The following is a 72,089-nucleotide window of genomic DNA, read 5'->3' on the forward strand; positions in this document are numbered from 1 at the left end:
TTTATGGGGTGTTCCTTTTCCTGTAGTGTTGGATAGGTTTTAGTGCATGTAAATGGTCTGCAAAAGCTAAAATCCCTGTGTTCCATAGGGAGTTTCTCTCCCCCCCTAAACCCCCCCCCCCCCCCCGCCTGAAACGCCTCCATTGGACTCCTTTGTTTACTTCCGGAACATTATGACATCACTATGTAACACTCACACTTCTATTGGCTAGCGCTCCAACACATTGTACGTGCTAATGAGAAGGACATCTCTAAGCAGTTGACCAATCACAAAAGAGCCGGCCAGCTAGCCAATCAGAGCAGACTGGGCTCTGGTTTCAGACAGAGGGTGAAAAGAGGTACAGGCAGTATGAGAAAAATAAAGATCTTTTTGAACAAGAAAGCATGGAGACATGTCCCAGGAGAGGAACTAAACACTAATATGAACCTTTGTATAAAAGTCTTTTTAAAGTTAATGAATGCAATGAGTTCAACTATTAAAGGCTGTATAATATGATGCACAACTCAGCATAAACAAAGCCCTCTGTACCGTTCAGTGTAATGCCGAAGACACCAGTGATTGGGAGTAGAGGACACACACTAAAGCTTAATCTACCGCAGCTTCCATTAGGGCCGGCTTAAACTGGATTCCCTCCGCGTGCAGTTAGTGTGAAGCTTAAATCGATGGGTTATTTCTTAGACCATTAACCATTAATCTGCTTTACGTGTTAACAAGGTGAAGTTTTTACTCAAACTCCTTCAGGTTTGCTGATGCTTGACAAGAAGTAATAATGTGTTATCATCTGATGATGGCAGCCTCGTACTTCTTACACCCCTTATCTTTCATATCTTTACACACCAGTACAGATCTTTCTGCCAATGCAGTATTTCAGGTATCACATCACACTGGAGACGATCAACTAGCAAATCCAAGTGAGATTTTAATTAAATTAATTGAGCAAGTGAATCTACTCTTTGCTTGTCCTAAAACATTTAATTGTCTTTATCCGTTTTACTTCAGTGGGATGCAGGAACTCTTATCCCGACATGACCTTTTCAACCCCCGATACACTCATCTCATTCAACCTTACTTTGTCTGTAACTTTACACCTTCCTCTGTTACTCTAGAGTCTAGACACAGGAGGGACCCGCTACTCGTTGACTCGCAAACAGCCCCAGGTCACCAGCTCACTTTCGACGAGCATAAGTATAAAATACTGAAAGGAATAAAAACCAAACTTGGCAGAATGACGTACACCAATACAATTGTTGGATAAGTGGTTGGGGAATTAAATACATAATATCATGATGAGCTTGATTAGTAGAACATGTGGATTCAGGATTTCTAGTTAATTTGTTGATTGGAATTCTTTCAGACGAGATATACGGTAAAGTGTTCAGGTGCAAGGCAAAAACTGTCAACTGATAATGAGACCATCTTAATTTGTTATCATTGCACCTGATGACAAGCAAACATTGAAGCCTTTTTGGTGGTATCGATGCCCCAGATTATAGCTTGAGGGGGCCTCAGAACCAACGCCCAATTAAATAAAAATGTAAAAACATTTAAAGTTGAACGGCCCCCCTCGCACTTCTACGTGAGTCGGGGTTACAGGCGGGTAACCTTAAGCTCATCAGAGAGAAACCAAACCTTCCACTTGGCATGAGTGATTTGAGTGGTCAGAGCTAAAGAGTAGGGGGAGCGGCAAACCATCGTAAATGAAACAGAAACTCGCCGAGTGCTACGATATCTCCCAAAAGGGTCTATGACGAACAGTTCATGACTTATGAAAGGGGTGTTGTAACAGTGTAGGGGGCGGGGTACACCTATCATTGGCCTCTAGATGGAGGACCAACATCATCCACATGTAATTGGTGAAAATTGGTGAAAATTGAAAATTGACCAATGTCTGATTTATACCACTTTTTAATCTTTTGTATAATGGCCAAAATGGCAGCCTACCCACAGCAAAGTCTTTTCATGAAAACTCACGATTTTGATTAATGTTCGTGCTCAAGGTCTTGTGATCGTCCAGACCATATTTGAAGTCAAACAGACAAATTATGCAGGAAGAATTCATGAATTAAAATATTTACAAAATGGAGTGTGCAGGCACTATTTTACTGTGAGTCAAGGATACATTCACGAATAACTGATGCATGTATTCACTAGAGCTGTTTCTTTTTCATATATCCTCAATGTTTTTAAGTTACGTGATTTTGAGTTGACTAAGTCAATGTGTTTGACTTATGTGTAATTAAAGAAATTAAAATGTAGACTAACAAATATTGAGTCATGTCAAATTAAAAGTGTATGTTTGAGTACTTAATCCATTGCTGTACAGTAACTGAATATATTTGAGTTGACTTAATAATAAATATTGAGTTCAGTTAACCCAAAAAAGACTGTGTTTGAGTACTTATTTTTGTAAGTTCTGTTAACTTAATCCATGGGTAGAGGTGAATTCAAATGGTTAAGTCACAGTACCTGAATACATTTCAGTTGACTTAACAAGCCATTTTAATTGTACTGTAATCAATAGGTACATAGCATTTAATCCACATATTTAAGTTCTTGAAAAATGTAAGTTTTTAGTTAATTAACTTAAAATACTTAAGGCAATCAGTTGCCCTAATTGACTTAAGTTGACTTATTGGGGCTTACAGTGTAGGTTTCAGAATCAATCTCAACTAGAAATGTTAAAACAGCAAAAAAGTCTCAGGGGGGGGTAAAGTCCACAGTTTCTTGCTGACAAGAAGCTTGCATATAATGGAGGAAGAAACAGATCAGCAGTTCTCTGCCTCTTTTTGAACCCTCTAGAAAAGGCGTTGTCACACTCTGATTGGTCGAGAGGGGAAATGCCCCAAGCTGCTCTCACTTCTTAATTAACAGCCAGTCCAAACACCCTGTGCAAGAGGTGATCTGAATAACCTCCAATCAACTCAGGGGAATTGTGACATTCAGCTCACATTTGGAAACAAGCTAAATGACAACAAGTATCAAGGAGTGGGCAACTGCCGCACATTATGTACACAAGCAATACAAACATCCCAACTATAGTACAATGTTCAACCTTTTTCTACTGTGCAATAGAAATCTGTAAAAATTCCTTTTTTTTTTAACTTTTCTATAAGCCTTAAATAAAGTCTGTGGTTAACAAAAGCTGAACAATGTTTAACGCTTTGCTCTGCGACATAAAAACGTCAGTAATACTCTGGTAAATGGCTGAAGCTTGTATGTGTCATAAAAAGGGCAGTTGTTAAAAAGTGTCTAAATGAGACTTCTAAACTTAAATTACATTAAAACATTAACATGCTATTAAATGGAACACAAATATTTAAACAAGCACATGGGAGGGTTAGGTAAGATGCCAGCTTTCATCTCTCTTCATTCAAATAGTCAAGAGGGTAACAAATCTATCTAGGCGAGAGGCCAGTGCCCTGAGGGGTAAAATGGAGAGAGCATGGAACAGACACTGGGCCCTTCTCACTTCGGTTAAATGGATTCCTTGCTTCCCTCACTTCCGTCGTTTCCCTGTGACTAGTCCCTCCCACCAGGGAAGCAAGGAGAGACGCAAGGAAACCACGAGAAGCAGGGAAATTAGTTTTAAGAGCAATGGGACGTCCTTTCCTCCGAAGCGTCACGTGAAGCGACGTCCGTTTGTGATGACGCCGCACAGCTGATCGTCTGACAGCAGCTCTGTCCCCGTTATTTCCACACACACCCCCGCCTCTGTTAGTACACATTTACTGACACAAACATTTGTATCATCTGTTGTAGACCCAAATAAATAAAATCAAATAAGAACTCATTCTCAAAAAAAATAAACGCCATTCTTAAAATGTATACACGAACATTAGTTGGATTAATATTGATTAGAGTGCACAAAATAAATAAAATAATTGAGAGAAGAAAAAGAGATATGTTATCTATCAAAAACCCAGTTAGATTAACATTCATTGGACTGTACACTTTGTTTGTTTGTGTGGATATATAGCAAATTAACATTTTAAATAGCACTTAATGACTGACTGAATGGAAATGACAATAAATGAAAATGTAAAACGAAAAAAGCGATCATGAAAATGTTTCCAAAAAATGAATAAAATGATTTGTGATACTTTGTTGTTCAGATATATCACATATTTGTAACTAAATGAAACATTAATTGAAACAAAACACGGTATAAACTGAGGAGTGAGTCTCGTGAGTTTCATGTATTTTCTTCACTCCGCTGGGAAACGGCTCTCATGTCAAGAAGCATCAGATCAGTGCATGCACTGCCTCGTCCAATCAGTGAGCGATACACAGTAAGGGGGCGGGGCGAGTGTCTGAGGATTTCATCGAAGGATGGTCTGGTGGTTCCTCGATTATAGCTCCTCCATTATCGCTCCTCGCTCCTCCGGCAAAAATAAGGCCACTGGGACGCTACTCAAGATGGCGCAGACAAATGAACTTCCGGTGAGACCGAGAGCGAGGAAATGAAAAATAAGAGAAGTGAGAAGGGCCCAGAGAATATTAGGATCAGTTCAGAGAGGGAGGAAGAGGAGAGGGACGAAGAGGAGAGGGATGAAGAGGAGAGGGAGGAAGAGGAGAGGGAGGAAGAGGAGATGAAGAGAGAGGGAGGAAGAGGAGAGGGAGGAAGAGGAGAGGGGGGAAGGCTGGAATGGAAAGATTAGGAGATGAGAGAAGGAGGTGGAAGAGGAAGGGGAAGGTGTAAAAAGATGGAAGAAGCAAAGCTAAAGAACGCGTAGCAAAAAAGCCTTCAGGAGAGCCCCAATGGATAACTGGCTTACTGTAATGTGTGTGTGTGTGTGTGTGTGGTGTGTGTGTGTGTGTGTGTGTGTGTGTGTGTGTGTGTGTGTGTGTGTGTGTGTGTGTGTGTGTGTGTGTGTGTGTGTGTGTGTGTGTGTGTGTGTGTGTGTGTGTGTAGGTCATTATCTTTATTTGGGGATGTCATTCTGTTTACCCACTCACAACCGGGGGCCCCACTTTATACAGACCACAAATTAAGCCCCAAAAAGGAGTCATTCTAAAAGTGCCTGTGAAGTGTTTTGCTTTGGCCCCTGTGTGTGTGTGTGTGTGTGTGTGTGTGTGTGGTGTGTGTGTGTGTGTGTGTGTGTGTGTGTGTGTGTGTGTGTGTGTGTGTGTGTGTGTGTCTGTGTGTGTGTGTGTGTGTGTGTGTGTGTGTGTGTGTGGTGTGTGTGTGTGTGTGTGTGTGCCTCTTACAGGGGTAGCTACAAGTCCAGAATCGGGACTCTGGTCCACAGAGAGAGGTGTTCGTGTAACCCGGAGGTCAGAGCACTGGGAGGAGTGGGATTTGGGAAAACTGCCAGTGAGCGTGTTCACACCTGAAGAACTGAGACAGAAACACAAAGACGGGTCACTCGGGACATTTTCACATCTTTTGGCAGCTGTCTTGTCGTAATGTAAGCCCTGCTGTGCGCTGAAACCCTGCATGACCACCGGCCGAGTGGGTAGAGTTACGGAGAACTGGGCCTGACAATGCAGATTAGGACCCGTTGCCAGGACAGCGGCAGACACCTGAGCAGGTGCTGTTAGCCCATAATAGCACCTGTATGTATGCAGGGGATGGCCGGACCCGGGTGCCTCTTTAATTGGTGCTGCTTGTACAGTAATGAAATGTATTTGACCTCTCTTGGTAATGTATTATTTGCAATGCTAGTATAAGTGACTAGGTCTACTTACGTTTAATAAGTATGTATGTCATTTTAAAAATAAATTTAGGGCTATTAGACCTAGAATTGACTATGTATGTATAAAGTGACCTTTTGAAGGGGTGTCATTTTGAGGTAAAAATAACAACACATCTTTCGTAACTTAACTAAATAGCCAAAAATAAACGACTCAATAAATGAACTATCTGCCGTTAAATGTATTAAAAAGGTAATATATGAAAAAATACATTTAGTCAAAATGTATGGTGAATATTTTTCTAAAATGTTTTCTTTTAAAAGGATTGAATAAATATATGACTGAACAAATTAATAATTGAATGCCTCATATGATAAATAAATACACAAACAGAAATACATCAATAAATAATTAAATAAAGAAAAAATGAAAGAAATAGGAAAGTAAACAAAAAGGCGAATATGTTAATAAAGTACATCTAAATAAAACTAACAATATATGTCACTTTATATTAATATTAATTAAATAATGCCTACACTTAAGAACATATTAACGTATTAATCGAGTCATTTATTCATTGATTTTCTTCCTCCTATCTCTGGTCCCTTCAACCTGATGTAAAGTAATTAAACTGGCAAACGCCCCACACTACAGTGAACATGATATACCGTCTTACCTTTCCGACATCTCCCAATTTTCTGGAGATGAATTCTCCCGGGCTTCTCTAACGCATGGAGAGCGGCTCGCTGTGGCCCGTCAGAGCAGCAGCTGTTTCCCATGGAGCCGCGGTCAGTGTTCACAGAGAGAGAAAGACTGTCCGTCCGTCCTGTCTGCTGCCGCTCGCTCCACAGACTGACACCAGAGCGGCAGGTGAGACGGCTGCTGGTTACCTGGCAACAGTGTTCAGTTGTATAACAATATAGGACAACAAATGAATATTCAACTCGTTAATGACCTGTGAAAGCTCAATTACTTGACAAGAGAGATAACACTTCTTGTAAGAACCAAAAAAAGTAAAGTCAATTACTTGTGGGTTTAATTGTGTAGTAATCTGGGTATCAGTCACATTTACAGGGACGTATTACAATCTTGTTCTTCAGCTTCTACCATTTTTCAATTTGGTCCTCTTATTCTTATCATACCAACTTTTTTAAATTTGAATTGTATTTATTCCATTATGTTTTGTAACTTAGATCTGCAAATAAAGTTTTCTAAATGTATGCATCAGTAAACTTCCATACAATGATGAATAAAAAACGGAGTAATAAACCAAAATACTTCCTTACTTTACTTCAATATATTTTCTGTGAATGACATACCTGTATGGACGACTTCAGCCTCCTGGTGGCCGTGGCAAGTCTAAACTGACTGTGGAAACTAAGGGATAGTGGGAAACAATGCTAATCATTACTCAACTAGTCCAGTTTATGAAGCCTAATGCTTCAGCATAAATGATTACTTAAAGGTGAGGTAGGTAATTCACTTCAGAAACACTTCTTGTTATATTCCATGGAATGCTCTTAACATCCCGATAGCAATGAATATATTAAATGCTTTGACAATAAATACATAAAAAAATGTCATCTGTGGAAGCCGTGGCGCTGTAAAAAGCACGACCAATCATCTGAGCCGGCCCGGCTAAAGTAACTGGATGGCCTACCTGCCTGTCAGCCTTCCATCTGTGCACAAACTTATCTCGTGCCCTCATTGGTCATGTGCGCGTTTGTGTGTGTTGGGGGAGGGGCTCTGTAAGGAAGTCTGAAGGAAGAGGCAGATTTTTTTCGGCTGTGTATTTTCAAATTCTAGCGCCCTTGAGCTGGTTTCTCCAAAATTACCTACCCCACCTTTAATACACTATATGGTGGTTTTATGCAGGCTTTGGGAGGGATTACATGTAACATAATTACGTAATCAGGATACTGTAGTGCCGAGAGATAGGAGTCAGAGGCGGTGCATTCATTATAAGTGCAAAGTTGACTTTATTCAGGAGCAGCAAAGGACATGTTGTCGGGTCGCTGCCCGGGAAGACAAGAGAAAGCGAAAGGAAGGAGGACACAGTATATACCCCGGAGGTACAGTAAGCAATAGTGTCCATCAGTGGCGGCGCTAGGGGGTGGCTACTTGGGCTCAAGCCCCGGATGTTTTCTGAAAAGCCCCGGATGTTTCACTTACATTTTTTTTTTTTTTTTAAATTTTAATATATATTTTTTTAAACGTCTCGGGAGTAATGTGCAATACCGGAGTCCACCAGAGAGGCAGCCACTGTGGGGCATTAGCCTGCGTACTGCGTAGCCTGCCCTGAAGAAGAAGTGATCCTTCCTAGTGCCTGATGAGTTTTAAGCTAATAGCCTCTACAGTTATGGATATTAGAAAGTTATTGTCATCGAAGCAGGCGCCACAAGCTGCAGCTGCAGCAGCAGCAGCAGCAGCAGCAGCAGCAGCAGCAGCAGCTGACAACAATGTCATCACCAGAAGTCAAGAAATGGATGATGTTTCAGGTTTGTTAATCTAATGGTGATATCTGCACTCTGGCTGACTGAGTAAGAAGTGAAAAAGAGTGATGTAACGTTAATGTTATAGCTAGTAAACATGGAGTAACCACACTAAGTATACCCTTATGTTAGTATGTATACAGAACATGACTAAAAGTTATCATAAGATGTAACGTTAACCTTCATACCTCAGTCTACTTTTAAGACACTAAAATAACGTATTCCATTTTTTATTTTGTTTTTCGCGCGTGGAATTATACCGGCTCTCGTTTCAGTACACATAACAACAGAACTGACAGGCAACGCTCTGAATCAGACTCCGATTGGCTGTGACTGCATCCACTCAGAGTGTCCGATTCAGAAACGTGACTCTTACACTCTTTACGTCACAAACAAAGATGGTGGAAGAGAATAGATCTATAAAACGATAAGCAATGCGTCAGAATCAAGGTGAGACTATCCGCATCCTTTAAAACTCTACGCACATTCGTTTCACCTTAATAAGTAAACGACTATTTGAGTGAGTTAAGACATTAGTTTGCTTCATTAAAGGGTGTTAATGAGTGTTCTCCAGTCCCTTTTGTCCGCTTTAAGGTGTTATTAAGGTAGGGTTAATGTTGCTCTCAAAGTGCACCAGATTGATGCTTTCAACTTCAATATTTAAAAAACAATCTTCCCGGGGGAGCATGCCCCCGGACCCCCCGAGAGGAGGCGACGACCCCCCTAAAGGATGTTCGGTCCACCCCCCCTTATAAAAAATAGCACTGTAGCCCTGCACCCCCCCCCCCAACCCAACGACTCCTGGGCTAAGCCCCGGATCTCCTACAATCCTAAATCCGCCTCTGGTGTCCATGCGGAACAATACCAACAATACCAACCTGTAGTTCCATGATTGAATTATGTAATCCAGTGTATTAATAAGTGATCACTACACAAGCCCCCCCAGAATTCAACCATGGACACAATCCCCGCGTCCGGGAGGAAGCACCACAGGGGCCGAGGAGGGTGGGGCCGAGGGTCGGGCCATGGAACGGGCCGTCGGAAGGGGGCCGCAGGAGAGGGTATACGGGCCGAGGGCATCCCCACCGGGGGTTGGCGGGCAGGCCGGAATGGGCCGTCGTAAGGGGGCCGCAGTAGGCGTCGTGGCGAATGAAGAAAACATCCGCCAGCTGTAGAAAGCAGGGCCGCCGTAGAAAGCAGGGCCGCCGACTGCACGAGGCTGCAAAATGGGTAGTTCGCCGTAAAATAACAAGCTTTCACATGGACCATTTCAACCCTTGCGGAAATGCATACCGGCGCAAAGTATTAGTGGCGTTGAACCGTTAGAAGTTTCACATGTTGGCCTTTTCTTTCTCTTCTCTTCTTGTTTCTTCTTCTTTTCTTCTTCTTCTTCTTCTTATTCGTCTCTCTTTTCTTTTCTTCTTCTTCTTCTTCTTCTTCTTCTTCTTCTTCTTCTTCTCTCGGTTTTTTGGCGGATTGCAAATAACTAAGGTGCATACCGCCACCTCCGGAGTCGGCTTGACTCGGTTTGCATTAATAAAGAATGCACAAATGTGTTTAATCGTTAATGTCAGATATGTACTAAGTAAATACATTTGTTCCTGCTCAAGATTAGATTCAACTTTATTGTTATTGCACATATTACAGGTACTGAGGCAACGCAATGCAGTTTAGCTTCTAACCAGGAGTGCAGCAAGTAGTAAAGTGAAAAGTAATGCATACAATATACAGAATAAAATATAATGAATTGAATGATGAACAAACAGTGAGGGGTATGAATACACTAGATATACACAGCAGCCTGTGAGCAGTATGAACAGTGTATGAATATGCTAAGATACATAAAGTATAAAAATGGTAAGTAGTGCAAGTATAGTATAACATATATAGATATTAATTTCATGATGATAAACATTGTGGAACAATGATGAAAAATGTGAATGGAAGTTTCACAGTGTTTCACACAAACAAATGTTACTAAACAGTTTTACGACACATATTTTTTTTTACTTGCAAAATGATCTTTTAAATTGACAAACATCATATGTGTAATTCGTGGCACAATTCAAACGGGATCGAAAGATAATCTTTCTCCCTCCATTGACTTCAATACATAATTTTTCCGAAATAAGGTCCCATGGAGGTCCCCCGGAAGGGGAGGGACTTCGCCTCTCTATTGGAGCTACAACGAGCCGTTAAAGGCAGAGAGTGAAATGCAGTGAATACACGTAGTTTACAGAGATGCTGTATGAGAAACCAATGTGAGTTTGGAAAATTGCACAATATAAATATATTCTAGTAGACCTCAACAATGGAATTATGATCAGTGGAAATGGCCATGACATGGGACCTTTAAGGTTACTCTCACAACCCTGCCTGGTCTTTGTGGATATTTTCTGAGGGGTTATTCAGATGTATTAGTAGCAAAGAATGAAGACAAGCCTTAGCTATCATACCAGCTGCTGAAAGTAATTTGTATCATAACTTCCTCCACCGTCGCTGTCGTTTCTCATCATTGTGTCTAAGATATTGCAGCACTAAGACACACTGAAGAGTTGTAAAAGCTATTCGATTTTTCAAAGAGGTAAATGAAAACCTCTGGTACTGCAGGGGACTGTGCGAACGATTTCCTCTGACAGTATACTTGTGTTTCATCACAGATATTGCTTTTGCAAGTTATTCAAAGACAGAGTTATTATTTTTGCAGCAGTCAACTTTTGCTGTTTAGCAGTTAAAGGATTCCACTTCATGTGTTCTTGTTTCATCTCGTCTGAAAGTCATCTCATAGATAATTAACGTTCCTAAAACATCGACTGAAGATAAGGATGTCACATCAAAGCATATTTTAGTGTTTTTTTTTTTCCGTGTTTATAACAAACTAAAAACACTCATATGATGACGGAGAACATTGTTAGGGATGCATTTATCACGTTTTATTTTCCTAATCACTTACTATATATTACTGTGCCAGTTTCATTCAGACAGCAATACATGTATTCGTTGTGCAGTTGTACTTATTCCCCAGATTTAAGCTTATAGGCCTGAAGCCTCAAAAAAAAAAAAGGGCAGATACTATATGGCTCCATAGCTCACGATGCTATCTGCACCCGGATGTCCATAGCTAATCTGCACCCGGGTGTCCATAGCTAACGATGATAATAATAATGAAATCCACCCTATTCAATTATAACAAAATTCCTTTCTAAACCATCTGTTAAAAGTACAAACTGGAGTTCTGTTCAAACAATGGCCAACATAATAAATACAATTAAAAATACTTCACAATGTCTCGTTTGTACCCTGGGGACAGTAAGCAAACCTGTTTAAGAGAAGAATATTCCTGGAGGGTTTATATGAGGAAAGTAGGTCAGAAAAGTGTGTAATGTTCAACATGGGGCTGAGGATTAGTACTTTCTAGGAGAGACTTCTACTGTAGTCCAACCCAATTAAGATATAACGGGTAGTTTACTTTTTTTTCTCCAGATATGTATCCTATATTTGAAAGGTGATACATATGAGATGTATTGACCACCAATGATATGGCTGTTAAAATTGAGATCTGAATTTGGGCTTTCCTCGACTTAAGAAATGTTAGCAGGCTAAAACACTTATACGATTTTGTCTCATGATCTACTACATGATTAATTCTCCAGGACAGAATGTTACTTTAATAGAAAGATTTAAAATAAATGTACTTTAAGATAATACCGACTGGATCAACAGAGTCAACATGCAGGTCTCTCTTTTCCTCGGTTACCGTATATCCTTGCCTTGCTTAGCGATATGATCTGTTACCTTGTGTGTGTGTGTGTGTGTGTGTGTGTGTGTGGGTGTATTAGCTAGGTGATGCCACAAGCCTGAAACCACTCCAAGATGACTTGGCAGGACATTGGGAAGCAGGACAGCCAACTTCTGCCCTCAGGTTGGCAGTTTAACAGTAACAGCCAACCTTGGGGCATTATATAAAACCCATTATATTCAGGCAGCATATCTATATATATATATATAACAGGATATATAAACCCCGGAAGCGTTGCATGTTTTTCAGTCTCATCTAATCCTTCATTTTAAAGAACCTAAAAGTTGTATTATTAGCTGTTGGGATTCAGTTTAATATTGTCTTTTTGAGATTCATTTTTGATATATTATTATTTGTATTATTATCATTGTTTTTATCATAAAGTTTGATCAGTCACTGGAGGGCTTTAAAAAAGTATTATTATTTCAGTCTTTTTTTTTTTTACCCTAACCCTGCCTCTCTACTTCAGTTTAATTTGTTATACGTACATTGTCTGTGAATACTGTTTTTGAATTAAGACAAAAAAAGAGAAGATAAATAAACAATAAATAAATGTTTCAAATAAAAAAAAAAATTCAAATAAATAAATGTTTCACACTGTAAATGGCTGCTGTATACAGCTTACATTAAAAAAGGACACAGTTTTAAATGGGAACAAATTCATGTTTATTGAGTAAAAGACTACAGCTGGTGTTTCTGTTTATCCCTGTATGTACATCCAGAAAATAGTGCAAGCAGATCTTCTTCAGTGCGCCTGCCTGCATGCTCCGGTCCGTTTCCATAGCAACCCGCCTTATACACAACCTCCCCTGCTCACCTGTGAGATGCCCAGCTGGGGCCTGATCAATCACTCAGATAAGGCAAATAAGTTCATCAGCAGTGTGCCCTACCGTGTAAAAAATTACTAGAATACTGTCAGTGTATTACTGAGATTCAGTGTATAGGGAATGTGACGTCATCAGCGGCAAGTCGGCCATCTTTGGAGGATATAGTTGATACGCAACCTATTGACTTTGACTGTACAGCGAGTGGAGTAGCTGTAACTTTTTGACTTTAAACGTTTTAAACATGTTCGGTAGGCACTGTTATATTGGCTGTAACACCAATGAAAAAAAAAAAAAAAGCCGACGACGGCATTACATGTTATTCTATTAAACTATCATGGAAACGAGCGAGACGTAGCAAACTTCAGCAAGAGACACTGAGTTGTGTTGGTTGTCAGCCATCTGCTGAACTACAGTAACACAAACCACTACGCTGGGAATAGGATTTCTAACAGGAAATATCGCAGGACACGTACATTTATTGGGAGATTGATTAAGCATGACATGCCGACGTTAAGTTAGCACTCAGTTAGCATAACATTAGCTGTTTTACTTCCGTCTGGATTATTTTATTGTTATATAAAAATTAACCTGTAGATTTGAAGGTCCTGTGTCCACTCGTTTGTAAACTTGACATGGGCATCCAAATGTTTAATATTTAAATATGTGTGAACACTAACTAAATAACGCTCCTCTGTTTCTGCCCAGAGGTTTTCTTTGTAAGGGCATTCATATTTATTCAATTCTGATGGGAAACGCTGATAGATATTGATGGCTGCTGCTATCCTCCAAAGATGGCCGCGGTGCATTCTGGGGCATCGCATTCCCTGTAGGGACAAAATGTCTATGCTGCAATAAATACTGAGTATATATGTTAATATAGAACACAATGTCGAATGTACAGGGATGTAATTAAAGCAGAAATATGTTTGTGTCTGGTGTGTGTGTGTGTGTGGGCGCAGGTGAGTTTGAAGCTGCTGAACTTAAAGGGGTTGTGCGTGGATTACGTGTGTTTTCTTTTCCTCATATACAAACCGTTGTGTTACCAGAGAATATGTACATCTTCATTTTTTCTGCTTGTCTGTATACAAGAGTTTTAAAGCTTCCAGTATCAAAACACAGTCACGTGTATATGTCATATGTCATATTTCAATATATAATATATCGTGTTATATATATTTTTTAAAGGAGTATAAAACACAGCTGAAGATGGCGATAGAGGATAGGTAGCGTTTATGACGTCAGGATCTGAGATCTGTTTTACATGGAGTCAAAGTCCTGGTCGTTGGGGTCGACGACCTCGGGGGTCATGACCCTGCCCATGAAGAGGATGGTCCCTGAGGAAGAATATAGAAAGTCTGGTCAAAACACACATTCAGTGAATCAGACGCACGTTTACATGCACAGACACACACACACACAGAGACACACACACAGAGACACACACACAGAGAGAGACACACACAGAGAGAGACACACACACACACACACACACACACACACACACACACACACACACACACACACACACACACACACACACACACACACACACACACACACACACACACACACACACACACACACACACACACACACACACACACACACACACACACACACACACACACACCTGTCCTCCGGTTTCTAATGACGAAGAAGAACGGGTGATCGGCCATGACCTGCGGGTACAACACCAGTGTCCGGGTGAGGGCGATCATTCCTGAGAGAGAGGGAGGGAAAGGGGGAGAAAACACAATCATTATTTATTCATCTATTTATGCATTTGTTTATTAATTACTGTATTTATTTGTTCATTTATTTATGTATCTATTAATTATTTGAAGGGTTAATTAATTAAGGTAAGTATTTATTCATTCATTTTCTTGTGAGAGAGGGAATTGTTTATTTTTATTAAATCCAAAATAATATAAACACACAACATACAAGAAAACAAAGTAAGTTGAAGCGGAAGGGCAAAAAGCTTATAATAAAAAGAAATGAATAACAGCATAAAATAAAATACTCACAATATAATGAGGTGAATCTGTTTGAATATATACTTATATGAATAATTATCTTTAGATAAATATATATAAATGTGTGTGTGCAACAAGTCCTGAGCGGTAACATACCTGATCCAACGGCTCCTTCTGCTCCCTCCTCCGTCACCTCCAGGTACGCCTTCTGCACCGCCTTCCCAATGTGCAGGTCCTTACCATCTGTCACACACACACACACACACACACACACACACACACACACACACACACACACACACACACACACACACACACACACACACACACACACACACACACACACACACACACACACACACACACACACACACACACACACACACACACACACACACACACACACACACACACACACACACACACACACACACACGGCAAGTTTATTTATATAGCACCTTTCAACACAAGGCAATTCAAAGTGCTTTACAAAAAACGAAAGACATTAAGAAAATGGCATTTAAAATCAGTCATTAAAAGAAGAGGTTATAAAAGAAACATTAAAAGAAAAAATACATGGATAAAAGTTACAGTGCAGTTTAAGATGTGAAAAGTTCAAATAAAAGCAGCGACAAAAAGAAAAGTCTTCAGCCTGGATTTAAAAGTAGTCAGAGTTGCAGCGGACCTGCAGGTTTCTGGGAGTTTGTTCCAGATATTTGGAGCATAATAACTGAACGCTGCTTCTCCATGTTTAGTTCTGACTCTGGGGACAGAAAGCTGACCAGTCCCTGAAGACCTGATTGATCTGGATGGTTCATCATTTAGCAGGAGGTCAGAAATGTATTTTGGGCCTAAACCATTCAAAGCTTTATAAACCATCAGCAGTATTTTGAAATCTATTCTTTGACACACAGGAAGCCAGTGTAAAGACTTCAGAACAGGAGTGATGTGATCCACTTTCTTAGTGTCAGTGAGGACTCGAGCAGCGGCGTTCTGAATCAGCTGCAGCTTCCTAATAGATTTTTTAGATTTCAGCGCTAACTTTTATACGTTCTGCCTTGGCTCCAAAAACCATTACCTCAGTTTTATCTTTGTTTAATTGGAGAAAGGTCTGACACATCCAGTCATTGATTTGTTCAATGCACTTACTCAGTGTTTGAATTGGAGCATAGTCTCCTGGTGAAATTGTTACATACATTTATGTGTCATCCGCATAGCTATGGTAACTTATTTTGTTGTTTTTCATTATCTGAGCCAGTGGTAGCATGTAGATGTTAAAGAGAAGAGGCCCCAAGATGGAGCCTTGAGGTACCCCACATGTCATATTTGTCAACTCAGATGTGTATTTACCTATAGAAACAAAGTTGTTTCTGTCCTTTAAGTAGGATTCAAACCAATTTAGAACTGTTTCCGAAAGTCCCACCCAGTTTTCCAGTCGGTCGAGTAATATGTTGTGGTCAACAGTGTCAAACGTAGCACTGAGATCTAATAATACTAACACTGAAGTTCTGCCACTGTCTGTGTTTAAGTGGATGTCATTAAAGACCTTTACAAGAGCAGTCTCAGTGCTGTGGTTTGGACGAAATCCTGACACATCGAAAACAACTATTTAAATGCAATAAATGCAACTATTTAAATGCAATAAATTACTCAACTGTTGAAAAACGACTTTTGCAATGATTTTACCTAGAAATGGCAGGTTTGATATGGGCCTGTAATTGTTCATTACTGAAGCATCTAGATGATTCTTTTTTAAGAGCGGTTTAATGACTGCAGTTTTCAGGGCCTGTGGAAAAATACCTGAGTCAAGAGATTTGTTTACTATATGAAGTAGATCTGAGGCCATGCAAGGCAAAACATCTTTGAAAAATCCTGTTGGAATAATATCAAGGCAGCAGGAGGAGGATTTCAGAAGTTGAATAATGTCCTCTAGGTTTTTATCATTAATCTGATGGAATTGTGTCATGGTGTTTGAATTGATGTTAAGTGGACACAGAGACAACACATTTGCTGTACCTGATGCAGAGGCACTGACTGCTTGTCTGATTTTCTGAATTTTGTCAGTGAAGAAGGCAAAATCATTGCACACTCTGGTGGATAGAAATTCAGAGGCTACTGACACTGGGGGGTTAGTTAGTCTGTCGACGGTAGCAAACAAGGCACGTGCATTGTTTTTGTTTTTGGTAATGATGTCAGAGAAGAAAGACTGTCGTGCGTTTTTCAATTCCAAATTATAAAGGCCAAGTCTCTCTTTATAGATTTCAAAGTGAACCTGGAGATTTGTTTTTCGCCACCTCCGTTCAGCTTTTCGACACTCTCTTTTTTCTGCTCTCACGGTCATGGCCTTTCTCCTTTTCTTCCCAGTCACTTCCTTTACCTTAGTTGGAGCAATGGCATCTATAACATTTTTAATTTTTGAATTAAAATGATCTACTAGCTCATTTACTGAGATGTTAGCAGGGTCAAGTGTGGAAGAAAAATTCTGAGTAAACATTTCCCTAGTATTTTCAGTTAAATATCGCTTTGTGGTTACCTCTTTTTGAACATTTTTGTGAACAGAAATAGAGCTCTCAAAGAAAACACAGGAATGATCAGAGAGTGAAACATCAGTCACCACAACCTTAGAGATATTCAGACCCTTTGAGATAATTAAGTCCAGAGTGTGCCCCTTATTGTGCGTGGGCTTCGTCACATGCTGAGTCAGTCCATAGCTATCAAGAACACAAAACAGTTCTTTTGCCCCTCTGTCCTGGGGGTTGTCAACATGGATGTTAAAATCACCAACAACGACTAGACGGTCAAAGTCAATACACACGATAGACAGCAATTCAGTAAAGTCATCAAAAAAGCTTGCACAGTATTTGGGTGGTCTATAGATATTTAGGAACAGAGCTCGAGAGGAGCATTTCAGCTGAAGGGCCACATATTCAAAATAATCAAAGTTCCCATAAGATGTCTTCCTGCATTGAAGGGAATCATTGAACAGAATAGCAACTCCACCTCCTTTCTTATGCATCCTTTCCTCACTCTCACACACACACACACACACACACACACACACACACACACACACACACACACACACACACACACACACACACACACACACACACACACACACACACACACACACACACACACACACACACACACACACACACACACACACACACACACACACACACACACACACACACACACACACACACACACACACACACACACACACACACACACACACACACGTTCTCACTCCCGCTGCGACAGAACATCTCTATGATTTGATTTAAAGCAGACAGCGTGTCCTCTGAGAACATGCAGAGGTGAGGAGGGTTTGTGCGGGCACAGGATGTTCCGACATGCAGTACAGCCTGCAGACGGTGATTTCACAACATCATGTCAGCTCCACCTGACCAGGAGGAACACGCTGTTCAGCACGAAGCCAAATATTATGTTTATTTTTATTTTCTAAACATATCTTTATTTTACAATTCTACTTCACATTATTATTTTTTAAATACAATATTTTTCATTATATATATATATATATATATATTTTAATTTACTTTAACACCCTATGTTTGTATTAATATTCTTTTTAAATGTAATATCTTATATTTCACATTCTCACTTATTTTTATGATTTTTTCATCTTATATTGGACATTTCACTTTAACTACCAATGTTTATATAAATATCATTATTTAATATTTGATTGCACATTCTTAATTTAAAGTGCACCTATCATGCTATTTCTAGGCAATAGCATAGGTCTCAGATATATACAAATATATAAAAAATATGTCTATGAAGTGTTTTGCTCAAAATACCATACAGATCACCCATTAGATGCGCAGCTCCTCTGTCTTGGAATAGTCTGCAAATTAAATGGAAACTGAACAATCTGGTGCCACTAAATGTTTTTAAAGCTCGGTTGGATGCTACTCAATCGGAAGCTATTAGTACCTGTTTATGTGGATAATTATGTAAATGATGCTGTATGATGTCCTTTTGTTGTTCTATTTATGTTTTTATGTTTCATGTGGAACTACTTGAGCAGGTCTCCCTTGAAAAAGAGATTAATGATCTCAATGGGATTTATCTGTATAAATAAAGGTTTGAAATGAAAAAATTCTAGCCATCCCTCATATCCCTCTATTTCACTTCCTGTTTCAAACGTGCTGATTTGGTGTATAAAGTTAAAAAAAAAAGGAAATTGATTTAAAAAAAAGGAGGGGGCTGAGCTCATGCTGGACCATATCATGGATTATCAAGGATTCTCTCTGAAACAGTCTGGAGCTCAAAAGCTTTCTCTCTTGCCGGTTATACCACAAGGTGAGTTCCTTTTTATTTCCTGCTTCTTCACACACATGCTCTCCAGTACAGGTTAGCTCTGAGTGTTAGCGATGCTAATGTAAACACCGACCATATTACGTCCAAAACAATCGGGCATTGTTTCTGATAGCAACGTTTCTGATAGGGCCGTGGGTGTAAAGCCAGCCTACATTTCAGATATTACGTCATATCGGACGCAAATCTGGATCAGCTCCGTTGTAGCCCCGTTTTTAGAGATTTGGGTACGGAGGAAAAGAGAGGGTTTTATTTTCTGACGCTGCGTGAGTTCCCCGACACACCGGGGACACATCTTTATGTATAAAAGACATCAAAAAGTGCATTTTGTATGATAGGTTCCCTTTAACTGATGTTTATATAAATATATATATATTTTATTTTATATTTATGATATGATTCTTGGACATGGGTCTTATCTTCACCTAACAATATTTTATTTTATGTTTGACTTATATGTATGTCTCCTGTCTCTTTGCCTCTGTGCATATCCCTCTCTCCGGATCTATTTTTGTCCGATGATGATGTGACAGCTCTGACCTGCCCACTCGCTGCCGGTTACCGTGGTTACCGGAGAAAAGTACCAGAGGCAACTTCACTGCAGCCAAGGAGCAGAAATATGAAATCACCTTCTCACGCTGAACCCTGCTCTGTTTCTATATCTGTGAGGTTTATATAATAAGTCTCACATTTTGCCTCAAGCAGAGAGGAGTGTTACCTGTCATGGCGGAGAGATCAGCGTCGTTGGTGAAGATGTTTTTTATTCCCAGATCCTGCAGCGTGCTCCTCAGGTCGATCTTCTGCTCCACTTTGAACCTGGGGGAGAGCCATGAGAATTTAAGAAAAACATCAGATGCCACGTGATGATGGTCGGAAGTATGAGGTGGATGCAGAGGCAGACCAACTTTACATGGGGGGGGGGGGGGCTATCGTGTTGGGACCAGATATTTGATGAGAGGGGCACTGACACACTGTTCAGAATTTCACTATTCTTGGTTAGGATTAGAGCAGGGTATATGCAGGAATCCTGAAGTCAAATGTAAGACCTTTTAAGACCTTTTTTAAGACCCTTTCCACACATTTTAAGACCTCATCGCCACTTAGAGTTTTAACCGGTTACCTTGGCGACACACTTTACCTCACATTGACTATATTCAGTATTGATTGTCCTTCCTCCTTATCTTCCAACCATTTGGACGCAGACTTGCATTTCCCCATAACGATGTTGTTTAACAACCGGCGTAAACGGACCTTCGCGCTATCAAGCAGTGAGCGTGCGATGTCCTGTTCAGATGACGTCAAACCCAACGGGATGCCATAAATAAACTCCACAGAATCAAACTACACACCTACGCCATGATTACATTCAGGCACACTGTGGAATACAACCTCTTTGGACCATTTATATACTTATTGAAAACAAGCTACAAAATGTAATACCTTGGAAAATGCCCTTTAATACTTTTTAATAGCCTTAATTTCCCCGCGGACACCCTGTAGAGTCATTGCACACAGGATTTAAAAAATGTCCCCCTCAGGAACTATAAAGAATCCTTCTATTTGAAAATGTAGCTAACCACTAATGGACGCACAAGTAACCAAGGCATGTTGAGGGGAATTACGTACACAAAACAGAAGATGTTGTATAGCAGGTATTCCACTCTCACCTGGGCATGTAGACCTCCACCTTCTGCCGCTTGACGTTGTTGGCCCACTCCTCCAGCAGCGCTGCTTTGAAGATGGGCTCCAGCGAGGCCAGAGGCACTTCCTGCCGCGGCAGAACGATCAACATGGACATGTCCTCGCCCTCGTACGGCATCTCCAAGACCTGGTACACACCGCCAGCCTCCTGTGAGCCGTCGCTGAACTCACCTGGTGGCGAGGAGACAAACACAATGCAGGTATAAGTAGATACACACACATACACTGAACAGAAATATAAACGCAACACTTTTGTTTTTGCTCCCATTTTTCATGAGATGAACTCAAAGATCTAAAACATATAAATAAAGCAAAACGGCACGTTTCAGAGTGGCCTTTTATTGTGGCCAGCCTAAGGCACACCTGTGCAATATGCTGTCTAATCAGCATCTTGATATGCCACACCTGTGAGGTGGGATGGATTATCTCGGCAAAGGAGAAGTGCTCACTATCACAGATCTTTTCAGATTTGTGAACAATATTTGAGAGAAATGGTTATTTTGTGTATATATATATATATATGTATATATATGTGGGGCGGGGGGGACAGGAATTGTAACCTTTGCAGATCATTTTCATGCACACAAATTATGAAACACACTACATAAGCATACTAGGGCCTCTTTAAAATCATATATACGCGCACACACACACACACACACACAGACAGACAGACAGACAGACAGACAGACAGACAGACAGAGACACACACACACACACACACACACACACACACACACACACACACACACACACACACACACACACACACACACACACACACACACACACACACACACACACACACACACACACACACACACACACACACACACACACACACACACACACACACACACACACACACACACACACACACACACACACACACACAACCTCTGTAATGTGACTGTTGACTTGGCTGAGGAGGCAGTAAGCACCTTGAAGCACATCGATCAACAGCATTGATCAAGTGTGTGTGTGGTCATTTCCCTGATGCACTGATTAAAGACCACTGGTGCTTCACTCTAACGTCTTTACATGTTCTACACACTGTATTTGAGCAGGAGAGGCTGTTTCTCCAATCTCTTTCTCACTGCCAAACTGCAAGCAGCAAATAAACCCAATTTGGGCTCCAAAAAACATTCTGCATGTATTTACACACACATTTAGAGCAACATTCATCACACGGAGATAGACCCAGATCTTCTTAGAGACACACTAGAGAGGATGAGAAAGATATAGATTATAATCGGGAAACGCCAACAAGCATTTAGTTAAATTAAATGAAACGCGTATCTTTTTGAGATAATCCTTTTATCCTCAAAACGTCCACCTAGAATTAAAAATAAAAATAAAACATTATCCCCCTCACTGAGGTATTTGCATTTGTGTGTGATGGAGATTACAGAGCGTTTAACATCCCCAGTCTTTATCTCAATCTTGGCACATTGTTTTTCTTTTGAAGCTTCTTAAAAAGGGAAACAAAAAGCGTTCCATCCTTCATTAACTTACATGTGGCGTCTTGTTTTTGTATGTATGCACACTACAGTGAGGCGATGTTGCAGCAGACAGCGGGGTTTCTAAAAACAGTTTACATGATTGTGCTTCAGAATTCAAAAGCAGATTTCTCCCGAGAACCTGTCCCTGTTCTCCTGATTTATACGCACGCACGCATGCATTTTCCTAAATCCTTTGGAGAAATCCCGTTGCTTTTTGTCGAAGGAACCAGAAGTGATAAAATGCTAACTCACTTCCGGGTTTTAGGACGCTTCACTGTGGCACTCTATTGGCTAGAGCTCTAATACATTGTACGTGATAGGCTAACGGGCGGGACATCTCTAGAAACAGTTTCAGACAGAGGGTGAAAAGAGGAGCTGCAGCTTTTTGAACATTAAAGCATGGAGACATGTCCCAGTAGAGACACTAGATACTAAAAATGAGCATATAGGGCCCCTCTAATTGAAACTGTCGCAGTACCGCTAATAGTGTATGACATTAACAAAGTAGGCTTTAAAATAGTACAACTAGATCCATTAGCTATACCAGAGAGTATGCCAGTGAAGACTAGCATACACATTAAAGCTCACTGAGCAGAAAAGATGAGCCTCGTGGGAATAACACTCCAAATATGAATATTTCAGATCTAAGATTAACATTTTAAATATCCTCGGGAAATACCAGCCCAAATGTAAGGGCTTCACACACACACACACACACACACACACACACACACACACACACACACACACACACACACACACACACACACACACACACACACACACACACACACACACACACACACACACACACACACACACACACACACACACACACACACACACACACACACACACGCACACACGCACACGCTCGCTCGCACGCCCGCTCGCACGCCCGCTCGCACGCCCGCTCGCACGCCCGCTCGCACGCACAGCTCCTCCCTACCGTAGTAGAAGTCTCCCTGCTGGTACATCATGAGCGTCTGGACTTCGGAGCCGTCGTCTCGGCTGAAGGAGAAGGTCCTGGTGTTTTCTGGCCTGAACTGGTTTTTCCAGGAGCCCCTGAAGTAGACGGCGTTCACCAGCGTGAGGCGGGTCACGCTGCTGAAGTCATCGGCTGAGAAAAGATCATGGATCTTACCTGGAGAGGGGGGGGGGGGTTGTACAGGATCTAGATTAGTTTACATAGTCCTGAGAGCGCCTGCTGGATGCAGCCTTTGAAGTTATAATATATAATACCAAAGTGAAGAAAACCTCTGTTACAAGTAAAAGTCCTTCAATTCAAAATCTTACTTCAGTAAAATCAAATATAATAATTTTGCATCTGGTAAAAGACTTAACTTGAATCACTTTTCAAACTGCTATGTATTCATTACAATGGTTTTGGTAGAAGATGATGGGATCAAACAAATCCGATGCAGGTCCTTTAGTAAGATGACATTGCGAGCGTCTCTCTCACTCACTCTCGGTGTGGTTCTCCACCCAGGTGTTGATTTGATCGGCCACGGCGGCTGATTCGCTGAAGTCCACGGTCTCCACGTCGGCCTGGAAGTACTTCTTCATCAGATGCAGGAACTCGGGGTTGAAGGTGATGCCTTCCTGCAGGAGGAGGCTGTTGGCGAACCGGATCACGTAGTGGGCGTTGTCTTCAGACAGCGCCGCCGTCAGGTTCTGCAGCAAAGAGAACTCCACGCCTAAAGGGCAGAGGGACACATCCATACTGTAGCTGTTTGTCCAGACGACAAAGATGTGCTTTTTAGTTAAACAATCGTACAGCAATTGGAACAAAAACCCACCCAGTAGAACTAACACACACTTTGTACATTTAGCTTCTTCATGGTTAAATACACTGAATGCTGTTGCTTTTTTAACAGTGGCAGTTTTGACCATATTTTCTTGGGTGCACATTAAATGCTGCACACAAAAAAGAGACAGTGTTTATCATTTTTAGGTTAGTATAACGATGTAGACAACGAAATAATTAGATTGTAATTTGTGTCTCTAACTCAGTTAACATGGTATGACATTATTAAAAACAAAACACATTTTTGTCAACTTTGGTTCAGGTGAAAGCAGTCTTTGAATACAAACTGAATTATCAAAGACTCTTCCTTTGGAGGGGGGCCACAGGTGGGTCCAAGCCCAGTGTAATAGGGGCACTGGTCCCAGCTGCACCGCCCCCCCCCATGGGAAACAATCATGCAGCTAAATGAAATGTGATGTTATGAAATCATATTCAACTCCTCTTCCTTCCCCCATAGCCCTAATGCTGGTGTGTTTGCACCTGTGTCTCCGGTCAAAGCAGTCTTTGAATAAAAGCATAAACGGTATTATTATTGACTCTTATTTTGTAGGGGGGGCAACAGGGGGGTCCAAGCTTAGTGTTACAGGGGCACTGGAAAGCACCCAGAACCACCCATGCAGCTGATTGAAATGTAATTCAATCACTTATTAAACTCCCCTTCCTTAACCCACCTGTAACACTAATGCTGGTGAACTTGTGTTTGTCTCTCACCTGGCAGCAGATGGCTGAAGCCCACCGCCTGGCGGATCTCCTCCAGCGAGGCCCCCCGGGCCCCCAGCTCCACCATGCCCAGGGCCAGAGCCACGCTGAGCGGGGAGAAGACGATGTTGTCCTGGTCCCCCGCCGCCTGCAGCCGGTGGTACAGTCTGACCGAGAACTCTGCTGTCGTGTCCTCCGGAATGTCCGCCGCCCGGCAACTGTAGCGCGGCAACAGGAAGAGGAGGAGGAGGAGCGGGGAGAACACGTCCAGGATCAACATCGCAGCACGGACCACAGACAGCTGGAGGGGGAGAGAGGAAGAGATGAGGGATTAATGTGATGTGTAAAAAATATGAGCTGTGAAGGAGGCAACAAAAAAAAGGTGGGGAGGAAGGAATGGAGAGAAAAGGGGGAGGATTGCAAAACAGGAGGGAGGGGTTGAGAAAGATAAAGGTAGAGAAGATTACTGCGTATGGGAGAAAAAGAGATGAAGGTCAAGAGGATTTTGAAAGAGAGGGTCGGGTTGTGGAGGCAGGACACATCTGTCATCTGACATTCTGCCAAATGAAAGAGGGCATGCGATGCTCATGTTCAGGGTCATATTAGTATGTTGTGCCTCCACTGTGTCTGCAGGCTGCAATGTGCAACAAGCTATTTTTCACCCTCTGCCTGAAACCAGAGCCCAGTCTGCTCTGATTGGTTAGCTGGCTCAACTGCTTAGAAAGGTTCCACCCCTTAGCGTACTAATGTGTTGTGAGCGCTGGCCAATAGAAGTGTGAGTGTTACATCGTGATGTCACTTTGTTACAGAGCTTTGGGATTTTAGCCTATGCAGACCATTTAAATCACAAAAACCTATATAACACACTAAAGACATATACTGTAGAGTCTCTCTAAGATGCCCAAACAAACATGTATCGTATAACAGAGAAATATTGAAAGGGAGAGAAACATATTCCGCAATACAGTCTGGAATAACACATTTCTTTTGTTGTTTGTCTCTGTGCTGGGCTGTTGTCATTATGCAGTGTGTATTATGGGCTGGAATCTGCTGGCGGCTGCGCGTGCGTGCGTGTGTGCGCGCGCGTGCGTGCGTGGGGGGGGGCGGCGTCAGGTGACACAATGTACCTGAGAGTCAACAACAATAGGCAGCAGATACAGAAGCAGAGCCCCATCCTGTTGTCCTTTTCCTCTGCTGTGCCCTGGGATTGGCACAAAGAGCAATGTTCCCTTTCGAAATAAAAGCTCTACAGCCTCGGGGACACATACATGTCACGCCCTACACCTACAGGATTAGTCCGGTGATATTTCTTCTTATTGTAATTGTATTCTATGAAAGACCAAAACCAAGGATGAATAGATCCTGGTGTTCTGTGTCTATGGAGCCAAAGCGTATTCCTCTGTGGCCATTGTCGTGCAAACACTATGAATATATCAGAGCCACACTGTTAGGTGTACTGTTGCCATGTTAACGTGCATTCTTTTGACTCCATCCAACACCTCCCACCTGTTTCAAATCGTCACTAGATTACATTACTTGTTACAGACGCTTTTATCCAAAGCGACTTACATACTCAATACTGTGGAGTCCCCAAGTTGCACAAGAGCAACTTGGGGTGAAGTGTCTCAGGGACACACCGACATGCTGACTGCAGTGGGACTCGAACTTGCTATCCTCTGATTCGAATATCAGCGTACTAACCCACTAAACCACAGCCTCCCTCCCGCTAGAGCAGTGTTTCTCAAACTTTTTCATACCAAGGACCACTTAACCAATAAAAAAACACTCGCGGACCACCTAACTCCACAAATATCCAAAAACACATCGTTTTTTTACAAATCGCCTGAAAATGGTACAAACAAGTGGCAACATGTGTGATGAAGGTGTTTATCTGGGCTATATCATGCAATCGAAAGTGAAACTTAAGCTCACTCCATTGCGGAGATATTCCCGCGAGAGTGCGGAAAACTTAAATTAATTTATTTATTTCAAATGTGAAATTTTACCAATATACTCACGGACCACCAGTGGTCCGGGGACCACACTTTGAGAAGCACTGCGCTAGAGCAATCTGTTGCTGAAAATAGTCTCCCACAAACTCACTGTTTCTGAGGATGTCCATGTTTGATAAACTCCCCCGGCCTCTGAAGCATGCCGTCTCCAGGTGTTGGGTTTAAATGGCAGAAAGGATTAACGGTGAATTTGCGTGACGTCACATTTAAATTGTGGAAATGTCAACTGCCGATCTATTCTGTCTGAGAATTAGGATTACACCGAGAGATTAGAGGGGTTTGCTTTTTAAAGGCCAGTGAGTTTAATTGCACGGAATGAATCAAGTCGTCAGGATTTGCAACTCGAACCAGGAGACGGTTCTTTTTTTTTTAAAGTCACGAGAGAACATTTTACAGCTGGGCGTTGGGTTTCCCCTCGGTCAAAATTGGGCTGTTATTCATCAATGGCCAATCTGACAACGTGCCACAACTCAAAAGGTCAGAATGGTGTCACTGTTACACGTGATAGCCAGCCACCCTTGATGTTATTATCCACTCTCACAGGTTCACACACAACGATGCTCCACACACCACTTTTCCCTGGCGTTGCTGCATGGCTGCTTCCCGTACAGAAAGCAGCGCTGTCTGTCTCACAAAAGTTCAGCTCCCACAGCTCAGAAGGTCAGGAACATTACCTCCATTTACATCTGTGCCAGCCGCCCCCTCCCTTCTTCTCTCTCTGGGTCTCGTTGCCTTCAGTGACGCACGACATGTGAGAACATGGTGAACAAACGTGACTAACACTGTATTAACAGCAGTACACAAGGATGTGCCTTCAGGTGTTGATTTTTCTGTCAACGTCTATTTAAAGTGCAAAGTGAATGCATCAAGGCTTTAGCGGCAATGTATGCGCCTCCAGTCAGAATCAGGGTTATTGCCAAGTAACATCGCGTATACAAGGAATTAGCTTTGGTGTAGATGGTGCTTATAAACACAGGATGACGAATTAAAGAGGCCCCAATATGTTTTGGCGGGTTTTCCCTCTCCTGAAGTGTTCTATGGGTTTAGGGCAGTGGTTCCCAAACGGTGTGCCGCGGCACACTGGTGTGCCTTGAGGCAAGTCCGGGTGTGCCGTGGGGTTTTTGTGACAACCATACATTATTATTGCAATATACAACTACACAAAAATAATTATTTTGTAATGTACTATATCAGTACTTTGTAGGTTTATATGTACGTAATCTGCGCGACTTGCGTCATATCTCCACGTGCAGTGCTGCATAAACATGGCTGAGTCAGCGATAACTTTCCAGGGGTGGTGGAGGTATGCCCATTATTTTGAGTTCATCCGAAGAATAGATAGGAATGTGACGGTGAGGTGCAAACTGTGTGCAGGCCAGAAGCTGTTATCCACTGCTGTAAACACCACGTCAAACCTCAACAAACACCTGCAAAGAACACATGCTTTTTTGTTTATATCACGTAGTTCTTCTTCTCGGTCTTCCGGTTGTTGCCTGTTTTGAATGACAAATACACACTACCGCCGCCTGCTGGTAAGGTAGGTTATTGCCACTCACGCATGCGCAGTTCGTACGTGCTCGGCGAGTAAAGTAACGAGTTTATGTAGATAGTAACGAAGTAGTGTAATATATTATTTATTTTTTTAAGTAATATGTAATATATTACATTTTTTTAGTAACGACCCCATCTCTGGGGTTGGCGTTCTCTACTCTGATTTACATGAAGAACAACAGGAGGTCACGGCTCTGTTGAACAGGACTTGCGAGTGGCCTCTCCTCAGTGCCACTAAGGATTACAAAATTCTGCACGCCCCGACAGGCACATGTATCTCACTAATTTGTAAGTCGGCAAAAATATTTACAATAGCACATGTTTCAATGCTGATTGCTGAAATGTTACATTTATAATTTGTAGTTCAGGACCATGGACAATGCAGCTTCCTTGCATTGACAGTTCTCTGTGCTGAGTTTCTGCTGAGTTTCCTTTGCCTAATTTGATAAAGTTTCAAATTAATTTAATAGTAATATAGTTGTCTTTGTCACATTTTATTTGGCATTAGTAAATAATTATGCACATTTACAGATATTTTACATGATACATATGAGTGATAACACGTGTTATAAGGGCTATTTTGCACAATAGGTGTGCCTTGAGATTTTTACTTGTCCTTTGGTGTGCCTTGGGCACAAAAAGTTTGGGAACCACTGGTTTAGGGTGAAAAGAGGGGCTGCAGCACGGGCAGTATGAGAACAATAAAGACCTTTTGAACATTATAGCAGGGAGACAGGTCACAGTAGAGACCTAACATATGAACCTGAAAATTAACATAATATGTTGTCTTTAAATACTGTTGCAAAATTAAATATATAACGGGTGGTTTGAGGAGAGAAATTTAACAAAACAATAAAACTGTTAAAGGTGGGGTGGGTAAGTTTCAGAAACCGGCTCGAGATACACTTTTTGTTATATTCCATGGAATGCTCTTAACATCCCGATAGCAATGAATATTTTAAGTGCTTTGACAAAAAATCCATAAACAAATGTCATCTGTAGAAGCCGTAATACTGTAAAAAGTACCACCAATCCAACTGGATGGCCTACCTGCCTTTCAGCCTTCCATCGGGGCACAAACTTATCTCGTGCCCTCATTGGTCATGTTCGCGTTCGTGTGTGTTGGAGGAGGGGCTCTGTGAGGAAGTGGCAGATTTTCTCCCGTTGTGTATTTTTAAATTCTAGCGATCTCGAGCCGGTTTCTTAAACTTACCTACCCCACCTTTAAGGATTAATATCAATTTAGATTTAAAAACACAAGGTCAGGGAAAAGATAAGGAGGGTAAAAACACTTGCGTACAAGTAAAACTGTATGCGCACACACACACACACACACACACACACACACACACACACACACACACACACACACACACACACACACACACACACACACACACACACACACACACACACACACACACACACACACACACACACACACACACACACACACACACACACACACACACACACACACACACACACACACACACACACACACACACACACGCCGAGGCAACGAGAGCATCTGCAAGTGATGGACATTTTTCGTTTTGCCAAGCTGACAGACATATTTCTTCCTCTTTAAAGATATCTTCCTCCTTCCACAGAGGCAGATAAAGTCTCTTTCCTCTTTGCACTCACGACTCAGCATTTTCTGTCTAACCCCTCTCTCGGCAAGAACTCTTTAAAGTAGCTCCAGTTCTGTCACTCAATGCACTCGCTGACATCGCCTACAACACACACACTCCCAGAGTTCACGCTGTAGTTTGGCAGAAACAAGGCAAGCTCCAGTCCCGGAGCACCATCATCCTTCTGTAACCCACTTCCTGCTCCTGCTCAAATCACAGCACCCTGGTTCATATCACAGGCTCCGAGTACACTTCCAGACTCATCTGCACTTTGACGAATTCTGTGAAGAATGCTAACGTCTCCGTCCCTCTGGGAATAAACGGCAGAGAAGCGATTATCTCTTGCCCCGAAATACTTTGAATTTCTAAGATGGACACTCGGTTATAAATGTCAGAGTAATCCCGCACGATTTCACCGTGAGGATGTATAACTTATAAAGGGCTTTGAACTGCTGAGATGAAGACAATTTGACTGTTATTCACGAATCGTCCTTGGAGAAGACACTTCCTACATGTTGTTCTGGGCTTGATAGAAATGCAAGTATAGGCTCATGAACATTCCCACTAAAAATGAATATAAACCTACACGTGTCACACTTTCCCCAGTTTGAATAACCCGGCCCCTCTCCTATTGATCACCCGCTGATAAAGGAACTCCTTTGTTGGGGCAGAGGATTCACACAGAGAGTCTGCAGTGAAGACCGCCAGTGGGTAGAGCCTTTAAAGAGGCCCTATTGTTCTTTTTTGGGGGGGTTTCCCTTTCCTGTATAGGTTTGTGTGCATGTAAATGGTCTGCAAAGGCTAAAATCCCAAACACAAAGGATCCCTCAAATAGAGTTTGCAGATCAACTTCTACATTTTCATTCGGATATTTTCACATATTTTGCTCATTAACAAATATTTCGGTACTATGATTTGGATAATCGGTATTGCTTTGATTGATTGTTCAACCATAGACTGTATTTGAACCCAAATATTCACAACACACTCATCTTCATTGTTAAGGCGACAAACAATGTGATACGTCTATCTGTGTTATATTTCTAATACACACACTACAGGATTCATTTTGTCCTCAAATAAAGAAAACATATCATAAGTTTAGGAGCATGACTATTCACCTTTTTTTAAAGGAAATTATAAATATTATTAAAAAAGATAAAAAAGAAAACACTCATTTAAAAAAAGGTAAGTTGCGTCGTTGTGTTGCCTTGAAAGGTGAAGCTTCATTTGGCTGTGTGTCAATAACTGTCACGGGGTATGAAAGCGCAGAGGAGGCAAGTATAAACAAAAGGTAAGCTTTTAATTAAATAAAGACCAGACCAAATAAAGAAAAGCTGGAGGAACAAGAGCAGGAACATAGACGACGGACAGACAAAGAACAAGAGTGGAGACAGGACGATCTACATGTACACAAGACTAATGACAAAGACAAGACACAGGCCGTTTCTCAATGTCGAGTAAAGCTGCTCCAGAGCCACTATTTCAAGCATACTACGTCATCGAGTGGCGCCGAATCACTGTTTGAATTCCGGCATACATGCGCTACCAAGCAAGCCTCCCCGACATTGAGAAACGGCCACAGCTGGAGAGGGCGGGCAGCAGGTGAACACAATCAGACAATCACACAGGCGGGAAAACAAAAACACAGGAAGGAAAACCAGACAAAACACAAAGAGAAAACTCATTTCAAAATAAAACAGGAAACACAAAAAGTGAGATCACGACAATCGAAGACTGTTATTCAGCCGTGATTAAATGTATTGTTCACACGTTGACTTTTGCATGTTTCAACAGAGCAGTTTTGAGATTTGTAGAGACGGTACGCGATGTAGGGCTGACAAAGGTTAATTTGTTATTGTAAATAATAATAATAACACATCGCTGCTAAGGATGACACTGATCAATGTGCGGTCATATCAATCCGCAGAAAGAAGTCCGGTCAATTTAACGTCAACGGTGGACAACAATCATTTGTTTTCATGCATCAGAAAACAGCATGGAATACTTTTTGAATATTTATATCTGTATTTTTGGAGAGCAGGAAACGTAGGACTCATGTTAGCTAAACTGTCCCCAGTAAAGAAAAGTTAAATAGTCTGGAAGTCAGAGAAATCAGCAGAAGAAGACAGACAGGAAGTAAACACTAACAGGAACACAGTATGGGCTCTGACGGTGTTTAAAGACTGGTTAATGGAAAAGAATATGTGAACAGACAGTTACAGAAAACCTCGATATTCGCAGCCTACATTTTACTTGTAAAATATAAAATATAAAACATTAATAAATAATCAATCTTGTAAGTGCAGACCAGGCCAATAGGACAATCTGAAAAAAGGGCATTAATCAGTCAACCGCTGCTAAACTAAAATTGCACAAAACATGGGGTTTCTGGCGCTGAGGGCGTAGCAGGAGCTCATTAGCACCTTTTGCACTGACAGAAACAACTTGCTTAACAACCTCATGTTACCCTTGCAGTTTATATTGTTTGCAGTGGCAGACAGAATTACCCACAGCCCATCTCATTTAGCTGCTTGTTAGAGAACGACACGGAGGCAGCCTGAAGTCCCAGGATGCTCTACACTCCACAGAGGACACACAGAGGTTAACAACCCGTTATTAATCCCTGCTAACAGAGACACCCGCAGGGAGGGAGAAGGCGATAAAGAGGCTTAATAGACTGAGAGAGAGGAGGAAAAAACACAACAAAACAGGGATGATATGTGGGTGGGACTTTTCCAAAAAGACAAGACGGATAGACAGGGACAGGAAGTGAAAGGATAAATAGAGTGGTGATGGGAGAAGTAATTCTGTAGGCTGACCCAAAGTAAGCATCGCACGGGCATCTTTGACGAAAACGTTTCCGATACAAGTTTTAAAAAGCTAACATCAGGCTAAAGTAGGGCTGCTCGATTATGGCAAAATTCATAATCTCGATTATTTGGGTCAATAATTGATATCACGATTATTAAAAACGATTATCCATTTACTTTGAAAACATCCATTTATTGGAGAATTCTTTTTTGAACAGTATGTTTTTAACAGTTGATTGATTACCCTGGACTTTAAGTATAATTCAACTGAAACAACAACAACAACAACAAATTAAGAAAAAAAAAGTAATAATAAAAAAATAATCGTTTTATTTCGAATACGTTGTTTTCGTAATCGTTGCAAGCCATAATCGTAATTGCGATTCAAATACGATTAATTGAGCAGCGTCATGATGTTCAGTAGTTTGTTAAGACATTTTTGCTGCAGCACAGGCAGTACGAGACAAATAAAGAACTTTCCCACTATGAACCTGAGAATGAGCTAAATAGGTCCTATTTAAGAAGACTTTTCCCACCATTGATGATATTTAATCGGCCCCTGCGTAGCATGAAAGATGTCTGACTGCTCCCCACACTCTGCTAAGACACTCAAAAGTGTCTCTTCTCTTTTTCGATATCGGAAAAACACACACGCATATTCAGTAACGGCTGCGGCGCTGAGGGAGCTCAGAGAGGAGGTCTGAGCTGTAATTGGATCGGCCTCTATTTGGGGTCAGTGGTAAAAGTGAAAAGACTTGAGGCTTTTTCAAATGGACTAAAGACTGGGGAGACAACGGAGCACAGGAAAGGTCAACATCAACTAGTCCTGTGGGTGTGTGTGTGTGTGTGTGTGTGTGTGTGTGTGTGTGTGTGTGTGTGTGTGTGTGTGTGTGTGTGTGTGTGTGTGTGTGGTCTAGCATTACTATACTTGTGGGGACCTACATCTGTTTACATAGTCACGTGTGGGGACTGGCTTCCCTTATGGGGACAAATTGGAGGTCCCCATGAGGGGGATCATTAATTTTAGGTTGAAGACTTGGTTAGGGTAAGGATTAGGGTTAGGGTAAGGGTTAGGCATGTGTTGTTATGGTTAAGGTTAGGATAAGTCTCCAGGAAATGCATGTAAGTCAATGTAATGTCCCCTGAAATGATGTAGACATGGTGTGTGTGTGTGTGTGTGTGTGTGTGTGTGTGTGTGTGTGTGTGTGTGTGTGTGTGTGTGTGTGTGTGTGTGTGTGTGTGTGTGTGTGTGTGTGAGAGAGAGAGAGAGAGAGAGAGTGTGGGTGTTGAGGTAATGGTGAAAATGATGTGCATTTACTCAAATAAGTGCAGTAGTTAAGTTAACTAGCGTATTTCTATGTTATGCTACTTCAACACCACCACATTTGAGGGGGTCATATATTTAGAATATTTCTCTGTTTGGGGGGTGGGGAGGAGGGGATGAGGGGAGGAGGGGAGGAGGGGATGAGGTGTAACAGGTAACAAAAGGAGACGATACTGAATGCCAGGTGAAAGTCAGGTGAAGTGAGAGTGTGAGGGTGATAATGAGGGTGTGTCAGGATCGCTCACACACCGATTATTTTTTATGGGTTTCAGGGCATGGAGTCGGTGAACAGCTGTGAAACCAGGAAAGAGAGGAAGAGAGACAATGGAGGTGACAAGTGAGACAGTGAGGAGAATAATTCAAACTGATTAGCCATAAAGTTTGAGCGAGGGGAAAGAATGATTATGACTGAATCACTCTGACGATTTTACCGTCCTCCGCAAAGAGAGCTGTCTCTGTCGCTCAACTGCGCTCTGCCCTGCTCAGGGACACCAATCATTCAGAGGATCGATTCCAGGGTGTGTGTGTGTGTGTGTGTGTTCTCTCATCTCTAATACTAAAATAAATGTGCACAAAAAATAAATAAAATACTGTTCTATTATAATTTTGAATGATCAAAAGATGATCTGAGATTGATTGATCTAAAAAAGTATGGAGATTTTTTTTTAAAGTTTTAAAAAGTAGAAGAAAGAAATAAGGAAAAGGGAAAATAGAAAAACAAATACGCAGCATTTGAAAAAAAAAAAAAATACTATCAATTTTTATTTTGAATGTTTAAATGTCAGTTTTTTTAAAATGTTTTAATGTTGAGATATTAACAATTCACAGTTTAATGCATTTATTCAAATAAACAATTAATTTTCTATTTTTCTTTATACTCGATGTAACTTCCTGATATAATCTCTCCCCTTTCATCCTCTATCCGGCCAGCTATAAAATAATCCCTTGTGTCTTTGCTGCAGCATGTACAGGGACAAACCTGTGCCCGAGTGTGTGTGTGTGTGTGTGTGTGTGTGTGTGTGTGTGTGTGTGTGTGTGGTGTGCCTCAGTGTGCTTAGAAAGTGAAGGGAAAAGTGGAACAAATGCATAAATCAAACTGCTGAAAGTGACAGTAATGTTGGATTGTCCGGCTCTTTTTCAGTATGTTTTTCACGTGTTTCAAATTCATTAATGAGAGACGAATATGCAGTTTTCTTGCTGATCACTGCCTCCCTTTTGTTCTTACTGCATTTCCAGTAAATTCAAATTCAGTAACCATGGGCATACATTTATTTCAGGACAAAGAAAGATTCAATTAGATTGTTTTCACTTCACACTGCAGCATAGCAGGTTTGACTCAAGCCTATAAGGCAATGCGCGAATCCTTACTAACTATAAGAGTAGCAATAATTACCAAATTAGAAGGACTTGGTTCAAAGATAATAACTATAATAGGCCCTTTTATTCTTTTTTCTCTCTTTTCCCCTTTTCTGATTGGTTAGTTATTTGATATACTTTAGTTTTAATTGTATATCTTTTTGCATGTATTATATGCCTGTAACGATATATCATTTCTTAAAAGATGCAAAAAGGAAAATGTCCGAGTTAACTTAATTATAATTTTCTCTTAACAGAAATCAACACACACATACCATGTATAAATCACTTCAGGGGACATTACATTAACTTACATGCATTTCCTGGAGACTTATCCTAACCTTAACCATAACATGCCTAACCCTTACCCTTACCCTAATCCTAAACCATAACCAAGTCTTCACCCTAAAATGAATGATTCCCCTCATGGGGACCTCCAATTTGTCCCCATAAGGGAGGCGAGTCCCCACACGTGACTAAACAGATTTAGGTCCCCACAAGTATAGTAATGCTAGGCCACACACACACGAGTATCTCCTGTTGCGCAAGGCTGATTTGAAAGACATTTAATTATTGAAATGCAATTAATGCAGCGCTCTGTGGGAAGAGGCGGCACACGCACACACTGATCAACACCAACACAGGAGGGCATACGGAGGATACAGCAGGATGTATATTATGAGCTGAGATTAACCAGCGATTCGGATGCACATGGGATTAATGCATTGAGATGATGACTGGAAAGGATGTTTTTTTCTGAATATGAATCTGATGGAACTCTGTGCATACATGAGGATTTAGGAGGTCATTATCTTAGTTGCAGAGATAAAGAGATCATAGGTGGAATGAGAGGGTGAGACATAATAATGAGCACTGAATTGCTCCTATTGACCATGTTTTTGCTCACATGGTGTCTCTAACATGAGGTGCAATGCCATTTTTCACATATTATATTTAAGCTTTGAATGACAAGAGATGTGTTGTGTTTATCTCTTTTTTTATTTCTGAACTAGCTTCAACCAACCATGAATTGTCACCAAAAAACACCTTTACACAAACCTGTATGCAGGAATAACAAGTAGTGTGTGTGTGTGTGTGTGTGTGTGTGTGTGTGTGTGTGTGTGTGTGTGTGTGTGTGTGTGTGTGTGTGTGTGTGTGTGTGTGTGTGTGTGTGTGTATGGGGTGGGGACGGTGGGATCCGGCTACTACAATATGCCTTCACACACACTCACTCACTCACTGCGCCTTTGCCTGTATTTCAAGGACAAGAACCACACTGAGCGTGTTTCCAATGGAAGAGACTATACAAAAACCAGCGTTACCATTATAACCCACAGACAAAATGTGAAACAGCATTGGATGATGGACACACGGGAAACATTTTAGTCAAAACGCGTATGGAAATAGGATTGGCTCCAATCTGCGTCTCCACCCTCCCCTTGTTAAAAACCTACACATGTTGATTATAGCGTCATAACCCCCTATTATAATGCAAACAAAAAAATACAGCACATTCCTACACCTTCATATACCTTCAATATTCTATGAACAAGCTCAGAAATTGTTAATTTTTTTCTTCCAAAAAATAAACATTTACGGTTTGTTGTCCTATCATTTCATTCAAATAAACCAGTGCAGGTTTAGTATGGGAACCAGTTGTAGGTTATGACAAAATACAAAAAAACGTCTCTTACCGATAAATGGTGTTTGGTTTGATGGATGTATGGGTCTCTCTGCTGCTCTCCTCCAGAACCGCAGCTCGATGCCTGATCGTTTGCCGCAGACCACGCCCCCCTCTACACTGATTGGTCCAATGAACGTCTGCCAAAGAGTATGAACGTGAAACGAAATAGTTCCTTGTTCCTGTTTCCGTCTTTGCTTTAGCGAACGATCAATAGTTTGCTCTTATCTTTTAAATAGTTGCTAAAGTCTAAAGGTACCTTCCATTTCTTCGTTGTTATATAAATGTGTAGAAAAATCATTAGATTTTTATCAATTGCTCATTTCATTTCACATACCTCAATTTCTATGGATTCTAGCTAGGCCTAACATGTCCCTTCTACAACGGTTAGCCTAGTTTGTTTTGAGAAAATAAGCAGTTATATTGTTAAATTAATAAAGTTCGAAAAGGTTTTTAAGAATTCCCGTTAATATGTAAAAACCGAGGAGTTTTGATGTAGAGTTTAAAGCTGGAAGTAGTTGACATGGGAAGATAACTATCTTGTCCCACAGTGCGGCAGTTAATTTCGGGTCGTTCTTGCTATTTTTACTCCAAATAAATACACCACCCTATCGAGGACAGAGAGCCTTGTTGTTCGCTTTTTTAGGAAGTGGAAAAGGTAGTGCGTAGCTATGTCAACGCAACATCTGGTTAAAACACCCCACCTGTACACACTTTAGGGATTTGTAGTCTTTTTTGGTGACCGTTACAACGGCAACCGACGCAGCAGACTCGCCGAAAGAACTACAAACGGCCGACTCTGCGATACCAACTGACAGCTCGCGACACCGCCTACCCCGGCTCTCGCTGCAGCTTTGTCAGGCAGAAAACTTCCTGAATGAGACACAAACCACAACAAGAAGAGGGGAGATTGAAACAACGAATCAGTAATTTATTCTTATATATATTTCTGTACATTTCCGTTATTTTATCACAGACATTAGCTAGCTAGGTTAGCTAACCACGGTATTGATCACCTGTTCTTATCCGAACGGCTAATCTCATGTTAACGCTACCTGGCTGTAAATATTATTAGCTTTTTAACATCACCTACAGCCTACATTGGCACGCTGCTTGTCTTCTCTTCATTAAAAATACATCTAAAAACAGGTAAGTGTCTTGCTCTCTCAGTCAGCGACATGTTTATTTATTTACCTGTTAGTTAAACTGACAAACGTGTGGGGGTAAATAGGAGTTGTTTAGTAGTTAAGGTGGTGATGAGGCACTTTACCTGTGCTTAACGTATAATGGGAACCGCGGTGCATTCTGGGTCGTCGCAGCTGTCAATATTTATCAGCATTTATATATTTGGTGTACAGTGGTGTAAAGTAACTAAGTAGATGTACTCAAGTAATGTAGTGATTCTAGTGAAGTGCCATTTTGAGAGACTTTACTGGAGTATTTCAATGTGTTGCTGCTCTGTACTTCTACCCCACTACAAATCAGAATTAATTCATCTACTTCAAATCCACTAAATGTATGTAATACATTGACTTACTTTGTGGATTTGTATAAATGATATGAAATATAATCAACACTAAAATAATCTTTAGTTACACCTGGAGTAACATTCACAAGCTACCCTGCAGCATACAAAGTAATTAACAGCTTTGATAAACACATTAATGCATCAACAATTATGATCAAAACATATTCAATTATTGTGAAATGGACCAATACTTTAAGTATATTTTGATGCTAATACTTTTGTACTTTTACTTGTAACAGAGTATCTACACTCTGGTACTTCTTTTACTTAAAGGTCACCTATCATGCTATTTTTAGGCAATAGCATAGGTCTCAGATATATAAAAATATATAAAAAACATGTCTATGAAGTGTTTTGCTCAAAATACCAAACAGATCACCCATTTTAGCCATGCCTCACATCCCTCTATTTCACTTCCTGTTTCAAACGTGCTGATTTGTGGTATAAAGCTTTAAAAAAATAATAAAAAAGGAGGGGGCTGAGCGCAGCTACTGTCTAAACTAAATACTGCCGTGAAACGCCATATCATGGATTATCAAGGATTCTCTCTGAAACAGTCTGGAGCTCAAAGGCTTTCTCTCTTGCCGGTTATACCACAAGATGAGTTCCTTTTTATTTCCTGCTTCTTCACACACATGCTCTCCAGTACAGGTTAGCTTTGAGTGTTAGCGATGCTAATGTAAACATGCACCGACCATATTACGTCCAAAACAGTCGGGCATTGTTTCTGATAGCAACGTTTCTGCTAGGGCCGTTGGTGTAAAGCCAGCCTACATTTCAGATATTACGTCATATCGGATACAAATCTGGATCAGCTCCATTGTAGCCCCGTTTTTAGAGATGTGGGTACGGAGGAAAAGAGAGAGGGTTTTATTTTCTGGTGCTGCGTGAGTTCCCCGACGCACCGGGGACACATATTTACGTATAAATGACATCAAAACGTTTGTGGGATCTAAGATTATGAATGAAAGATGTGATGTATATTTAATGTGTATTTTTCAACGTTATTTGATCAGCTATGATATTGGTGGTCTTACATGAACACATTACTATTCATCTTAAAGCACCCGGCCCAACTTAGATGCAATATATTATAATTAAATATGATAATATTTATAAAAATTGTCCAAGATTAGCACTGATTTATCTGGTTTCAGCAAACATATTCAGTAATGTAGACTAACTTGTATTTTTACTGTTTTGTTGTACGGGAAAAAATGACACAATAGCTGAACTGAAGGTTTGAGGACATTTGCATTTATATAATATTACATATTACAATGTATTGATGTCTTAGTGAAATTGAGTCTTGAGATGGGGTTATGTCTTATATTTGTAAACTTTGAAGGTACTTATTTCCTGAATCGTGCTTTATTCCAGTTTATCTACCACTCTCATACTGTATAGGTTTAACTGCAGGAAAAGGGATGAGGTCAGAAAGTGAAAGAGCCATTTAATATAGGTGTATTATTATTTATGGTAAATATTTATGTTTGGTGAGACAGTTACATATTCTTTGAATTTAACTTTTATAATCTTGATTTAAAATGATACTGTTTTTGTATTGTTTTTTTTGTTTACGACCCAGTTCCATACGCTTCGTACGTGAAATCTCTTCAGCTTATTAACCACAGGCCTCTTACCACAAATACATACAAAAACAGTTCAGTTCAAACGAGGGAACCAGAAGTAGTAAAATGCTAACTCATTCCCGGGTTTAAGGACTCATTCCTGCACCACTCTATTCATATTAGCAAACACTGCCATTCTGGACCTGTTTTTTAACCCTTTACTTTGTTTAATAGTGGTTAGTGTGTTGCAGTGTCTCTGTGTAAGAAATTAGAATAATGTTAGGACATTCTCCACAGTTAATAACTTGTTAGCTGGTTAGCACTTTCATCTTTGAGTTAACAAACAACATCTTTTGGTTGAACAGTTTAGTTGTCTCTCTTTTTCCCAGGGTGTCATCTTTTTATTCTTCCCTTATCCCGTAGAATTGTGGGGAACATAACAATTGGGCAAAATGAAACGCCTCAATTAAATGAGTTCAAGGGAGGACTATACATTCACTGACAGGTCTTCACATGGTTTCTTCAAGACGCACTTTTTATATAAGCTACAGTCATTCCCTACCTTCCATTAAATGATCACACACCTGTTGTATAATGAATAGAAATAATAATAGTCTTATATTTAAGTGCCATGCAAAAATGCAAAACGGCCTAATAAAATGAGGATATTATAGATATTTTTCTCTGAATTTAACCAATGGGATTCACTGTTTCATCATGCCAAAATGTAGTCATAAAAATGCCTCGGTTCTATATTTATCACTGACATTTTATTGCAGCAGTATAATTGGATAGGGTGTACCTTATTCAGGTATGACTCATGCCAGTTTTGTCACCATTGCACCCGGTGGAACAGTAAAGCTCGCAGCCCTCGGCGATGTGGCTGTTATGTGATGATCATGTCAGTGACTAAAAGGCTTTCTGGGAAGCGGTGAACGTCACATTTTATGACATCTAATCGAAAATAATAAAGCTGGCGTTGGAATTATTACCAAATGGATTGTTTGAATGTATTCCATCTTTGACTAAGAAGATTTTCTGTCCCCCATGTTCAATGCAGAAACATTTAGACACAACTAAATTGATTTGTAATTGTAATCATGGAGAGATGGATGATATGACGGATCTTAAAAACCTAAAGAAAGCATCTTAACTTCCCCCTGGTGGCTGGCTGCAGTACAAATCTGACCATTTTAAGTTCTTATGATGGATTTTCAGTTATTGTGTTTTCGGATTAGTTGGTTTTAATGTGTTATTGAAGGCCATGGGGTATTCATACTTAACAGCCGAAGGATTGGGAACGGTACAATGGAGGTGGTGTAGCTTAACGAATCATAACTGTCACAAGGCTGTGTCATAAAACCACGGTTGCTAACAAGTCACAAAATAAGACTAACAAATGTCACCACGCTGGACATTAGCCACCTTGAGCTTAGCGGTGGTGACGTGAAGTCATGCTAGCACGATGTGGTTCCTTTATAGCCTAATGTTAGCTTTTTACTTCTGGTGATTGCATTTACACTTAAAAAATCACAAAGTGGTGTTAATATGTGGAGATTATCCTACTGAACAAAACGTTCTGCAATATACTGAAATCAAAAGGAAAAATCCCATTGCTTTTTGTCGAGGGAGCCTTTCCGATGAGGACTTCGGTCCTACAAAAGCTTCAGTTTACAGACAAATAGTCATCACTCTTTTATGGTAACTTTTTGTACATCTTGCCAGCCAAAAAGCTACCGTGGTGCTAATCTAGCTGCTAAAAGGCTCACGCTAGCAAGATGTAGCAATGCTAGTCGTAATGTGTACGGGCCCAGAAATCCCCCTGATCACAACTGCATAAACCCTGGCTCAAAGTGACGTCAAAATATCAAGATGGCCGCTCCCATATTCAGAATAATTTGGTTTTCTCTTTTTGAGCAGAGGTCGAGGCACGTCGTCCATCTTTGTATACAGCCCATCATTGTAACCATGGGACAGTTTTTGAAACCTTTTATTTGATGAAATCCCATACTCTTGTCCACTGCACCCGCCACCATTCATCTCTCCCTGCAGCTTGTTTACCTGCCCTTGTGTTCCTTTTCATCTCCTTCAGGTTCTTGTCAGCCTCCTTGAGCGATTGAATGAGGTGAAACTGGCAACAGTGGACAACCGCGCACACAAAGGGCCATCGATCAGTCAAGGATGATCATGGAAGACATGAAGAATGAAGCCGACGCTGCCTCGATAGTTTCTATGGCTGTGTACACTGTGATGTTCCCCGTCTTTAACCAGGTAAAGCATGCAGAGTTTCAGTTAAAAGGAAATAAAGGCATTTTGATTAGACTTGTGGTAAATACTCATGTGGAGTAGAGGAGGTTGTGATGTGTGTGTGTTGAAATGCTGCGAGGTTAATTCTAAATGGGATTCTATTCAACATTCTTCTGCTGTGTTTACTTCCTGTCTATCTTCTTCTGCTGTTCCCCTTAGTGTTTACTTCCTGTCTGTCTTGTACTGCTGATTTCTCTGACATCCAGCACTGTCTATTCACTTCCTATATACTGTTGTGCCATTTTCTTGTTGATGTTCTCTTTTTCTTATCTTTGAAATATCTCAACAGCTATTGGATGATTTGTTCCCCTGAGTATGAATTATGAAAGCTTTGCTTATCATACAATCTGCTTCTGTTCCACTTTGTTGTTAGTGCTAATCAGCTAATGTTAGTATGAGAACATGCTAAACAAAGATAGTCAACGTTATACAAGCTAAACCTTAGCATGTTAACTGATGTTGTTGCTGATTGTTCCCAGTCTAAGTACAGCCTACAAGTTTAACATGACAATAAGGAGATGGTAAGCAAGTCCTGTTTTCAATTTTCTAGCTAAATATTCAAAATGATGTACAAATATACTTGAAACATGGCACAAATACAGGTATTCATACAACACAAAAGGCGCAAAAGTTACATAAAAAGGGACAAGATAATAAACAGACCATACTCCTAGTGACAGCAAACACTTAAAGTGGACCTATCATGCTATTTTTAGGCAATAGCATAGGTCTCAGATATGTACAAATATGTAAAAAACATGTCTATTAAGTGTTTTGCTCAAAATACCAAACAGATCACCCATTCTAGCCATGCCTCATATCCCTCTATTTCACTTCCTGTTTCAAAAGTGCTGATTTGGGGATAAAGCTTTTTTAAAAAAAAATTAAAAAAAAGGAGGGGGCTGAGCTCATGCGGGACCCGGCAGCTACTGTCTAAACTAAATACTGCGGTGATGAAACGCCATATCATGGATTATCAAGGATCTGAAACAGTATGGAGCTCAAAGGCTTTCTCTCTTGCCGGTTATACCACAAGGTGGGCTGCTCGATTATGGCAAAAATCATAATCTCGATTATTTGGGTCAATAATTGTAATTGCGATTATTCATTGACTTTGAAAACATCCATTTATTGGAGGAAAAAAATGTGAACAGTATGTTTTTAACAGTTGATTACCCTGAACTTTAAGTATAATAAAAAAATTATCGTTTTATTTCGATTACGTTGTTTTCGTAATCGTTGCAAGCCATAATCGTAATCGCGATTAAAATACAATTAATTGAGCAGCCCTACCAGTTCCTTTTTATTTCCTGCTTCTTCACACACATGCTCTGTGCAGTACAGGTTAGCTCTGAGTGTTAGCGATGCTAACCATACTGACCATATTACGTCCAAAACAGTCGGGCATTGTTTCTGATAGCAACGTTTCTGATTGGGCCGTTGGTGTAAAGCCAGCCCACATTTCCGATATTACGTCACATCGGACGCAAATCTGGATCAGCTCCGTTGTAGCCCCGTTTTTAGAGATTTGGGTACGGAGGAAAAGAGAGAGGGTTTTATTTTCTGACGCTGCGTGAGTTCCCCGACACACCGGGGACACATAGTTATGTATAAAAGACATCAAAAAGTGCATTTTGCATGATAGGAGACCTTTAAAACAAAAACAATTAGCTGTATTTATCAAATGGATAACATACCAATGTGATTTGAAAACAATTTGACTCAATTCCATTTACAATTTGTTTCTCTGTACCACAAAGAGAATAGTGTTTACATATTGCTAAACACTATTCATTTGGCATACATTTTCTGAGGAGGCGCTGGAGGCCAATTTCTCTCTTATTTATTGTCTGTCTACACAAATAAAGACATAGAAAGAAAACGTTCAAACAGCAGTTTCCCCAAATGATATCCAAAGGCATTCTGTCAGCTTTCATCTGAAGTCTTTACTTTTATTTTTATATTTCAGTCAGACTACTCACGTGTTCCTTAATATGTTTATTAGAAGCAGCATATAGTTTGAGTTTGGCGTCTCGGCTCGGGCCTCATCACTCCACAGATTTACAAAGAACATTGAGTGATGATTAGATAACTATCCCCCGAGCCTACAGGTGGAAGCTGGGGTGGTGGGGGGGCAGGCGAGCAGCAGCAACATGAAACACAGCGGCAGGAACATGAACGCAGCAATAGCAAGTGAACACAGCAGCAATAGCAAGTGAACACAGCAGCAGCAGCAGCAGCATGAGCGAGGCAGAGGCAGGAAGACCTGGCAGCTTCAATAGAGCGGCATGGTTAGGAGAATGCGTTGGTTGGTTGTAAGAGTGTTAATGTATGATTGGTGCTCGAGTTGACTGAACTAGCTCACAGGCTTCGCCCCATTTTTTTTTTTTTTAGGAGGAATAAAATACTCGAAAGCCATTTATGTGAAGTGTCAGAAGAATGAAACAGGCTTGAATTTTAAACCATTATTCTTTCCAATGTGTTAATACTGCAGTTATTTTTATTGGCGAAAATGAAGCTTTTTAATTTGTGAAGAGATTTTAAAATGTTGGCTTTATAGTCTATGAATCTGTGGCTTTCAGTGAGCATTTGTTACCTCTCTTTTATGTTATTTCATCAGATTTGAGGTCGACATGTCTTTGTTTCTTTATATTTTGTGAGGTGTAGTTCAGAAAAAGTTTCAGAAATTGTGATTCATTCACACGATTAATTCAAGTCCTGACAGGCTCTGTAATACCACAATATCAGCCCAGAGGAATGACAAAGACTTTTCTGCAGATGGACGGACTCAACACGGCTTTACACGATACAATAACACACTGTCCTGTGTGTGTGTGTGTGTGTGTGTGTGTGTGTGGTGTGTGTGTGTGTGTGTGTGTGTGTGTGGTGTGTGTGTGTGTGTGTGTGTGTGTGTGTGTTGTGTGTGTGTGTGTGTGTGTGTGTGTGTGTGTGTGTGTGTGTGTGTGTGTGTGTGTGTGTGTGTGTGTGTGTGTGTGTGTGTGTGTGTGTGTGTGTGTGTGTGTGTGTGTGTGTGTGTGTGTGGTGTGTGTGTGTGTGTGTGTGTGAGTGATAATAATTATAATTATTAGATTGGATAATAATTATCAACAATGCAACTTAGCTGCCGTCATTTCAGTGGACAAGCAGAGTTAAGAAGCCGGATACAGAGGTCTGGTAAGCAAACAATTGCATTATAGTATAGGCTACATAGTGTTTTGGTAATTGTGGGGTCTAGGCTTTCTGAATATCAAACTTTAATTTGCCATATTTAGACAATACATACATTTTTGAAGCTTGGAAAGACTGAGTGACAACTTTAGCAATCACCGCCGCCTCTCACTAAAAAACGTGAAGGATATCATTGGAAAGCTTAGAATTTCCTCTTTCCAATGGTGTTTACAACTCAAATGTATTTAGGGGTCAGAGTGACTAAAAGCATGTCACATAGACATAACCAGTCAAACCTCCAAAAGGTTTTATTTAACTTTCCCCTTTAGCTCACTAACTTGAAAAGAATGAAATATATAAATCAGATTATCTTCTGCTCGAAGTTCTCATTCAATGTTTCCAATTTCTATGCTGGCATTTCCATTTCTTAAAACATATTTGGCAACCCATCAAAGTTCAGAGGAGTTGGTCTCTTGGAAGGCGTTCAGCCATGGAGGATTAACGGATCCAAGGAGAGTAGTGAAAATAAGGGAGGGTAGTGACTGAGAGAGGTACACAGGACCCCTGTGTACAAGTACCCTGCTGAGTGTGTGTGTGGTTTTGCTACTGGCTTATGATTGTGTCTGTGTATTACTACTTGCAGTTGGAGAAAGTCAACTTATCAGCAGCACAGACCTTGAGAGCAGCCATTATAAAGGTAAAAACATAAGCTTTATTTTGTTTGAAATGAACAAACTTTTAAAACCTATAGCTCATGCCCTCACCTACGGTGGCCGACCGATGCAAATGTGTTACAATGGCCCAAAAATATTTTCCAAAACACAAATGAAGAAACATCCTGTGCATCTCGAGCCGGTTTCTCAAACTTACCTACCCCACCTTTAAGTGTTTTAACGGCTTATTTTAAATGTGGGGTAGGTAATTCACTCCAGAAACACTTTTTGTTATATTCCATGGAATGCTCTTAACATCCCGATAGCAATGAATATATGAAATGCTTTGACAACAAATACATAAACAAAAGTCATCTGTGGAAGCCGTGACGCTGTAAAAAGCACGACCAATCATCTGAGCCGGCCGGCTAAAGTAACTGGATGGTCTACCTGCCTGTCAGCCTTCCATCTGGGCACAAACTTATCTCGTTCCCTCATTGGTCATGTGCGCGTTCGTGTGTGTTGGAGGAGGGGCTCTGTAAGGAAGTGTACTTTTAAAATCTAGCGCACTCGAGCTGGTTTCTCCATTCTTACCTACCCTACCTTTTAACAATGTGATCGGATGATTCCTTCTGATTTTATTTCAGATCTGCTGTAAGCGAGCTACAATTATGAAACAGACTAACTCTGCCAACAGTGACAGTTGGACAACTTTATAATCCCCGAATGTCAACAAGTGCTCCGATCCCAGCTGTGTGCCGTTCTTATTATACATCCATGCTGTGTGCGTCACTTTTTAGTGTCCCCGTTTCCGTTGTGTTTTGAATTGTTTCGGGCGCGTTTTGCACCTGTCGGCCACCGTACTTAACCTCCCTTGTACATGTTGCACTATTGACTTTCTGTTTATTTGTACAGAGGACTGAGATAACGTTCACACCTGTGTGTTTGTGTTTCTCAAGGCAGAGAAGGAGAGCCCAGGTGTAACACAGGATATTGTTCTGAAAATACTGGAGAAGAAGAACATAAAAATCGACTACCATGAGTCTCTGCTTCGTATGGCTGCAGACGATGTGGAAGGTAGGATGCATAGTGAACGGAGGGTGCAATATAATGCGTCACATCACAACATTCACAAAACTGACTGTTGCTCAAGGACAGTTCAAAACGCTGCAGAATGATTACCAATTCAGCCCCGTTTCTATTCCTGTTATTCCCTGCCTTTGTTCCATGAGCTCAGTCCTCCACTGGGGGGCGCTGTTTCCCCACAAATCAACTGCTCTCCGTGTTCTTAAATGTTCCATCGTCTGTAATTGATGTCTTTGTGCCGTGAACAGTGATTGATGGCAGTAATGAATTCACACGTACACACACGCACACACACTTTGGATGAATTTTAAATGTACCTCCTGCATGGCACAGCTTTAATCCAACTGTCACTTTAAAGTGTGCACACAATTGTGTAATACATTTGATACATTTTCACTGTTATTAATTGCTTTGTTTCAATGTGCCCTGCAGCTATGTGCAGCTGTGTTGATGTCGATGAGGACGAGTGTGTGATCTGTGTTTTTTTCATTTCCTTGATGTTTCCAGAGTTCATGATTGACAGGCGGGAGCCGGAGTTTCAGGAGCTGAACGAGAGGGCCCGAGCTCTGAAACACATCCTCAGCACTATTCCTGATGAGATCAATGACAGAGTAGGCTTCCTACAGACCATCAAGTAAGACAGCTCAGTGTGTGTCAATCTAAAAGCTTTCGCTCTTGTATTAGTTCTGTACATTTCCAGAAATTGCCTCAAAAGGACTTCAAATCGTTTTTTTTGTATCAGTTAAAAGAAAGATTGTGATGAAACAAGTAATTGCATATAAGCACAGACATAAAAAATGCTTTATTTCTTTGTGTAGTGAATTTTGGAAGAGACACAATTGAATGCAAAGTCAAAGGAAAGACGTGAGTGGGCGTTAAAATAGATGCAAGTGCTCTTTCTGTGCAGCGTAATGGGACTAAGAAGATATGAAAATCTTTCAATAGAGTTGGGCTCAGTCGAAACAAAAATAACACACATTACGGCTAACATCAACTGTTGGGAGTGAACGGTCCAGGGTTCCTATATGTGATTACAATTCACCCTCAAAACTGATGTTTGATTTTGGGGCTTTCCCTTTCCTGTCGTGTGTTATTTAGGTTTTAATGAATTCCCACCCAAAAACTAGTCACTGGTCACACACTGACATCCATGGAGCCCAGAGGAGTAGAGAAGAGCTGCTGCAGCTTCCTCAGCCTGTTGTGCCTGATTAGTGAATGGGAGGTTGCACCTGGAGGGAGACAATCACGGGGAGAGGGGGAGAGACATGGCACGTAAAACGGTCTCAAACATGGGAGTTCATATGTAACCTTGGAAACAGCGGCATGACAAACTAATGTAGATGCAAAAGGTTTATCTGGAGCTTTTAGATCTATCTCAGTCTTCATCAACCAATGAAAAGGGCTACACTGCTGTCACATGACCTGAAGTTAAACACATACAAATGTAAACATGCAACAAAATGTATGTCTGTTTTGAAAGAGTGGTGAAAAAACTATAAGGCGCACGCACGCACGCGCACACGCGCACACACACAGCTACTTAAGAGTGAAAGACGTTTCATTTCCTTGGCCCACTTTGCCATTATTTCTGATCGAATTCAATACTCTTAGTGAGTCACTGCTTAAGTAACTTACCCAGCGGAGAGCTTAGAAATGAATTCAATTAAAAAGAAATGCTGAAAAATTACTGTTACGAAATGGCAGATTTCAAGTGCTTTCAAGGGGACAAAAAGTTGAAGGAGAAAGCGAAGAAACAGTGGAAGAAACAGGAAACAACACTCAGTACTTTGGGTGAATTTCTGAAGCAATTGAGAGTCAGGACTCGGAGAGAGACACGAGGAGAGCTGGAGCTTTGATGGCAAACACTGACGGTTTATTTGGAGCTTCGGCCGGAGAATTCACCAGACATGTCACGGGCCACGAGTTCACCACACGGTTGAGATGCCACAATCAATTCTGAAGAACTCTTCTGCAGCTCCAGGTTTTAATACCTAATCAAATGATTCCCTAACAAGTATACCGTACTTTTCGGACTATAAGCCGCGACTTTTTTCCCCATTTTTTTTGTACAGCTAACGGCCACTAGGGAACCTCCTAAATCTATGGATTGTACAGGTAAAATTAACCACCTTTAACTCTATGGGCTCTATGACCGGTCCGCGCCCGCCACCTTTAAGCGGCGGGCTCCAGCAGGAAAAGCTGGAGGCAGGAAAAGAGTGAAACAGGTAGCGCGCCAAAGTAAAGGTGGAACCGAGAGACAGAACGAGAGCAAGACAGACGGACAATTTAGCTGCTGCGGCTCATATGCAAGTGCGCTTTATAGTCCGAAAAGTACGGTAGTTGGTTTTCATAAGACTGACTGGAGATTGGCATTCCCTCTGAATAGAAGGGAACTTTTTGAATGCACAAAAACACAACACACTACAGGAAAGGGAAAACTCCCGAAAAGCATGGTCAGTCCTCTTTAACCTACACTTTGTTTGTGTCATCCGCAGAGACATCGCCAGTGCCATAAAGGAGCTGCTAGACACAGTTAATACCGTCTTCAGGAAATACCAGTATCAGAATAGACGGGTAAGTAGGAGGATACATGAAAAAGACAACATTAGTTTGACTCAAATGTCGTGTTTGTGGGATAAGTGCAGCTGAAAGGCTCTCTGTATTTATTGTTTAGGTGCTGGAACAGCAGAAGAAAGAGTTTGTGAAATACTCCAAGAGCTTCAGTGTCACGCTGAAAACCTACTTCAGAGACGGAAAGTATGAACCCGTTTCCTTTTTCTGCCTATTCACACACTCGTTCTGCCTTTTTACGACACATTTAATAGCTTTTATAGCAGCACACACACTTTCTCTCACACACACACACACACACACACACACACACACACACACACACACACACACACACACACACACACACACACACACACACACACACACACACACACACACACACACACACACACACACACACACACACACACACACACACACACACACTCTGTCACCATCATGTAAATGGTTTGTCGTTTGATCGCAGTCCATCAAATCCACCATTGCTGAATAATTCCCTTGACCCATTTCCCGTGGATTCACTCTGAAGCCTGACATCCTCTCCGTTTCCCCCCCGCCAGAGTGTTTCCTGGATCAATCCTAATATTGTTGCCATGGTTTCTCTGCTCTGATTGACACGTGTGTCCTTGTGTCTCTGTCACGCTTGTTTCCAGAGTGATAAACGTGTTTGTCAGCGCCAACCGGCTCACGCACCAGACCAACATGATCCTGCAGGCCTTCAAGACGTCGGTGTAGCGGCGCTGGAACACACACACACACACACACACACACACACACACACACACACACACACACACACACACACACACACACACACACACACACACACACACACACACACACACACACACACACACACACACACACACACACACACACACATACACATCTTTATTAGAGAACAGGTAACATGAGGCTTTGTAATTTGTAAAGAGTTTTATTATTTCTGGCCGTATAATTTATAGTTCTGCGGCTTTGGGGGGAGGTCAGGTAGTTTGAGGTTCAAAGGAAATCAGGTTGACGGTAATTGTCCGTGATTTCGAACTCTCTTTTATGTTGTTCTTTTATCAAGATCTTGAGTCGATATTTCTTCATATATATATTAGCCTCTCTGTTCAGTGCTGTGCAAAATAAAGTTTAGGAAAGAACAATCATTTCCATTGTGCTGTGTCTTAAAAAGCAAAATGAAACCCTTACACATTCCCTCATTTCTGCACTTTAACTCTCATTGTATTGTTTATTCTTCTGTTGTAAAACTCCATTCCTGTGTTCATTGAGGAATATAATGTTGATGCCTGTAAATGGTTGTATCATGTACTTTCAGCATTCATCATATTGAACTTATATCTGTCAAGAAACCAAAACCTGGAGAAACATTCAGGATGTTTCCAATGTTTGCTTTTTGTGTCCTGTAATATTCACCCAGTGCATCATAAACACAACCTCAACTCACCCGCTGGCCTGTCTTTCTTTTTACTTTAGTTACACACATATTAGTTCTCTGTCTATCAACTAGAAAATAACTCATGGCGTTTTTAATGAAAGGTGATCAGAGTTGCGATTAAAAATGTATTTCTGAGGAGTTTACTTGCTGTGGATGTGTATGTCCCCTGTCTCTGCATTTCAGTTGGTTTAGAACCCTTTTTCTTTCTTGGGACAATTAGAACAATTGTATCTAATTGTGACATGAGTTTCCTTTTCGTCTAAAGTTTCATTTCCCAACCTTAGAGCACCATTTTCCAGTCAATAGTTTTAAATGGTGCCAGTACAGTATAGGTGATAAACTAAATAAACATTTAACATGAATACAACTAAGAAACAGGGAGTCCGCGGGGTCTTAAAAAGTATTAAAAGTTGATCAATCAATTTAGCGAAAATTAAGGCTATTAAAAAGTATTAAAGGGCATTTTCCAAGGTGTTACATTTTGTAGCTTGTTTTCAATAAGTATATAAATGGTCCAGAGAGGTTGTGTTCTACAGTCTGCCTGAATGTAGTCATGGCGTAGGTGTGCAGTGTGATTCTGTGGAGTTTATTGATGGCATCCCGTTGGGTTTGACGTCATCTGAACAGGATGCTTGATAGCGCGTGAAGGTCCGTTTACGCCGGTTGTTAAGCAACATCCTTATGGGGAAATGCAAGTCTGCGTCCAAATGGTGGGAAGATAAGGAGGAAGGACAATCAATACTGTATATAGTCAATGTGAGGTGAAGTGTGTCGCCAAGGTAACCGGTTAGAACTCAAAGTGGCCATGAGGTCTTAAAAGGTATTAAATGTGACTTCAGGATTCCTGCGTATACCCTGAAGAAAACAATACATTCTTTCATTATCGAACCGGTAAAGGGTCTATTAAAGTGACATAAATCCAATAGTGATGAAACGCCTCCATTGGACTCCTTTGTTTACTTTCGGAACATAATCACATCACTACGTAACACTCACTTTTTAAATCCTGTTTTTATACAATATGAGAATCCACCATGAAACTCTTTGAAGCCAACATATTATTTTATTTCTGCTGGTGATGTGTTTCCCATTGTAACTGTGGTATAAATAACCAACGATGGCAGGATGTCACACTGAGATATATTCAGCAAAGCTTTCAAGGTTTTTGATCCGAAAATCCACTGTTTCAATGTCGGATACTTCACATCAATGAGCAAATCCCTAGTTTTTATTTTGTACCTCAATCTTACACGGGGGAGTGTGAGGAGTTTTTGGAAACAGGCTGGGCTGTAGAGTCCATATTCAAAAGGAGTTGAAGGTCATTGCAGCACGCTGAAGGACACTTGGTTTGGGAAAAGAGGAAGTAACAAAACTGTAAATGTGTTATGTAAGACAACAGGACAATGTGACCTTAAAGAAGAAACCCAGATATTTAGAATGCAACATGTGTCCTCTGCTCAGAGATTTCATTGATAGAAAAACCTGACTTTCATTAAGCATATTCAGACAGTAGCCTTTACAGCAACATTGAAACACATGAGCACATACTACAGTTTAAAAAAGCAGAAATAAAATCTGAGCTCATAGAAAAATAAGTATAAAGTAGTATAAAATAAAAATGCTCAGGTAAAGTACAGGTACCTATTGAGTAAATGTACTGTCCATCTTGGTGCCAGGGTAACAACCTCCATCTCAACGTCAGCAAAACCAAAGAGCTGATTGTGGATTACAGGAAGCAGCAGAGAGCGGGACACGCCCCCATCGCCATCAATGGGACTACGGTGGAGCGAGTCAGCAGCTTCAGGTTCCTCGGTGTCCACATCACTGCGGACCTGACATGGACTCTTCACTGAGGACCTGACATGGACTCTTCACACCACCACCATCACCCAAAAAGCTTGACTGCGGCTCTTCTTCCTCCGCAGGCTGAGGAGGTTCAACATGGACCCCAGGATACTCTGCAACTTCTACAGATGCACCATAGAGAGGATCCTGACCTTCTACAGGTGCACCATAGAGAGGATCCTGACCTTCTACAGGTGCACCATAGAGAGGATCCTGACCTTCTACAGGTGCACCATAGAGAGGATCCTTACTGGCTGCATCACGGCCTGGTACGGCAGCTGCACCGCCCTCAACCGTAAGGCTTTGCAGAGGGGGGTGAAAACTGCAGAGAACATCACCAGGACGGAGCTGCCATCCATGGAGGACCTTTACTCCCAGCGGCTCAGGAAGAAATCCCTCAGGATTATAAAAGACCCCCATCACCCCAGCCACACACTGTTCAGTCTGCTGCCGTCTGGCAGGCGCTACCGCAGCATCCGGACTGAAAGCACCAGACACAGAGACAGCTTCATCCCACAGGCAATAAGACTGTTAAACACCTGAACTGTTGAAACAACCTCCATAACATTTATCTGCTACTTAGTAATTATTTATGTATTTATCTAATATATCATATTCCAATAACTTGCATATAGACTCTTATTGCACTATTTCACTTTTTTAAACTATTTTTGTATTTACTATTTACTTGCATTATATTTCTGTTTATCTGTGTTATTGTGTTGCACTGTTGGAGGACCCTGTGACCTAAGATTTTCATCGTCATAACTACTCTGTAGCTATGTTCGTACTGTATGACAAAATAAAAACCTTGAAACTTTCCACCACTGCCTGTATCTATTGCGAGAGATTTCTTTGAGTACTTATCCACATTTAAAGTACTTTGAAGCAGCAAATCTTCCATTATGCTTGATTTAATCTTAACTAAGTGTGCGCAAATATATGTGAACCGTAATTATTTCTCTTTCTCGCCTTGAACCAAATGTGAAAAGATAACTCTTAAACAAGAGCCATGAAAAGAGTGTTGAAGAGGCATTTTTCTTTTTTATTAATAATTAAATTGTTCTGTCACTTGAGAAAGATTTCCTGAAGTGGGTCTGTTGTATAAAAGTGTTTAATTTCCACTCAGATGCCCTTGTGTTTTTCTTTCTCTGCATGCACCTCCCTTTTCCTAAAATCCGTACCAATCCCCCCCCCCCCCCCTTCATATTCCAGCATCTTCATTCTTCTCCCTGTATAATAGTGGATTTTCCATAGTGGATTTGTGGTGGGGCTATTTTTGGGCTCCCATACATGCACCACTGTAATCCAATTGTGATAGTGTTCATTTTTAAAGCTTCATTATTGAAATTGCTGAGACCTAATTTTCTGATCCTATCACCACTGAAGACCCCCGTAATCAGCTAATTCAAGTTATTCCAGGCCATTAAGTCACTCGCGGGGATTGGGTCGTGGTCACTGAAGCAGCAGGAATGATCATATATGCGTTGGATATAAAACTTTTGAGTGCATTCATGCTTAAAGTCAATCTATTTGAAAAATGCAGAGACTATTTTCCTACTTTTTGCAGTGTTGGAAGAAGTAGGCTACTCGCGTATTTGATTTACGGTGGCCGACAGGTGCACACATTGCAAAAGAAACAACAAATGAAGAACCATCTTCACCAACTTGACAACACATGAAGCTCAGCACAAGTTCAACCAGGAAGACCTTCTTTACTCATTCATTTACTTTTCCATGTTACAACTCTCTCTCCTCTCAATAAGTGATCGGGGCGTCACTCCCAATCACTTCAACCTTTTAAATCTGCTCTCCCCTCCGACAGCTGTCATTTCAGGTGACTCAACGCACCCCTCCTCCACCCCTTTTTCACCTCCCGTCCCTCTGAATCCAGGGTCAAGTTAAGCCACGCCCCTTCAGACCGAACCCAACTATCCATTCACCACCACCAGTGTCTAGACCCCGGGGCCGGGGGGTTTCATCGGATCGGTTCTCCCCTCCCGAATGATACTCCTGCACAACAGGGCCTAATCTCCAAAAAAACATTACATTCATTTGTGTATTCCTGGCAATAAATATGTATTCTTACATCAAAACCGTCTCTCCTGATTGAAATGTTCAGGGTTGTAGTGCCGAGAATTAGGAGTCGGAGGCTTACTAAAAGTGCTGCACAAACGAAAGGCTGCACAAAGCTCAACAGAAACCAGGGGACACTAAAAAGTGACGCACACTGCGGGGTTTATTGACATTCAGGGATTATAAAGTTGCAACTGTCACTGTTGGCAGAGTTAGGCCCCGGCCACACGAGGACGATAACGGTCGTTTCCGTTACCGTTCTGTGTCATATAGACCATTCGGCCACACTAGGACGACAGAATACGGCACTAAACGACTGCGGTAACGATAACGGGTCCCAAGGTGGATAGAACGGCATACGCAACGCTCTGGGGTGTCCAACGGCTCCGTGTGTACTAGTGTTAATTTCGTTGACTAAAACTATGACGAAATATGTTCGTCAACGACCTTTTTTTCCATGACGAAAACGAGACGATGACGAGACGGCACCGACGGCAGTAAACAATAACTGTAACGAAATCATCATGCAATATCGTTGACGAAAAGTGACGAGACGAAAATGTAGTTTACTAAATAAAAACGATGACAAAATCTCTCTTTACTTTCGTTGACGAAAAATGAGGAGACGAAATATTATCAAAGATAACGTTACATCTCTGATAGTCAGTTTTTCTCCCAGCAGTTCCATTTCCGGTGCTGCGGCAGAGCAGCAGCTGTTTCTGTGCTGCGCGCGGCGGTACATTTGAATTACACCGGGCAGCGGCACACTGTGAACTGTCAGGAAGACTCGGGTCTAACTCATGGTCTAACTAACCTTATTTAACAGAAAATAAAATGGCAACAACAGGGCTTAGGAGCAGTGGTCGCGTTAACCGAATACCCCCCCGTCAGCGCGAGTGAGTGATACATTGTGCACTCGATGGATAATAATGGATTATGACGGAAATGTTACGATCCTGTCCGTCAAAATGACTGATAACGAAAAAGTCTAAAGCCACCACTGCTTTAGAGAAAGAAACAATGTGATATTTGGGCCCATTTTCGCTACAATGAGGCGGAGAAAAAAAGCGAATGCATTGTTTTATCAGAAGGGAAGCAATGTGGCCATAACACAGCTGGTACAAACACCACAAACCTGACCAGATACTCTCTGCAAAGCTGCTTTCTTAATCATTCAACGTGTTTTTCATCAAATAAGGACAAGATAATCTTATTTATTTATATACTAAAATGACAAATTATTGGTTTTGGCTAGACTAGTTTGACTGAAATGTTCTATATAATCTGATGACTAAAAAAGACTCAACAGTTTTCATTGACAAAAAGTAGACTAAAATAATTAGTTTTCTTTGACTAAAATAAGACTAAAATGCTCAGACTTTTAGTCGACTAAATCTTGACTAAAATGTTTACTGTTTTAGTCGACTAAAATAAGACTAAAATGTTTACTGTTTTAGTCGACTAAAATAAGACTAAAATGTTTACTGTTTTAGTCGACTAAAATAAGACTAAAATGTTTACTGTTTTAGTCGACTAAATCTTGACTAAAATGTTTACTGTTTTAGTCGACTAAAATAAGACTAAAATGCTCAGACTTTTAGTCGACTAAAACTTGACTAAATAAAAACAGGATGAAGGTGACTAAATATGACTAAAACTAAAAAGTAAATTTAACACAGGACTAAGACTAAATTAAAAAATAGCTGACGAAATTAACACTAGTGTGTACGCCCTATACCAGGGGTGCCCAACCTTTTTTGAACTGAGAGCTACTTTTAAAGTTGCCAGTCTGCCGAGATCTACCAGTCCAAATAGAGAGGCGTAGCCATTACTGACAGCCTACTACCAGGTAAATACACACTTCTACTTGAATAAAACTGACCTTTGTACGATTAATACTTCATAAAATACTGCAGATCCTTTATCTTACCTCGTTCTAATCTACACATATACAAGTATTTAACTGAAGTTACACAGTGTTGTTGATACAGAGTTGGAGTTTATTCACACGTCACTACAGTGGGTAATGTTTTCAAGAAACATTGAACAGTGCTGCCACATATGACACAGGAAAAAAGAGAATACTCTGAACCCTTTCTTTGCCATTATATAAAAATAGTGTTGCTACAAAAGTATAAATTAGGCTTACTAATAAGAAAACTCAGATCTGAAGCTACACAGGAATCTGCTGCAACAGTGCAATAAAAGAGACACAATTAATAGAATCAAACCCTTTTGTTGCATTTTAGTAGATTATAAAAATAAATGCCTTTAAAATAGGATGCAAGCAACACTAGTTTCTTAACCTGCATTGATAATAGACTATAATCAATTTAAGTTTGCATTCTTATACCATTTTGTACAATAATTATAATGAATAAGTTCAAACAAATTAAAACTTACAGCTGATTAATAACGGTATCTAACTTGAGTTTGTATTATATCAAAAACCTGTTGAAATGCTTCTGTTATTTTTACTGTCCCCCAAAAGCGCGTCGGCAGCCTCCAGGAATGCTTCTTTCACAACTTCGCCGTCTTTGAAAGACTTCATGTGTTTGTCAAGAGCGTGACTGACACGATAAGATGCTCTGGTAGCAGCCTTGCTCTTGTTGTTGGGCCTGGTGGAAATGGACTGCTGTGCATTTAGCTGTCCTCTCAGGCCCCTCCCCTTTTGGAGCGTGGGGCAGAATTAGGAGGGAATTCCGTCTCGTAGCGTTTGTTCACTGTTTTGAAATGCCGCTCCTAAATTACCCTTCTTCGATAAAGCCACGCTCGCATTGCAGATGAGACAGATGGACTTTGAATTGGAATAGATACAAAAATGATCACCCTCCCACTCGGAATGAAAATTATATATTTTGGGCTTTTTTGCTTCAGCCATAATTGCGGTCTTGTTTGTGTGCAGACTGTCACTCCTGTTGACACGGAGAACGTCAGCGAACAAGTGCCCACTGCCCACCAGCCACGCCCCCACACATGGGGTCACGCTGGCCAATCACAAAGCTTTGGTGCGTTCAAGTGCATTATTCTGGCACGGGAAGATTATGTTATAGGACATTAACGATAAAACAGAATATTGTTGTTCTATTTTTAGACACATCTCGCGATCGACTGGGAATCTCCCCGCGATCGACCGACTGGTTGGGCACCCCTGCCCTATACGGTCATTTTCTGATAATGATGAGGCAATAGCCCCGCCTCTCCCCGCCTCTGCTGCTCACCCCCGCGTCAAAGTAAACTGCACCCTGAATTCAGATTATTTATCTTTCTCTCATATGGACCTAAACGCGAGTGAAGTCTAATCTGACAGGACGGAGACACGCAGCTCTGCTCACCTGCAGCTCCTCCCGCTGCAGCAAAACACACACTTCAAGTCAGATCATCACCCTTAGCTATTTTAATTACCTCTCAAACTCCCTAAACTAGTTATATATGTTTATTTTTACTGTCGGCCGGGTCACTCATTACTGGATCAGCTGCTGCATGAGACGACACTGACGCTGTCCGAAGAGAGGGAGGAAAAAGAGAGGCTCCGTGTATTTTATTATTATATTATATAGAGTCGTTATTCATTTGTTTTAAAGCTCAATAAATAACAAAGAAGACCTTTGACCGGGACTTTTATAATTTTGTCCGGAAGATTTAAACTTTAATACACGTTGACTGGCGAAAAACAGAAGTTAAATTCATTTCTCACTTATTCTGACAATGTACTTAACCCCAAATAAAAGAACCCAATAAAAAGAGTTATTCTGCCCTCGCAAGAATACTTTTCGGATTGCAGGCTTGGCAGATAGCTTAACACGGAAATAAACACCCAGGAGACAGCAGCTCAGTTTTGGATGTTTACTGATTATGTTCCATTTTCATTTCCATTTTCATTTCCATTTTTATTTCCATTTTTGTAAAACTGAAATACAAACAAAACCCCAAGTCATGAGACATTGTCACATTAAACACTAAATAAACAAGAAACAAGACTAAAACAAACATTCCAAACAACAGAGTACCTGTTAGCATAAATGCTACAAACATTTTCACAGGCTAACAAGTTTAGCATCATAATGCATCATAATGCATATAATCAATTTAAATGTGCAACTAAGTATACACGGACAATATATGGAATGGTACTTACAGACATAAAGACCCTAGGATTTGAGCAAGGATTTAGTTGACAGGAAACAACCCATGTGCTCCAAAGACAGCCAGAAACAGGAAACTATGGCAAGCATTTATGGACACACAGTGCAAAACCCAAAACCCTTTGCAGGCCCTCTCAAAGGGACAGCACAAGAGTTGTTAAATAATAGTGAAGTCACGTTGTAATAACAATAACTCATCTCTCTCGGTTTTTCTTTTCGAGCTTTGCTAAAAGCCACTGTGTCAAGTGTCCATCTTGGGTTGCCTTCCGGACTTGTCCAATATGGCGGACCATCTCGCACATGCGCAGTACCGATCGGGCAGGGGGACGGATCGGGTAGTGACAGGAGCTAAACGGAGCTGTCTCGTGTGGACAGAAACTTTCCGGTGTCTATTGCGTGTGGACGGAAGCCTTTTTTGTGATTGCGATCGTCCTTGTGGGGCCTAGTCTGTTTCTTAATTGTAGGTGTTTGTCAGTATATTCAAAATGACCTACGTTAGCTACGTTAGCTTGTTAGCTTACAGCAGATCTACAACAATATCTGAATTATCACAATTTTAAATAAAGACAATAACTGTGTGTTGCACCTGTCAGCCACCATTAAAGGTAGGGTAGGTAAGAATGGAGAAACCAGCTCGAGTGCGCTAGAATTTGAAAGTATGCAGCCGAAACAAATCTGCCCCTTCCTTCAGACTTCCTTACAGAGCCCCTCCTCCAACACACACGAACACGCTCATGACCAATGAGGGCATGAGATAATTTTGTGCACAGATGGAAGGCTGACAGGCAGGTAGGCCATCCAGTTATTTTAGCCGGGCCGGCTCAGATGATTGGTTGTGTTTTTACAGCGCCACGGCTTCCACAGATGACATTTTTTTATGTATTTATTGTCAAAGCATTTCATATATTCATTGCTATCGGGATGTTAAGAGCATTCCATGGAATATAACTAGAAGTGTTTCTGAAGTAAATTACCTACCCCGCCTTTAACTTGAGTAAGAATACAAAAAATAATGGTCTTCAAAGAAACAATTACAAGTAAAAGTCCACATTTCAGAATTGTATTTATGCAAACATACAAAAGTATGCGATTTAAGTAAAAAAAAAGTACAAATTCTTATAATATTATAATAAAAATATTTTAGTATCATCAGCTAAATGTACTTCAAGTATATATATAGTATATAGTTTCAAAAGTAAAAGTACTCGTGATGCAGAATGGATCTTTTCACAGCATTATTATTGTTCTTATATTATACTGTCTTTATAAATGTATAAGTATTGTAGTTTGTCAAGAGTGGGCAAAAAGTAAATACTGTGTAGAGTACAATACTGCATTAAATCACATTATGTGTTTTTATATAAAAAACACAACCGAGTGCCAAAATAAATGTAGTGGAGTTGAGTTACTTTCAACCACTGCTTTTGTGTAGTGTGTGTGACCCACAGGAAGTCGTCTGAAAGGCTTTTTAACGACACTGCTAAACTTTGCTGTTGTGTGTTTTATTTTTGTTCAGATCACCACTTTTGTTCTCGCCACAATGCACGAACACTTTTATGAGTGGCAGTAGAATACTAATGTTCCTGTGAATTGTGTTTCCGTAGCAATGGAGTGCATGTGTAATTATACCTCACACAGATTATCTTCTCTCCAGTGCCTAATCTGTGAATAGAAGTCACACACACACACTCGTACACACTGTTACATACAGGGCACAAACAACTCTTTTTGACTAGTTGGTTGCCAGGAAACTTCGCCTGAGTCTTTGAGAGTGAGGGATAATAAAATGTGTGTGTGTGTGTGTGTGCGTTGATTGCTCCTCGCTGGCTTTAGACAAAACTCCGGACAGACAAAGACTCTCCTACGGTCCGGACCCAGGCTCGGCCAGCCTCGACCAATCAGAAGCCGGGGATTTGTTTGAAATGTCATACAATTAAGAAAGGATGTTTTAACACCTCAGAGCTGGGGGAAGTTTTACCCGGACACCCGTTGTGGACCGAGAGGGTGAAATTGGTCGTCTTGGTAAGTTTGGATTTTCTTTACTCTCTCTTCAGCTTCAAGATAAAATAAGATTTGGTAGTTTGTGTCTGTTGTGTTATATATATATATATATATATATATTGTAATGGAGAAAATATGACAGCATTTTACTCTGAGATATAAAAGTATAAAGTGGCAGATAATGGGAATACTTAAGTAAAGTACAGGTACCATAAAATGATAGTTAAGTACAGTAATTGAGTTAATTAACTTAGTTACTTTCCACCACTGCACATTTACAGATATTAGAGAAGATATTGAGGGTCTAAGGACAGAGGGTGTCGTATTGTCATACTGATATTCTGAACAAACTGTGAAGACCACTGAGACAAATGTAACATTTGTGATATTGGGCTATATAAATAAACATTGATTGATTGATATTGAAGGGCCCTATTACAGTATGCTTTTTGGGGGTTTCTCTTTCCTGTAGTGTCCAATATCGGTTTTTGTGCATGTAAATGGTCTGCAAACGCTAAAATCCCGAATATCCCTCCAGAGGGAGTGTCTCACCCACACTCTCCCCCCCTGCCTAAAATGCCTACATTGTTTACTTCCTGAACATAGTGACATCACTATGTAACATTCACACTTCTATTGGCTAGCCTCCAACACATTTTATGTGATCAGATCAGATTTACTCACGACTGTTTCCACTCGGGCTTTAATACAGCTACACCATTGTTTGGTTTCCATGGTAGCGCGTCTCTTTAGTAGCGCGCGCAACTGACACATACAGAACTACAATAAGCATGTGTAGATGTTCTTTTCATCTTTAAAAGGCAGTTGCCCCACTGCGAGGCTCCGGGCGCTAGCAGTTCTAACATCTCCGGCGATCCACCCCCCCTCGTGGTGGTTTTGAAATGCTCCCGATTTCTGAGGTCTCAATGTTGGCAAGTATGCAGGCAGATACATAAAGAGCTTTTTGAACATTAAAGCATGGAGACATGTCACAGTAGAGGCACACAATACTAATATGAACCTGACAATTAGCATAATCTGTCCTCTTTAACATGTATACCTGCAAATTAGTGAAATATCTATAAAGCAACATCTATTTCCTGATTCATAACCTGCTCGTCTGAAGCATTTGCACACACTGTGAGGGCTGAAAAGATACAGCTACTTGACAGTGATGTGATGTTGAGAGGCCAGATCCCATCATTGCAGCTTTTTGGACAGTTTGACTGCAGTGGATGATACTTTGTGCAACTTTAATAAACCCTAGACAGAAATCCAGCAGTGACAGTTTGGATAGAGTTGACTGGACGTCAAGGAGATAGCCAGTGTGATTTATTTGCTAACTGTCTTCAACCTATTGTGTTTTCCCCCCGTTGGGTAAAGTACACACAACAACACAGCGGTTGCATGTATAGTAAATGACAGTAAGCAGCATTTATATTAATACCAGGGTTGGGAGGGTTATTTAAAAATATAGTGTAAATGAAGAAATGCCGACTTGTTCTGTGACAAGCAGCTGGCATCAGTCTGTATCTGAATATAAACATATCTGTTGCTGCATGTCTTACATTTGCTGACACTGTAAATAACGCTAGATCATGACAGGATCCACTGCAGATAATCAGCAGTGTAAAAAAGATAATAGCAGCAGCAAAGCGTTGTTTTGTCCTTTCACTACACACCCTGTCATCTAAATCTCCGCTCAGTTTGATGCCACTTCCAGTGAATTTGTCTCGTAAAGGTTTTTGTCGGGATGAAAATAAATTGCCGCCCTCCCTTTGTGTTTCCCTTTTATTCAAAAACACACACACACACACACACACACACACACACACACACACACACACACACACACACACACACACACACACACACACACACACACACACACACACACACACACACACACACACACACACACACACACACACACACACACACACACACACACACACACACACACACACACACACACACACACACACACACTAACTTTTATTCCTGCTGCTCCTCTACCTGACACCAGTATTTTATTTCACAGTACCTGACAGAACAGAGACTTGACATGCTTTGGCAACCTGCCTCCTCCTCTTCGGGGAAACTCACTCACCCCTCTTTGAAAGCCACTGAGCTGAGGGGAAATGTATGTTGAAAATGAAAAGACCTTATTCAACACAGACATGTTTGGGTAGAGTGAAAAAGAGCCAACAAAAGAGCTGCTGCCGCTGAGCTGCATGATTATGGTGACATGACAACCCGCTGAGAAACAGCTATAGACGGTATAGGAGAGGTGTGGGATAACTCCAGCAGGGAACATCTTCTTTCATCATGTTACACCTCGAGATGCGGGGAATCTATTATTTTCTATCGAGTCCTTTATTACTGTCCTTGTTTGGTGTGTTGGCGATTGATTGACAGGTCTGAGGTGTAACCATGGGAACGCGGATGGAGGTGGCACAGCTTGAGGAAAGGATGAACATTGAGGACTACAGAAAGCTACAGGGACTGTTCCTGGTGAGGGTTATTATGTCAGTTTTAAAGACTTATATTATGCTCTTATCTATGGTGGCCCACAGGTGCAAACACACTGTCCAAAACATTTCCATTAGGAGAAGCGTGTTATAAACCAAGATACAGGACGCAGGACCCAAAAGCAGGATTCGGAGACAGATGTCCAAAAATAGAATGTTCTTTAATCACAAATTAAAATCGTACTTTCACAAAAAATAGAAAGTAGATAAAAAGCCAAAACAAAGTTGTACAGCAACACAAAAACTCACTTGACAAAAGGTCTAAATCCCAAGGTAGGTATCAGGAGTCAAAAGGCCTGGGTGCTCACGACATGAAACATAACGAACTGACAAAGGAACAGAGAAACACCAGGACTATATATAGGTGAGGGGGATGGGCACAGGTGAAAACAATCAGGGCAGGGCCAAGCAATCTCACTGGCGGGAAACACACAAAGACAGGAACTGTGGGATCTGAAATGACAGGAAAGATTACTTTCAAAATAAAAACATAACTAAACCTAACATATCTGTCGAGTCACAACATTACCCCCCCCTCTAGGGACGTCTCCTGACGGCCCAGGCAGATTAGGATGTTGCCTGTCGAAATCCCTGATCAACTCCTGATCCACAACGTAGCGAGACGGGATCCACATCCTATTCTCTGCTCCATAGCCTTTCCAGTCAACGAGGAACTGCCTGCCACGTCCCCTTCTCCGGACTGCCAGCAGTTTCTTTACTGTATAAACAAGGCCACCATCAACCATTCTGGGGGGTGGCGGAGGTTTAGTTGCGGGCACCAAACTGCTTTCCTTGACAGGCTTGATCTTCCCAACGTGGAATGTAGGGTGGACCCGCAGGGATCTGGAGAGTCGCAGGCGCACAGACACAGGGTTCACGATCTTCGTTATTGGAAAGGGACCAACAAACCTGGGGGCTAATTTTCTTGAAGCGACATGGAGGGGTAGATCTTTCGTGGACAACCACACCTTCTGCCCAGGCTGGTACACTGGAGCTGGCCGGTGGTGTCGGTCAGCCCCCCTTTTCATTGAAGAAGAACTCCTTAGAAGGGTTCGACGGGCAGCCGCCCAGATGCGATGGCAACGTCTGACCAGGGCATGTGCAGACGGGACCAAGACCTCCTTTTCAGTCTCAGCAAACACGGGTGGTTGGTAGCCAAAGACGCACTGGAAGGGAGTCATACCAGTGGCAGAGGTAGGAAGAGAATTGTGGGCGTATTCCACCCAGGTTAGATGCTTGCTCCATGATGAGGGATTCTGAGCCACCAAGCACCTCAGACATGTCTCCAACACTTGATTTAATCTCTCCGTTTGTCCGTTGGACTGGGGGTGATACCCAGAGGAGAGGCTAGCGGTGGCTCCAATGAGACTGCAGAACTCCTTCCAGAACTTGGAAACAAACTGTGGGCCCCGGTCTGACACAATATCCCTGGGAAATCCATGTATCCGGAACACATTGACCATCATAATTTCCGCCGTTTCCTTGGCCGAGGGTAGCTTGGTCAATGGAATAAAATGAGTCATTTTCGAAAATCGATCTACCACTGTTAGTACAGTGGTCTTACCTTGAGACACCGGGAGTCCAGTAACAAAGTCCATGGATATGTCAGACCAGGGCCGTTGGGGAATGGGCAACGGCTGCAGCAACCCAGCCCGAGGCATGGAAGAGGTTTTGCTGCAAGCACAAACAGGACAGGCATTCACATATTCACCAACATCTTTAGCCATGGACGGCCACCAGAAACGCTGCTTAAGTGCGAACATGGTTCCTCTAATCCCAGGATGACAAGTGAGCAAGGACGTGTGAGCCCAGTGAATGATCTTGGAGCGTAAGGGCACTGTAACAAACAGCCTATTAGGCGGACACTCACTAGGTGCTGGACTCTCAACATTTGCTTGCTGCACCTCTTTTTCTATCTGCCAAGTTACCGCTCCTACCACACGGTTCAGTGGTAGGATGGGTTCTGGTTCCTTGGCAGCAGGCTCAGGGTCAAACAGACGGGACAAGGCATCTGGCTTGGTGTTCTGGGAGCCAGGTCTAAATGACAAGGTAAAATCAAAATGACTGAAAAAAAGTGTCCATCTAGCCTGGCGTGAATTCAGTCTCTTAGCCTTTTTCATGTATTCGAGGTTCTTATGGTCTGTCCATACCAGGAACGGCTGAGCGGCCCCCTCTAGCCAATGTCTCCACTCCTCCAAGGCTTGTTTCACTGCCAGTAGTTCACGATTTCCCACGTCGTAGTTCCTTTCCGCTGAGGACAACTTACGGGAGAGAAAAGCACAGGGATGGAGCTTATTATCCTTTGCAGCCGCTGAGAGAGAACTGCCCCCACACCGAGGTTAGAGGCATCCACCTCTACCACGAACTGTCGAAGTGGATCTGGGATGGTGAGGATGGGAGCAGAGGTGAACATCTCCTTTAGAGCTTGAAAAGCATTAGCAGCTTTGGAGTTCCATTCAAACGGGACATGAGGAGAGGTAAGTACATGTAGCGGGGAAGCAATAGAACTGAAATTTCTGATGAAACGTCTATAAAAATTTGCAAACCCCAGAAACTGCTGTAGTTTTTTCCCGTTGACAGGAACTGGCCACTCGGCCACGGCACTGACCTTGGCAGGGTCCATCTTTAGTTGACCGGGGGCAATGATGAAACCCAGGAACGATGTGGTTTGGACATGGAACTCGCACTTCTCTGCTTTAACATAAAGTTGGTTCTGTAGCAGGCGGTCGAGGACTTGACGGACATGCTGCTGGTGGGTTATGTTGTCAGGAGAAAAAATCAAAATGTCATCAAGATATACAAACACAAACTTATTCAGGAAGTCCCCCAACACCTCATTTATGAGGGCCTGAAATACTGCCGGTGCGTTTGTCAAGCCAAAAGGCATCACTAGGTACTCATAGTGTCCACTAGGTGTGTTAAATCCAGTCTTCCATTCGTCCCCCTCCCTGATTCTCACCAAATGATAAGCATTCCTTAAATCCAGTTTGGTGAAAATGTTGGCGTCTTGCAAAAGTTCAAAGGCGTAGGAGATGAGTGGGAGAGGGTACCTGTTTTTGATGGTGATTGCGTTCAGAGGGCTGTAGTCTATACAGGGCCGGAGTGATCCATCTTTTTTGTCTACGAAAAAGAAGCCCGCTCCCGCCGGTGACGAGGAAGGGCGAATGAGTCCGGCCTGCAAGGAGGTCTCAATATAATTGTTCATGGCCTCCCTTTCGGGTCCGGAAAGAGAGTAGAGGCGACCCTTTGGAATTGGGGAGCCAGGTACCAAGTTTATTGCACAGTCATTAGGCCTATGTGGTGGCAGGGCAGTGGCTCGGGCTTTACTAAAAACCTCCTTTAGGTCCCAATAGCAACTGGGCACCTTGGACTTGTCAGGGAAATCTTGCTCCTGTACTTGGATAGCCTCAGTCATTTCTGTACATGCAATCCTTCTTGCATGGGGAGTGTTGTCATCAGTCTTATTGTCTCTCAAACAGAAATGCTTGCAGTCCTCTCCCCATCCCTTAACTCTCCCAGATCTCCAGTCTATGTGTGGGTTGTGCTTGACTAACCATGGGTAACCAAGAATAAGTGGATGCTGAGCAGAGTCAAATAAATGGAAAGTCATGTGTTCAGTATGTGTTGCATTTACGGTTACTTCAATGGGCATAGTACAGTGGGTAACGGTAAACAATAACCGACCATCCAGAGCAGAGGCCTTTAACGGTTGCGTCAAAGGAATTACCCCACAGTTCCACTTCTTGGCCAACCCCCAATCCATTAAACTTTCATCCGCACTAGAGTCTATGAGAACCCCCTGAGTTAAAACATGTCTGTCTATTTTTACTTGTACCTGTGTCAAGGTACGAGGAGGGAATCCAGATGACAGTCGGCTCACCAGGGTCCTCCTCGTCCCTGATGAGCCCGATCTTTTGCTGTACATGAAGCCAGGAGGTGCCCCTGCTCCCCACAGTAAAAACACCTGCCCTCCTGAATGCGCCGAAGACGTTCTTCCGGAGTCAACTTAGCCCGACCCAACTGCATGGGCTCCTCTGAAACACTAGGGAGCACTCTTCTCTCAGGAGGAGTATCGGTAGGAGGTCTCCAGGCGGGACGATGGCTTGGTGTGTCCCCTTGGTGTCGAGGCAGACGTGCCACACTCTTGAACCTTTCTTTTTGTCTTTCGGCCAGTCTATTGTCTATTCGAACTGCCAGTGCAATGACAGAATCCAAGTCTTCTGGGAGGTCCAAAGGTATTAACTGGTCTTTAATGGAATCCGAAAGACCAGACAAAAAGGCGTCGAGCAGTGCTGCAGAATTCCAGCCACTATCTGCTGCAAGGGTCCTGAACTCAATGGCATAGTCCGATACTCTGCGCTGACTCTGCTTAATCTGCATCAGTGCTCTGGCTGCCTCCCTTCCAGGAGCCGTGCGATTAAACACCTTGTTGAGAGTGTCTGTAAATACATCCAGAGAATTACAGGTAGATGAATCTCTCGCCCATTCGGACGTAGCCCAGGCCGCTGCTCTCCCCGTTAAGTGGCTCACCATGAAGGCCACTTCGGAGTGATCAGTGGGGAATGCAGCAGGGTTATATTTATAATGGAGATCACAATGAACAATGAAAGGGCGGCAGTCACCGGAATCTCCGGAGAATCGCTCTGGAGATGCCAGACGAGGCGGTGGAGCATGGAGTGGCACATGGTCAGCTGGAACAATAGGTGTGTGAGCAACAGCAGGGTGCTGAGGGGATGAACCAGCTTCCAGGTGAGCGAGAACACGGTGCAGCTGTTCGGCAAGGTGATTCACCTGAGTATTGACTGAGGCTTGAAAGTTTTCCTGACGGCCGGTCAGTTCCCTCACCCCCAGGTTGATTGCGCCCAGCTGCTCCTCATGCTGGTGTAGTCTTGTTCCTTGAGCTCGTAGAGCTATCTTCACTGTCTCTGAATCCGCTGGGTCCATATTTTGGTCAGTTCGTACTGTTATGAACCGAGATACAGGACGCAGGACCCAAAAGCAGGATTCGGAGACAGATGTCCAAAAATAGAATGTTCTTTAATCACAAATTAAATCGTACTTTCACAAAAAATAGAAAGTAGATAAAAAGCCAAAACAAAGTTGTACAGCAACACAAAAACTCACTTGACAAAAGGTCTAAATCCCAAGGTAGGTATCAGGAGTCAAAAGGCCTGGGTGCTCACGACATGAAACATAACGAACTGACAAAGGAACAGAGAAACACCAGGGCTATATATAGGTGAGGGGGATGGGCACAGGTGAAAACAATCAGGGCAGGGCCAAGCAATCTCACTGGCGGGAAACACACAAAGACAGGAACTGTGGGATCTGAAATGACAGGAAAGATTACTTTCAAAATAAAAACATAACTAACCTAACATATCTGTCGAGTCACAACAAAGCGCACATGCAAATGAAGAAACATCTTCACTAACTCGACGAAACATGCCCAGCGTTGATCTGCTATAAGCTAACTAGCTTATGTGGCAAATCCTCAACAAGCGCTTCGTTCCAAGCTGTGCACATCACTAGTGTCCCCGTTTCCGTTATATTTGAAGCTTGTTGCATGTTTTAGTATTTGCAATGTCTCATTTTTGCAGCACTTTTAGTCATCGTTTTTGAAAGTGCAGTCGGTTTCAACTATCGGAAGTGTTTTTGCACCTGTCGGCCACCATGCAGAAAATACTTAAAGGTGGGGTAGGTACGTTTGAGAAACCGGCTCGAGATACACTTTGTTATATTCCATGGAATGCTCTTAACATCCCGATAGCAATGAATATCTGAAGTGCTTTGACAGAAAATCCATAAAAATGTAATCTGTGGAAGCTGTAGCGCTGTAAAAAGCACGACCAATCATCTGAGCCTTCTACATTACCTCAAGGTCTCATATGACATTTTGTACAAACCAGAGAAGTGCTTGTTGTGTTCGAATGCTAACAAGAGTTTTGTGTATGATTGTGTGAAGACATCATGCAATATCTCCAGTGGTGAAGTAAAATGTTTAAAATAGAAAGAAATACTCAAAATCAATGTACTTCATCTCATCCCACCACTAATCGACTCCTCTCTCCTTCAGGACTCCTCGGGTTCTCCTCGCTCGATGTCCAGAACTGAATTTGTCGATCTGGCTTGGTCATCGGTCGGCCGTGGCTCTGAAGAGGAATACGGCCTCCTGTTTGACAGCGTAGTCTTCACTCAGGAGCACAGCGGCCTCCTTCTGGACGTCGATGCGATAAAGGAAGAGGAACGCGTCGATTGGGGAGGCCTGTCATCCTTTTTGCTTCAAGAGCTTTCTGATAAAGTGAAGAACAGCAGAACCAGAAGTGGGCCTCGTTGGAAGCCAGTGCGCACTTTGACCTGTCCGCATCGAGACCCGGTTCAAAAGGTAAGAGGTCACTGATGAGAAGAGTTGGTTACGCTGCAATAGATCAAAAAATGGGCAACATGTGATAACCCTCGTGTTATCTGAAAAACATTCAGACAATGACTGACTGGAGAATCCATCGTTTTGCTGACTGTTTGAAAATCCCCATTATTAAACATTGTGCGAGAAAGGTATTAGGGTCTTGCTCATCAAAATGGCCCACCTCTTTTTGAGATAAATGGCTCTGGACTCCTTTAAGTTTAATATCTATCAATTAATATGGAAATGAAGCAGGCCGGTAAAAAGCGCCGACTGCTGTGGATAAAGTGATGGCTCACCACATCCTGAGAAAGTCAAAATGTCACAATGTTGTGGAAGTTGTTTTTCAAATGGTTTGAAGGTTTTGACCCCTCTAGCTCGGACCAGTTTTTAAAGAAGTGGGCTCACTTATTGGGCTTAAGGCAAGGCAAGTTTATTTATATAGCACCTTTCAACACAAGGCAATTCAAAGTGCTTTGAAGAGTAGGGGGCTAGTACACCCTCCTGAGGGTCCGATTGTGGATGTCATGCGAGCATAACATGGTGAAAACAATCAGTCTAAACAATCGGGACGGAAATGTTCGGATTTCCAAAGGGAGGTTCTGTGAATAAATTAAAAATCAAGAACCGAAATAATTGAACTATTCGTATCTTAGACTGCACTGTAACTTTTATCTTTTAATGTTTATTTTATTAGCTTTTCTTTTTAATGACTGATTTTAAATGCCATTTTCTTAATGTCTTTCATTTTTTGTTTTTCTTTTAATGTTTCTTTTATTATCTTTTACTGTTTTTAAATGCCTTTGTCTGAATGTCTTTCATTTTTGTAAAGCACCTTGAATTGCCTGGTGCTGAAAGGTGCTATATAAATAAACTTGCCTTGCCTTTACAAAAAACGAAAGACATTAAGAAAATGGCATTTAAAATCAGTCATTAAAAAGAAAAGATAATAAAATAAACATTGAAAGAAAAAATACATGGATAAAAGTTACAGTGCAGTTTAAGATGTGAATAGTTCAATTAAAAGCAGCAGCAAAAAGAAAAGTCTAGTCTGGATAATAGACTTAAAGGACTCTTCAGTATGTTGTGTCAGTAAAGCGTGGCACAAAAGGAGCAGGGTAGTGCAAAACATATTTAAGGTTGCACTCATTCATATTTTTGTACATAACATGTAATGCCCCTTTCACACCAATGCGGTTCCAGGGCCGGTTCAGAGCTGGAGCTTGAAAAGCACCGTTTTTTCTTGTTCACACCGCAGCGGAGCCGCCTCTAAGCTCCGGAATCCGGTTCTTTTCAAGCACCAAAAAGTTGTCGGTCTAGAAAGCAAGCACCGCGCACGTCACGCTTACGTCGGAGGCGGGGGCAGGGGCAGGGGCATCAGTTTTAATGTTATACCATATGCTGCAAAGCTGGGTATTTTGAGCTTGGCGCATGCAGAGGGTAACAACATCTAGCTCTAACGCCATCGAATAGGACGTATATTTACCTTCTTTCTCCTACGGAATCGTCGTTGAAGTTGATGATGATGATGATGATGATGATGATGATGATGATGATGATGATGATGATGATGATGATGATGATGATGATGATGATGAT

At 41.5% G+C, this 72,089-nt stretch overlaps 4 protein-coding genes across 5 annotated transcripts in view; 2 read left to right on the forward strand and 2 right to left on the reverse strand.

The window, feature by feature from the left end:
• LOC117457907 (acidic leucine-rich nuclear phosphoprotein 32-related protein) overlaps window positions 1-6,471 on the reverse strand; it is a 10,519-nt gene extending 4,048 nt beyond the window's left edge. The window contains exons 1-2 of the mRNA XM_034098171.1: window positions 6,311-6,471; window positions 5,209-5,338 (exon numbers count right to left, since the gene is read on the reverse strand). Coding sequence (XP_033954062.1) covers window positions 5,209-5,338; window positions 6,311-6,321 — 141 coding nt within the window. The 5' untranslated portion in view covers window positions 6,322-6,471. The remainder of the gene's footprint in view (window positions 1-5,208; window positions 5,339-6,310) is intronic.
• Window positions 6,472-12,567: 6,096 nt separating this feature from the next.
• Window positions 12,568-37,277, reverse strand: serpini1 (serpin peptidase inhibitor, clade I (neuroserpin), member 1). The gene is made up of 9 exons (XM_034097159.2): window positions 37,172-37,277; window positions 24,800-25,088; window positions 23,748-23,978; window positions 23,231-23,425; window positions 20,746-20,950; window positions 19,797-19,894; window positions 14,885-14,971; window positions 14,383-14,472; window positions 12,568-14,086 (listed from the first exon to the last, which is right to left on the reverse strand). Exons 2-9 carry the CDS (start codon window positions 25,065-25,067, stop codon window positions 14,010-14,012), a joined length of 1,251 nt encoding a protein of 416 aa, XP_033953050.1. The 5' UTR covers window positions 25,068-25,088; window positions 37,172-37,277; the 3' UTR covers window positions 12,568-14,009.
• Window positions 37,278-37,983: 706 nt separating this feature from the next.
• pdcd10a (programmed cell death 10a) lies at window positions 37,984-51,497 on the forward strand. Of its 2 annotated transcripts, none has more exons than XM_034097161.2 (8): window positions 37,984-38,084; window positions 42,350-42,528; window positions 46,376-46,429; window positions 47,345-47,462; window positions 47,979-48,105; window positions 49,967-50,045; window positions 50,146-50,228; window positions 50,699-51,497. In XM_034097161.2, the coding sequence occupies exons 2-8, from the start codon at window positions 42,439-42,441 to the stop codon at window positions 50,778-50,780; spliced, it is 633 nt and encodes a 210-aa protein (XP_033953052.1). In that variant the 5' UTR covers window positions 37,984-38,084; window positions 42,350-42,438; the 3' UTR covers window positions 50,781-51,497. The 2 variants fall into 2 exon arrangements, with proteins under 2 accessions (XP_033953052.1, XP_033953051.1); XM_034097160.2 differs by having other exon boundaries at window positions 38,020-38,307.
• Window positions 51,498-64,002: 12,505 nt separating this feature from the next.
• Window positions 64,003-72,089, forward strand: part of LOC117457056 (cilia- and flagella-associated protein 337-like) — a 45,018-nt gene continuing 36,931 nt past the window's right edge. The window contains exons 1-2 of the mRNA XM_034096925.1: window positions 64,003-64,070; window positions 70,164-70,472. Coding sequence (XP_033952816.1) covers window positions 64,029-64,070; window positions 70,164-70,472 — 351 coding nt within the window. The 5' untranslated portion in view covers window positions 64,003-64,028. The remainder of the gene's footprint in view (window positions 64,071-70,163; window positions 70,473-72,089) is intronic.

Source organism: Pseudochaenichthys georgianus, chromosome 13 (genome assembly GCF_902827115.2).
Source record: "Pseudochaenichthys georgianus chromosome 13, fPseGeo1.2, whole genome shotgun sequence".
In the NCBI taxonomy this organism is placed as follows: Eukaryota; Metazoa; Chordata; class Actinopteri; order Perciformes; family Channichthyidae; genus Pseudochaenichthys; species Pseudochaenichthys georgianus.

Coding starts and splice junctions, on each gene's coding strand:
- pdcd10a (XM_034097161.2), top strand. CDS start 42,439: ATGATCATGGAAGACATGAAGAATGAAGCCGACGCTGCCTCGATAGTT. Junction 47,463..47,978: donor GGCTGCAGACGATGTGGAAG/GTAGGATGCATA, acceptor TGATGTTTCCAG/AGTTCATGATTGACAGGCGG. Junction 48,106..49,966: donor GGCTTCCTACAGACCATCAA/GTAAGACAGCTC, acceptor TGTCATCCGCAG/AGACATCGCCAGTGCCATAA.
- serpini1 (XM_034097159.2), bottom strand. CDS start 25,067: ATGTTGATCCTGGACGTGTTCTCCCCGCTCCTCCTCCTCCTCTTCCTG. Junction 14,972..19,796: donor TGATCTCTCCGCCATGACAG/GTAACACTCCTC, acceptor TGTGTGTGACAG/ATGGTAAGGACCTGCACATT. Junction 14,087..14,382: donor CATTAGAAACCGGAGGACAG/GTGTGTGTGTGT, acceptor ATTCTTCCTCAG/GGACCATCCTCTTCATGGGC.